Here is a 72,089-nt window from a genome sequence, read left to right on the forward strand (position 1 = left end):
GCCAACTCTGGGAAATCTCTTCTTATCTTTGTTATTAGTCATGATAAATGTCATAATAATTATCGTATTTGATAGGAGAATAGGTAAAAAAGATGACAAAATTGTGAAAAAGAAGTCCCTTATGTGTCCCATTCAAGTTCTCCCAAACAGATGAGGCGTGGCAAGTTAGTGGCGATTTCACACGATGTGAATGGGAACACAGGCAATGGTGAGGATGTCAGAAAGTAGGAGGATCATTTTTTACAAAGTGCGCATATTTCTTGATGGATCTTGATAGCTATGGCCCTGTATTGGCCATCTCAAGCTCTAGTCACTCTAGCATCTATTGTGCCGGTGATGCGATTGAACTCATCTTGTAAGTTTTCAATGCGAAATTTATCAGCTTGCAACCTATGCGTAATTTGCTCTAGCCTTAGAAATTCATGTGAGAATGTAGTGTTTGCTTCATAGCAACTGTACTTTTCATTACTGACATGTTGTTGTAGGAGCACTTCAAGCACACTAATGTGGAACTTGTTGAACCATGCATCCAGGCGAGGGTTTGCCATAATGGTTATAAGGCTATTTGCAGAAATTTTGACAAGATTTCCGAAGCACCAGCTTTTTAAACTTTTTGGACCTATTTTGGGTTAGTATTGAGTGTCTAGGTCTCTTCTGGGAGTGTGGTGCATGTACACACATAATATAACATAGTGGAAAGAATTGGTTTCATACCTAAGGTGTGTATAATCTTTGAAACACCATATGAGTGTGTGGTCTATTGCATGCACAGCCAAAACCAAATCTCACACAATCCTGTATATGATGTTTTTATCTCAAACTGGTGATGACTTGATATACCCCCCTAATCTATATGCGGAGAGGAACCTATGGCTGAAGTATGAAGGGAAATGGAGTTTTTTATGAGTGGCTATGACCTCTCATAGTTCTTGCACACACACACAACACATATGATGCACATGGTCACTCAAAACATGCATAGAGCACATCAACGCATAGTTAACACATAGGAGTACACACATGTAAAAGCAATAAACATAATTCTTACTCATTTGCATGCAAAAATTGATGGAAAATCACACGACTCTCTTTGATGAGAGCTCCTTTAGTTGTTGCATTTAAAAAATTCTCCTCAACAAAGTGAACTAGGCGGCCTCTATGCCCAGCCCATGACCAAAAATTTACAAGTATAAAAACCCACTTCCTAGGCTCACCAGGTTCAATAATCTACAAATTGGAAAGAAAATCGGTTGTCCCAGTATAGTTACAAAGATGGTTTTATACAAAAGATGGTTGGCCCTGCTGATCCCCAAAAATAATTTGGTCGCCCCAAAACTTGGCGGAACACAAGTATATTGTTCCACGACCAGGATGCATTCAATTGTAGGAGTCTGACACAAGGTTGTAGTAATCAACACAGATCAACACAATCAATTGCACACCAAACTTGAAGTACGGCTAAATGCCTTAGGTATCCATCAAGATGGCTATTTGATGTCTTGGCAACTCGTCTATCAAGCTCCTTCTCTGGTGGTTGATCAATGGAATCAAAAAAAGCACTAGAATTAGGGTAAACCATGATGGCTACACTAGTATTAGAAGGCGTATCTAGGTCCATGATCTCTATAAACTCATGCATAATAATATCTTTGACCTCTAATGTTGTTGTCCCCACCTCCTTCAGAGTTTTGATTGGCTCTGCATGCAGAATAATATCTTTGACCTCTGATGTTGTTGTCCCCACCTCCTTCAGAAATTTGATTGGCTCTGCATCTTTCTCTTCATGTTGACGCTTCCTCTTATCATTTTTCCTTTTTCAAGAGATATTGATTTACTGTCATTGATGTAGTGATGAAAGTGGTGGCACTCACTAGCTCCTCATAGAGGTGTTTTCTAACCATTCTACCTTCATCATCATCATCTCACCCTCGGCCATGTGTGATACAACACTCAAGGCCAAAGGATTCACTAGATAAGATATACCCTCTGTTGTCTTCACACAAAGGCATGAAGACCTATCCATGCCGCATGTGTCTGATTTCGTATTTTGAACAGCTCCACAATTCTTGAAGGGAGAGTCATGGCAATCCTTAAAGAACAAATGAACCTACTCTAGAATGCCTCTAGATGGTGAGCAGAAATCCAAATCCCATTGTTTTTTAGGCTCTATAGTGCCATCCACCAAAGGTGGTTTGGTTCTTTTGTTGTTGTGACATCTCACCTACAAAGGTGTCCACAAAGTAAATTTTTTTACAAAGTGTTTCCAACAATCTTAAGGACCATATATAATAGCCCCACACCCCTATGGCCAAATCCATAAGAGTTATTAGTGGTCACTCAAACAAGTAAGAGGCATCTTCTCTCCTTTGATGAATATCCGTATAGGGATTTTATTTTCAAGAATATCAACTTGTTTTATTGAAAGAAACCCCATATCCCTATGGTCAAAGAGCCGTGGGACTTAATCATAACCTAATAGCCATCCGACCCTTTGGCCATATGAGTTTTTAGCTGCCTTGAAAATACATCTCTATTTTATTCCTATGGTCAACGGTCCATAAAACTCAACAAGCAAGGTTTCTTAATGTTTAAGGGCCCTTACAAACATAGCCATATGGCTCATTAAGAAATATTTCTTAAATATGGAGAGGTTTCTTTTCTATTCCTGCTTTGTGGTATCCACTCAGTCATAGTCCTATGGCCAAAAAGCCATAGGACTCAAAGAGAGAGATTTCTATGAGGTCTCCTTTCTAGGCAATAACCACCCAATCTCATTATTAGGTCTCGAATGGTAATCCACTGGGCATTACGGCTCAAGAATGAAGAGTTATTACTGATGTAGAGGTATCCTTGGAGGCATAAGACCACTCAGTTAGAGATATTTTTATATTCACTCATCCATATCCCTATGGACAAAGGGCCACAAGACTCAATAATGAAGACCTCTTATTACTATAAGGGTATCCATTATAGGACTAAGAAAAATCAGTCATAGGTCTTGGTATAGAGCTTGAGTGGTCATAGTAGTTTTTTGGTGGCCACTCAATCATAGCCCTCATTTCTAGCTCCTATTGCAAAAGAGTACTAGAATTTTCTAGCCCTATGACCAGAGGGCTATAGGACTCAATCTTAGTCATTCGATGAGATAGACTTCTCTAGCCTCATGTCTTAAAGGGTCATAAGACTCAATTTTAGTCATTTAGCAATATAGTCTCTATTCCTATGGTCATAGGGACATAGGACTCAATCATAGCCATTTAGCCAAGAGTGACAACTCCCTTTGTCTAGAGGACTCAATCTCAACCATTTAGCCATCACACTCATTCAAAGCCCTATGTGACTCATACACACCTGTTTCTCTGCATCACTCATTCATAATCCTATGGTGGGTCTCTTTTCTAGGCCTATGTGTGGCTACATAGGTCTCTTTCTATTTGCCAGAGGCCTCTTTACTAGGCCTGTGTGACCGGCTTGCCATAAGAGTAATAGGGTGCTCCCTCTCTTTTGAATCACTATCTCTTTCTCCTTTTTGTTTCATTTTGCCCCCCCCCCTTTCTCTTCTTGAGTCCTTAAATTTTCTAGCCCTATGCCAAAGGGCCATAGAGGTCTCTTTTCTAGCCCTATGCCAAAGGGCCATAGGGGTCTCTTTTCTAGGTCTATGTGATTGGGTTTTACTGCCAAAAAGTCTTTGAGTTTTTGCACCCTATGGCCAAGGGGCCATTGGACTCAATCATAGCCCTTTAGCCACTAGGACTCAGTCATACCAATTTATTAACATCATTCACTCAGAGCCCTATGGCTCTTTGGCCCCACAGGGGTCTCCTTTCTAGGCCTATGTCCGGCTACATAGGTCTCTTTTCTAGGTCGCAAGGCCTCTTTACTAGGCCTGTGACATTAGGGGAAGGTTGAGGTCCATAGGGGCCCTTTAAGCTGCCATATTAAAATTTTAAGCACTTTGGCTTAACTTGTTAATGTTCTTTAACTTTGGATGCTCTTCTTTTCTTCAAACGACTAGAATTTCAAATTTTAAAATTTCCCACCAAAACCAATTTAGAATCGGCGGACGAGAAAAAGTATATCATGTAACATATCTATGGAAAGATTTCAATGCGTAGATTCCAGATCTGTAATCTTCGCATATGTTGATCCGAAAATCAAAAAATTTCCCTCCCACTTTTCTAGAGAGAAAAAGTACACAAGGAATCTTTGAAAGAATCTTTTAGACTTTCTTAAAAACCCAACATTCTTCTCCACATGGCAAACACCCATTTGCCTTTCTCTTAATCATGTTGATTAGCCCATGGCATCTTAAAGGGCCCCTATGGACCCATCCTTCCCCTAATGCCAAGAAGCCACAAAAGTCATAGGGTATTCTCTCCCTCTCTCTCTCTCTCTGACTATCTTTTTTGAATCTCTCTCTCTTTTGTATTCTCTCTCTCTCTCTCTCTCTCTCTCTCCCCCTCTCCCCCCTCTCTCTCTCTCTCTCTCTCTCTCTCTCTCTCTCTCCCTCTCCCTCTCTATCTTTTTATGTTTCTCTCTCTCTCTTTCTCTCACTCTTTTTGTTTCATTATCGTCCTCTACTCTTCTTGTGTCTTATAATTTTCTAGCCCTATGGCAAAAGGGTCATAGGCTATCCTCTCTCTCTCTCTCTCTCTCTATATATATATATATATATATATATATATATATATATAGCTTTTTTGTATATCTGTCTCTATCTCTCTCTTGTGTTTCATTCTCTCCCCTCTCTCTCACTCTCTTCTCTCTTTATCTTCTCGAGTCTTACAATTTTCTAGTCCTATTGCCAAAGGGTCATAGGGTATTCTCTCTCTCTTGTTTCATTCTCTCTCTCTCTCTTCTTGAGTCTTACAATTTTCTAGCCCTATGGCCAAGGGGTCATATGGTATTCTCTTTCTATCTGTCTCTATGTCTCTCGCTCTCTCTCCCCTTGTCTCTCTTTCTCTAAACCTAGGGTGCGGGTCCACATTCCCCCTACCACACTACATTCCGTCCTTAGAATGGTGGTTGAAAGAAGAGGTAGTGCCGGTAGTGATTGTGGCCAGCTTTGGGGAACCTCTTCTTATCTTTCTTATTAGTCACGATAAATGTCATAATAATTTTCGTAGTTGATAGGTCAAAAAAGATGACAAAATTGTGAAAAAGAAAGCCCTTATGTGTCCCATTCAAGTTCTCCCAAACAGATGAGGCATGGCAAGTTGGTGGTGATTTCACATTTTATGTGAATGGGAACACAGGCAATGGTGAGGATCACAGAAAGTAGGGAGATCCTTTTTCACAAAGTGCGCATATTTACTGATGGATCTTGATAGCTATGGCCCTGTATTGGCCATCTCGAGCTCTAGTCATTCTAGCATTTGATGTGCTGGTGATGGAGTTGAACTCATCTTGTAAGTTTTCAATGCAAAAATGATTAGCCCGCAACATATGTGTAATTTTCTCTAGCCTTAGAAATTCATGTGATAATGTAGTGTTGGCTTCATAGCAGTTGTACTTTTCATTACTGACATGTTGCTATAGGAGCACTGTAAGGACACTAATGTGGAACTTGTTGAACCATGCATCCATAGCCGAGGGTTTGCCATAATGGTTCTAAGGGTTTGCACCAGCTGTTTACACTTTTTAGACCTATTTTGGGTTAGTATTGAGTGTCTAGGTCTCTTGTGGGAGTGTGATGCATGTACACACATAATAAAACATAGTGGAAAGATTTGGTTTCATACCTAAGGTGTGTATACGCTTTGAAACACAATATGAGTATGTGGTGTGCTTCGTGCACATCTAAAACCAAATCTAACACAATCGTGTATATGATGCTTTTGTCTCAAAATGGTGATGACTTGATATACCCCCCTAATCTATATGCTGAGAGGATCGTATGGTTGAAGTATCAAGGGAAATGGAGTTTTATATGAGTGGCTATGACCTTTCATAGTTCTTGCACACACACGACACATATGATGCACATGATCACTCAAAACATGCATAGAGCACATCAACGCATAGGAGTACACACATGTAAAAGCAATAAACCTAATTCTTACTCATTTGCATGCAGGAATTGATGAAAATCACATGACTCTCTTTGATGAGAGCTCCTTTAGTTCTTGCATTCAAAAAAGTTTCCTCCACAAAGCAAACTAGGTGGCCTATATGCCCACATCCCATGACCAAAAATCTACATATATAAAAACCAACTTCCTAGGCTCACCAGGCTCAATAATCTACAAATTGGAAACCAAATTGGTCCTAATATAGTTACAAAGATGGTTGGTCCTGCTAATCCCGAAAAATAATTTGGTCACCCCAAAACTTATCGGAACACAAGTATATTGTTCCACGACCATGATGCATTCAATTGTAGGAGTCTTGTCGTAATCAACACAATGAATTGCACACCAAACTTGAAGTACTACTCAATGCCTAGGTATCCATCAAGACGGCTCTTTGATGTCCTAGTAACCTATCTATCAAGCTCCTTCTTTGGTGGTTGATCAATGGAAGCAAGTATTAGAAGCAGGGTCAATGATGATGGCTACACTAGTGCTAGACGGTATATCTAGGTCCATGATCTCTATAATCCCTCTCTGTCTCTCTCTCTATCTTTTTATGTTTCTCTCTCTCTCTCTTTCTCTCACTCTTTTTGTTTCATTATCTTCCTCTATCTCTCACTCTTCTTTTGTCTTATAATTTTCTAGCCCTGTGGCCAAAGGGTCATAGGGTACTCTCTCTCTCTCTCTCTCTCTCTCTCTCTCTCTCTCTCTCTATCTTTCTATCTAGCTTTTTTTGTATCTCTTTCTCTATCTCTCTATTCTTTTGTTTACATTCTCTCCCCTCTCTCTCTCTCTTCTCTCTTTATCTTCTTGAGTCTTACAATTTTCTATTCCTATTGCCAAAGGGTCATAGGGTTCTCTCTCTCTCTCTCTCTCTGTCTCTCTCTCTCTCTCTCTCTCTCTCTCTCTCTCTCTCTCTCTCTCTCTCTCTCTTCTTGAGTCTTAGAATTTTCTAGCCCTATGGCCAAGGGGTCATATGGTATTCTCTTCCTATCTATCTCTATGTTTCTGCCTCTCTCTCCCCTTGTCTCTCTTTCTCTAAACCTAGGGTGCGGGTTCACACTACATTCTGTCCTCAAAATGGCGATTGAAAGAAGAGGTAGTGCTCATGGTGATTGTGGTCAGCTCTAGGGAACCTCTTCTTATCTTTCTTATTCGTCATGGTAAATGTCCTAATAATTATCGTAGTTGATAGGAGAATAGGTAAAAAAGGATGACAAAATTGTGGAAAAGAAGGTCCCATTAGGAAAAGTTTGGACCTCAAAAGGGCCCTTTAGATTAAGGGGTGATTATGAATGGGCCAATAGGAAGAGGATGGTGGTAACAATTGGGGCCCTCCACAGAGTAGGGGGAAGTCTACTTTTCTAGCCTCATTATGTCTTTGTCCCTAGAGAGAAGGAAGGGGGGTAGGGGGTGGGGTTAGGTGGGGTGGGGGGTAGGGGGAGTGGGGGGTTATTAAATGCATGCACTTTTAGCCCCACCAAAAAATCTTGTGCATAAAAAAACCCTAGTTTTTTTAAAAAATGAAACTTTTTCAAAACTTCACTTTTTCCCTCTAAAACTCCCTCCCAACCTATACTATGGTCAAAAAAGTATTTCCTATCTCTAGTATCCCTCTCCCAAGCTCCCTTTGATTGCAAGTAAACTTTTTGTTAGTCCACATCCTCTCCTTCCCATTTTCTCTCTAAACCTCTCAAGCTCTCCATTGCTAAGAATCATCATCTCCTCTGCACCCTAAGGCCTCCATTGCTTCTCCACACTCAAGCTCTCCAAGTTTCCAAGTGCACCATCCCTCCCAAGCTCTCTGTTGCTTCTCCACTCTTAAGCTCTCTCAAGCTCTCCTAGCTTACAAGTGCACCATCCCTCCCAAGCTCTCCGTTGCTTCTCCACTCTCAATCTCTCCATTAGTGCACCTAATCTGAGGCTCCCATGGTCTCCATTGATGCATACGTCTCAACCTCTCCTTTGGTGCACCTCACCAAAGCTCTCCATCAAAACTCTCTCCATCAGCTCTCTCTCAAGCTATCCATTGCTGCCACAACCTACACTTCACCAAACCTCTTAGAAGCTCACATTAGCTTTCTCAAGCCATACTAGCTACCTTGCACTGAGCTTCTTGTACTTCCCTAGGGATAGTGAACTTCTTTTGGGTCGTACTCGAAGGAAAACTTTATTGCCCTCTGCAAATTGTCTATTCGATCTCTTTGCATCAGCGTACTACTTCAACGAAGTCTATTATCTACCTCGAAGGGGAAACGCGGTCTCTTAAAGCCTCTAACTGTTAATCGAGATCTGTGACCTCAAGATTACAGTAAATAAACCTTGCACTTGGTTCATAGAGTTAACGCCTTTTTCCCCATCAAGTGTGAGGCGCCGCCGTTAACCTTTCCCCTAAAACAAGTTTTATTTGGGTTCTCATCCTTACCGTCTTCTACAGACCTAGAATTAATGGAAAGCTATCCGACTTATCGGATCCACCCGGCCATGAATCGGAGTCGTCGGAACTACCAATTCCCCACTTTCCTTGAAGGGTCCAATGTTTCCTAATTACTACCACACTGTTTTACATATACAAACAAGTTCCTTTACTTTATTTACGATACTTTGTTCGTTAAAATAGCCTTTCAAATGTTTCAAACAAGATAAGACATTGTTTACTGAAAACAATCCCTACTTTGATTTAAATTCATTGTTCAATTACAATCATTCACTTTTATTTAAGGACGCTGCCTCCATCGGCGTTTCTGTGTCCCAGCATGGCCTGTCGAGGTGTCCGAGTTCATCCACAGCACAACCCTTTCCCGGGCTTCCAGTGCCTTTCCATTGCGCGGCTTTCCGAGCTCCTGCGCTTCCAATCAACTTGGTCTCAGGTGCTATGCTAATACATCGGAAGATCTAAAATCGGGCGATACCAATGAGGGTAGCTAACATCTCGTCCTAAGCGACTAAGGGATTTTTAATTGACTCATAGCCCCCACTAAGTCCCTTTGCCCCTCGGAGATGCTCCTCGCTTGGCGCGCTTATTGGCACCACTCGTCTCTTGTCCAAGAAAAATGAGCAGCTCATCCCATCTCAAGCTACGATGCGCTAGCCTTCTAGAGTGGAGAAATGTCCCAATGGGGTGGAGGATACGCCCATAGGACTTATTCACACGACCGAAGCCATCAATTCCGCCCAACTGGCGAGAATTCAATTTTACCCATTAGAACTTTCCTTATTTAAAAATTTTGCTTTTTTTGCCAAACAAATTTGGGAAATTCAAACACTTCCATTTGGGAAGATCAAACATTCTTTTGAACTTAAAATACTTTAAAACACATGCGCGAGTTTCGTGGGACGATTGTCTGCATTTACGATCAAGGTTTATCTTAATTAGTCCCTAGGCTAAGACTAAGGTCACGTATGCAATGCCTTTAAATTATGACATTAATTTAATTCAAGAACTTCGTAATTGAAAGCTTTTCCACTCACCTCGTGTACATTCGTAGTAGCGATGACATTGTGTGTAGTGGTTGCTTCCAATGCTTCGTGTTCGCGGCTAGTCCCGGCTTCATTGTGTACAGACTCGCGAGCGCGTTTTGGGGCCATTTTTCACTCACACACAATAATAAGCTCACGAGGAAAATTTAAAAAAACTGACACAATTTTCGCATATAGATTGAGGTTAGCGTAGAGTGCGAATATGAATTTCCGTTACAATTATCTTATTATTTTTGAAATTTAATCTAATTTTCAATTTTTGAAATAAAACTAGAATTTCCTAATTTTCTAGGTATTTTAATACAGATTTTATTAATTTTTGCATCTTCTTTAATTAAAAAGTCATTTTTAACTCAAAATTTTGATTAAAAATTCCTAAAATTAGCAAAAAAATATAGGAAAAAAACTCTAAATTCTGAAAAATCAAAATTCTACAAAAATTCCCAGAATCTTAAATTTCTATTATTTTCTTAATTTTATTTAATTAAATTAGCTCAAATTTTAACTCTAATTAAGTGATTTTCTATGCTTAATTAATTCAAAATTAGATTTTAATAAATTTTTCTCAATCCTTACATTAATCTTCAAACACAGTACGCATATCTTTTTTAAATTTTAAGATTCTCTAATTTCCCCTAATTTCTTTCCATAATTAGAAAAAGAAATTAATTTTTAATAATGAGATATTAATAGATTTTTGAGAGTTTCTTTATTGCATCATACTTATATGCTATCTTATTCCGCAAGAAAAATATCAATTCTTGCTAATTGTGCATAATTTTGCTAATCATGATTATCGCTTGCTAATTACAATTTGGCAAATTAAGTATAATTAGACACACACACACCCATAGAATACTTTTATATATTACATTGAGTGCATAAATACTCATGCATGCTTTAATTAAAGGAATTGACTACATACTGTAAGAAGCTGGGAATAACAAATTAGTGTTAATAATATTGATATTATGCCATTTCACATTGACATTGGTATAAAAGGAGAGAAGATGTAAATTTTCACATCTTTTTGACACATTAATACAATTACAATCTTTCTCTCCCTTTTTGCTCACAACTTCTATGGCTTCCCCTTCTTTCCTGACTTTCTCTCTCTAAATCTAGTCTTTCTCTCTCCTCGTCACTATTCTTCTCTCTCTTCATGCAGTCTTTCTCTCTCTTTTGCAGTCTTTTCTCTCCTCTTTCTCTCTTCCTAGTTCTCTCTCTGACAAGTGGTATCAGAGCTCGAGTCTTTGATCCATTCTTTTCTTCCATTTTTAGTCCCATTTTCCTATTTCAAAATCAATTTCAGACAAATATGGTACAAGACAGTGACTAGTGGAGTGCTGCAGGACATCTACAGTTAGTAAGAGACTACATCTGGAGATACCCAAGCTCAGATATGGTAGATAATGGCTTAAATGGTTGGACGTCATCAAATTTCATGCAAAAATGGAGATAACTAGGGTAAAGGATGGTTAACCGGGCTTAGTTAGAGACTAAACTACAGTTACTTTTCAAAAGAGGTCTTCCTTTCCTCTTTCTTCAAGCTCTGCCCAAGCTTCCATGGAGTTTTCTGGCTGAGATCTCTTCTTTACTTACTGATCCTTGCTCTCCATCAACAATGGCCTGCATAATGGTCCTCTAGACATCAAATGCAACAGGTGGAGCACCATTTTATGGTCTATAGGAACTGCCACGTGGACTGGACAGCAGCCCGAAATTTGCGCTAATTTTTCCAGCCATGTTCTTAATCTCTCCTCAATCAATCTTCAACTATGGTGCTTCTAAATGATCCTTGGCAGTGATTTCTTCAACTTCCTGGTGTGTTTACTCCAAAATAGGTCTATATTCCACATCCTTTCACTCTCTTGAAACCCTAAATGAATAGTCCATGGGTAGCCATGAAAGCTTCAGCCCAAGCTTTCATTTCTTAACAATTTCTTGAAGATTCTTCATCCTTTTAGCCAGTGGAATCATCTCAGCAAGGATTCTTCAACAAATTGCAAGGATTAAGCACGAAATGGTTAAAGATTGAAGATCAAGAGCTTCTATGGAGCAAAAATTTGGGGGAAACGGGTTTAATGCTTCAATTTCAAGCATTTGAGGCTCTAAGATTGTTCTTAAGCACCGGATAAACAAGCCTTGTGGATTATTTTACCAACATTGGACAACCGGGGGCTCTATCAAGCATATGAGATTGATCAAGTCATCTTCAGCCATGTCAAAGGTACTCTTCTTCAATTCTTAATCTCTCTCATTAATCCAATTGCTGAGCTTAATCCATTTGATTGAGAGATTAAAGAATTGAACATTATTCATCAAATTCTCAGCCAACCTTTGCTTGAATCCATCTATTCATGAATGCAATGCTTGCTTTATGCATATTAGTTCCAATCAATGAATTAGAGGCTTCAATTTGAAATTTTAGCATAATACTTGAATCCTATTGACTGATGAATTTGTTTACTCTAATCTGATTGATTGGCTGAATTTCTTTTGTCCAAGTTGAAATATTGTAAAAGAGTAAGTACTAGCAATCAGTGAGCCACTGAATTGCATCGGTAAGACCCTTCTCCTATCCCAATTTTTCAAAATCTCATTCAATTGCATCTCATAAAAGACTGAATGAATATTTCAAAAATGTATATCATGCTGATTGCTTAGAACACTAGCCTCTGCCATGTTGATATTCCCACCGAGGAAAAAGGTGGATGCCGGGGGAGATAGTGGAACAAAAGAGAGGTGACCCTCCCTCACTATCAAAGATCCTGAAGGGATGCAACCAACCGACCTGGGGGGAACTTTGCCCACCTCCCGGTGATTCAGAGCCCGTGTAGAGAGCCTGTCATGCCATTTTATCCCTCACACAGGTACAACGAATGGAGGATTGAAAATTGAAGACTTTCCAAGGACTCAAGTACCTACAGGACCAAAACAGGGTAAAACATGGAATTTACAGGTCACTTACAAGGTATTTACAGGTGGTTACAGGTACACCATTTATTACTAAAGCACAAGTGCAGGTACTACAGGGTACCCATAGGTCCTATATACCCTTTTGCAGGGTTTGGTAGCCATTTGGGGTTACTATCTTGCATTATAGGGTCAAAACAGGGCACTTACAAGTCTAGACAGGGTGCAGGACTGGACAGTTCAGACTCTTAAATCTAGCTACAGATTTTTCTATCCTAAACCTGTTATAGCGTGCTATAGCTCATCTCGAAGAGGGCATTCTTAGCTTCGATTTGCACAAAAAATTTCTGAAATCGGAGTTTCCTAGCCAAAGTTATAGCCGTTTTTCTGACAAGGGATACTGCAGGACTGTACTAATATGGCAGGACATAAAGGCAAAAATAAGGTCCAGGAGGATTATGCTCAGCAAATCAGGGATTCCATGATGGATAGCACACTTCAAGAGAATCCTGAAGAGCTTCAACAACAAGGAGAAGTCAGTATACTCAATAATACTTTGTGTGCCCATGAACAAAGACATAGGGAACGACATGAAGCCATCTTGTCAAGAATGGAGCAAATGGTTTTATCTACTGATCACACCAAGGCTTCTATTGATAAGTTAGTGGAATCCAATGAACAACTCATGGTACAAATCTCTAAATTCATGTAGTTGCAAATGGCATCAAGAGAAGTTAATGAGAAGGCTTGTTCAAACAATGGCCCTTCAGCCCCACTTCAGCCATTTAGCCAAAATGGTCATGGAAATGGGATTATTGGAAGAAAAGGCATTCCAAATAGTCAGTATGAAGTAGAAGAAGCTTCACAAAGGCATGGCGACTATTTGGGCAGTTTGAATGGGGCCAATACTCAAGCTTTTGGACTGCATACTCAAAATTCCAGAGGTACTCTACCAACAGGAAGATTACATAGTAATTCTCAGCCACCTGTTGGAAGATTTCAGTCTCAATTTGGAGGCTCTGTACTTGGTAATCCTGATCAGCCAATTTTGGGAAAACAACCCTTTCATGAAAGGGAGTTTAAGGATAAAATTGTTTTAGCCAAATTTAATGGCCAGTCATCTTCACCATCAGACTTAGAGGAATGGACCTCTAAGATGGAGTCCTACTTTGATATATACCCTAAAACTGATGATATGAAGATTCACTTTGCTTCCTTGCATCTAGAAGGATTTGCCCCTACTTGGTGGAGGTATATCAAGAAAGAGAATATACTTGTAGAGAATTGGGAAGCTTTCAAGGCACTTATGGCTGAAGTCTTTGTTTCGCCTCTTGAGAAAGAGAAGTTAGCACGGAGATGATATGGTTTGGAACAAAGGGGCCTAAGTGTAAGAGAGTATACAAACCAATTCCTCAACTTGACCATGTATATGGAAAGCATCAGTGATGAGGATAAGCTTCACAAGTTTATGTATGGTTTGGAGCCATCTTTGTCAGCTGATGTTATGGTGCAAAATCCTACTTCCACTACAAGGGAATGGGGCAATAGCGACGTCGATTAGCGACGGCGGATATCGGCGTCGCTATAGGCGTCGCAATTGGCATCGCTATATGCGTCGCTATTTGCGTCGCAAATAGCGACGCATATAGCGACGCCAATTGCGACGTCGCAATTGGCATCGCTATATGCGTCGCTATTTGCGTCGACGTCGCAATTGGCGTCGCTATATGCGTCGCTATTTGCGTCGCAAATAGCGACGCATATAGCGACGCCAATTGCGACGTCGCAGGGAAAAAAAGCGCGGCCGAAACCAGAGCGCCGTTTTCATTTTGTTTTCTTCGCCTTTTGAGAGCGAGAGCGAGGGAGAGAGCGAGGGAGAGAGCCAAGGCTTTGTGAGAGAAGAGGAGGAAGAGACTTGCCACCGCCGCCGCCGCCGCCACCGCCACCGTCGTTGTTCGTGAAGGAGAGGAGGAGCCCTCGTTGCAAAGAGAAGCCGCCCACGCTCGCCATATCTCATTGGTGAGTCTCCCTCTCTCTTTCTTTTACTTGTTGAAGGTTTAAATCGTTCTCTTTTGTTTGTTTAGGAGAGGAAATGAAAGAGAAGGAGAGGGAGAGGGAGAGAGAGGGAGAGAAAGAGAAAGAGAGGGAGAGTGCATTCTCTCTCTCTCTCCCTTTTGCTTGTTTAATGTTTAAATTACTTTCTTCTTTGCTTGTTTAGGAGAGGAAACGAGAGAGTAAGAGAGAAAGAGAGGGAGAGGGAGAGGGAGAGGGAGAGGGAGAGGGAGAGGGAAAGAAAGAGAAAGAGAAATAGAGGGAGAGGGAGAGGGAGGGGGAGGAAATAGGAGAGGGAGAGAAAGAGAAAGAGAGGGAGAAGGAGGGAGAGTGCATTCTCTCTCTCCCTCCCTCTCCCTTTTGCTTGTTTAATGTTTGAATCACTTTATTTTTTGCTTGTTTAGGAGAGGAAATGAGAGAGAAAGAGAGTGAGAGGGAGAGGAAGGGGAAGGAAATGAGAGAGGGATAGAAAGAGAAAGAGAGGGAGAGTGCATTGTATCTCTCCCTCTCCCTTTTGCTTGGAGGATGTTTAAATCACTTTATTTTTTGCTTGTTTAGGAAATGAGAGAGAAAGAGAGATAGAGAGGGAGAGGGAGAAAAAGAGAAAGAGAGGGAGAGGGAGAGGAAGAGGGAGAGGGAGGGGGAGGGGAAGGAAATGAGAGAGGGAGAGAAAGAGGGAGGGGGAGGGAGAGGGAGCGAGGGAGAGGGAGAGGGAGAAAGAGGGAGGGAGAGGGAGAGGGAGGGGGAGGGAGGAAATGAGAGAGGGAGAGAAAGAGAACGAGAGGAAGAGGGAGAGGGTGAGAGAAAGAGAGGGAGAGAAAGAGAACGAGAGGGAGAGGGAGAGGGTGAGAGAAAGAGAGGAAGAGAGGGAGAGGGAGAGGGAAGGGAAGGAAATTTAAGATAATATACGTATTGATAATGGTATGCAATGTGCTTTGCATACGGCCACGTACTTCATCAAAATGAACCCAAAATTATTGTTATAGAAGAAGAAACCCTTAAAATGAGTATAGGATAATTTCTCTCAGGTCTTATGACTATGAGTAGAATTGATTGAAATAAATTTTATTACTATAGTTATAAAATTTCATAGATGGCGGGCATTAATTTTAAAATGGATTACTTATACTCAAAGCCGAGATATAACAAAAAATTATCTACCGGGACAAACAAATCGTTGAGCATGATACAAGGCCGAGATATAACATCGGAAAATCTCTCGACTACTATATACAATGCAAGGTTTATGGTCAACTTGCAACTTGACGTACATATCCATAAAGCTATCCATTTAAGCCTTGTTTGCTGTAATGTAGATAAGATGGCAAACGAAGAAGGTCCTATTGTTCAAGACCGCGAGTCATATCTTAATGAGCGTGTCTCATGTCCTTGCTCTCAATGCAAGTTGGCAATTAGACGAAAACGCCGATTGTCTATAGAACACGTACGACGATTTGGCGAGTTTCAATCTAAGATCATTGATCAGGCGATTGCAGACTTTCAGCAAACAGTAATTTGAAGTTAGCATTTTTCATGCATTGTACTCTCAAGCTAATTGAAAACCATACACAATAAGATTGGGTCTTGTTGGTAAATTTTGTATCCAGGGGGTGATGTCTCGACCCAAGGGGGAGTGCACCCTTTGCGGCCAATTAGAAGAGTTCGTGGACGTGCGATGGATGGATTGCAGGAGCCAATCGACCACTCGCAAGGCCCATCTATACCGTCAATGCCAGAGGAGACAGACAACCTTCCCGACTTGCCTACAATCTTGGAGCCTGAGATGGAGGCAATGATCGATGCATTGATTCCTATGGATGTTGAGACATCTGACCCGCTTAGAGAGGAAGCATCCATACCATTATATGATGGGTGCCGAGTATCTCGGTTGAAGACATTGCTTGCACTCTTAAGTGTGCAAGCAAAATACGGTTGGAGCGATACGAGTGTGACTGAGTTATTCAGGTACCTTACACACAGACTTCATTGTTTTTTTTTTAAACAGTATTATTGCAAATATGGATAGATTTTTCAAGGTGTTTTATGATTTTTTCAGGTTATTAAAATATCATATATTGCCACCTGCAAACACCATGCCTGAGTCTCGTGATGATGCGCGACATGTTTTACGGAAGCTTGGCATGGACTACAATAACATCCATGCATGTATCAACGACTGCATATTGTTTCGAGATGAATACGAGACTATGGAGACATACCCAAAGTGTGGTACTCACAGGTATCGACAGGACTTGCAAGGGCAGACCATCCCTCAAAAAGTCCTCAGACACTTTCCGCTCATCCCCCGCATAAACCACATGTTTCGCACGTCTGCCATGGCAAGCTTGACAACGTGGCATGTGCAGAATAGGTCCAGGGATGGAGTGCAACGAATATCACCAGATTCGCGCGCATGGAGCCACATTGACTCTACCTTCCCAGGCTTTGTGCGAGAGCCAAGGAATCTTCGGCTCGGTCTCGCCATGGATGGTGTGAACCCATTCGGTCTGCGCTCGACTTCTTACAGTGTGTGGCCTATAGTGCTTGTCAACTACAACATTCCTCCATGGCTTTCTACGAAGAAAGGACATCTCATCCTTAGCTTGCTCGTCCCGGGCCGCTACAAAGTAAAAAATATGGACGTGTATCTTCGTCCATTAGTCGATGAGCTTAAGATTTTGTGGGAGGAGGGGGTCACGGTGCAAGATATGAGCAGGCGCGATGGTCGGCGGTCAGCCAACATTCGAGCCATTCTCATGTGGATGATGCATGACTTTCCGGGACTGGGAGAGTGCTCAGGTGAGCAGACCTTTGTTCTCGCCAGTAATATCTTTATTTCCGCTCATTCAATCAAGTATTCACTAGGTCATGGATCGCCTTGCAGGTCTCGTTACCTCAGGTTATCATGCATGTCCATTGTGTGGGCCACAGTTAGACTCCCGAAGGTCACGAACCATGAAGAAGATGGTATATCAAGGACACGCCGCTTTCTTGCCGGAGGATCATGAACTCAGGGAAGGTTTTCTTGGACGACCTCCAGCAGGTATGAACGCTGCAAGCTGGTACGAGCTGAAAAAGGTAAACCCGGATTCACATCCAAATGGAATGCGGCAGTTCTCAGTTTTCTACGAGTTGCCATATTGGACCCACTTACAAGTCAACCACTTGTTGGATCCCATGCATATTTTCAAAAATGTGGGCAGCTTGCTATGGGACCACATCACAGGAAAGAGAGACACTATAGGGTCACGAATGGATTTAAAGGATGTAGGTAAGATGGAGGCGCTTTGGCCGCAGTCGAGTGCTGAAGGGGAAGTGCAGCTTCCTCGCGCTCCCTGGGTTTTGTCTACCAAAGAAGAGCGCATTGTGAAGCAAGTAATCAAGTCTATCTGCACTCCGACGGGTATGATGCGTTCTCTCAGGTCCACATTTTCAAAAGATGACCAGATTTCTGGACTAAAATCCCATGATTGGCATAAGATATGTCAGGTTTGTGAACAGAATGGATTTTAATTAGCGTGGACATTTTGAAATTTGAAAAGTGACCATTATTCTTAATGCTTTCTCATTTGTGGCAGTTTGTCCTACTGATCGCGATCGCGGGATGCCTAACTCCAGAAATTCGCGGGGCCATTTACAAGCTGTCGACTTTGGTGTAATGGATCTCACAGAAAGAGATTAAGACGTCCTCTATTGAATCCGCAAGGCGGGGAGCAGTTGAGATGGTCTGTCTCTTTGAGAAATACCTGCCCACTAGCATGCTCACGATACAAGTTCACCTTCTTGTGCATCTTGTGGATGAAGTGGAGATTGCTGGACCTGTCCATACGCGATGGATGTTCTTCCTGGAGTGCTTCATGAAAACCCTGAAAGGCTTTGTGCGACAACGAGCTCGTCCGGAAGGTAGCATGGCGGAAGGTTGGTTGGTGTCAGAGGCGTTAGTGCATATCTCACAATGGCTACCAACGGTGGAACCAGACAATGAAATGCTATGGACGCTGAAGGACGATGACAGGCTGACTGGAGATGTGGTGGTTGGAAATGGGGTAGAAAAAAGAATGGATGCCTCAATGGAAGAGAAGGTGAATCGCTTTTGTATGTTGCACCATGCCTCCATGGAGACGTGGCTCGCCAAGTACCAGATTGCAAGGCAAGATCGAGAGGAAGCACGAGCTGAATTCCGACGCAGTACGCGTCACCGACCGATTTGATATCCCAAAGGCATGGAGGAGATGCCACGGTTTATGTCAACACGATGGTTGCATGGAGCCTTGACCGCAGCATCCAGCGAAGGGACAGAGGTCTCAATGGAGGAGTGGGAGTTCTCGAGGGGATGTAGTCCAAAGGTAATGAGGGGTTTAGAATGTGTCGTATCTAAATTTGCTTGCTACATCTAATTTGAGTGTTTCAATGTGTAGTACAAAATATATAGTGCAGCGTGGTCACGTGGACGGCATTTTCGGGTGGATCGTATTGACAAAATGCGCTCCACAATGGACTGTGGTGTCATGGCAAGGTTTGAGCAAGAGAGCCGGCGATGAGCAACGGATCCGAACACGGTTGTGGATGAGATGGAGTATTTTGGGAATTTGCAAAGTATTATTACGGTGGATTACCGTAGCTTCTCCATGATAATATTCGATGTGCAGTGGTTCAAAGTGGTACTTGGAGGAGCTGGCGCAACAGTTCGACGAGGTCCATCTGGATTTCTCGAAATAGATTCCGAAAAAAAATGGATGGATTTGCGCGACACCTTTGTGTTGCCGGCCCATTGTGAACAGGTGCAACTAGGCATTTGCTTGCTAATTGTAATACGACATGGTTTATGTCACAATGGTTTGAAGATGGTTTGTAAGTGTTTGTGAACAGGTAATCTTCTATCCAAATCCCCGACAACCTTGATGGTGGTATGTTATACCTTCAACTCCTCGAGGTGCGAGAGTATACGATCAAAGCGATGTTCCAGGCATAGATGAAGAAAATATGCAAATAGAGGGATCGAAATTACAAGGGGTGGAGGCCACTGCAAGCTTGGAGCCTGCATCGGCTAACAATGATGGAAATACAGAAGTCGTAGAATTTTTTGAGAACGAGACAAACTCGTTGTTTTGTGGTGACATGTCTATCGACCTTCCAGTGTATGCAGAGTTGTGTCAGGAGATTAACATGGGACCATAGAATACTTCATTCTTGGAGAATTGTATTACTCAATTCGTTGTTTAGATCTTCCATAAAGGTAGATAAGATATGCATTTTAAGAGGGATTTTTCAAAAATGATTTTATTAATGTGCTTTGTATAGTTTAAATTGATTATTCTAACATTATTTTTTATCTGTGCAGGTATCGACATTTTCAGGATGAGTCGAGGGATGAGCGATGAGGAGTTTCAGGAGATGATGGCACGTATGTCTCCAGATCAGCTCGCGAGATTCAGAGAGATAGCAGATCAGGAGCTGTCTCGTTCTTCGTCAGGGCGCTCTGCTAGATCAGCTTCGGCGCGATCAGATGCTTCAGCTTCGAGTAGACGATCTCGACGCTCGCGACTTGGGCCAGAGGGAGGGACTGCAACTGTAGGAGGATCAGGGGGGTGCTGCTGTGGAGACACGGACGTTGTGTCTCCGTCTCGCCATTCAGCTGGAGCTCGGTCACCTCTAGGATTTGTCACACCTGTGGGGACGTCCACTCCAGTTACTCCGGCTTTTGCGCAACCGTCGACAGATGTCACGCCTTTTGGTGGCACTCCTTTTGGTGGCACCCCCTCTGGTGGCACTCCTTTTGGTGGCACACCCTCTGGTGGCATCCCTTTGTGTGGCACTCCGGGAGAGGGTACCCCCGTCGGTACACCGGATGTTCAGGGGTCTCCTGGATATGCCCAGGAGCGTGGACCGAGATGGGAGAGGGCCCATACAAGGCACACTCCTAGGGATTATGGATACCTAGTGGATGGCAGGTCAGGAGCCATCATCATGAATGATGAGGGGAGGAGGGTGATGGCTCGCATGAGGGAGTTGTGCCAACAAGTTTTTCGGCACAACGTCCTGGATCATTGGAGGAACATACCGGAGGGGAGCAAGGAGTACATAGTAGCATCCTTGCACGAGGAGTTCCCGGTGCCAGCCGCAGTGGATAGATTCTCTACGGGCTGGATGATGGATTGCATGCGTGCATACATGTCACATAGACGATCCGACGCACGCAACGCAATCAAGAGTGGGGCTCCAAAGCCCGAGTGGTTAGATACAGATGACTGGCACCGACTGAGGGAAGAGGCTACAAATTCGCCAGGACGTTGGAGTCAGCAGCGGGAGGCGGCAAGGGCACGAATCGAGGCCGGATCGGTACATCATCTTGGGAGTGGCGGCCACAGGACATATTTGGAGGACTTTGTAAGATTCTCTTTTATTTTGCTTTTTTTTTTTTGAGATATTCTTTGTACAGACAATCATATTTCTAACAGTTAGCATTTTGTTTTCTTTGTAGCACTCCATTACAAATCGCTATCCGCAAGGCCTTGAGACTCGATATGCGGAGAGGCATGGTCTCAGATCATTGATCGACCGATTGTATAGACGCGGCGGCCCAGTAAGTCACTCATCTTTCTTGTCCGTAGTTACCATGAGATATTTGAATGCATTATTGTATGGTGGATTGATATGTTGTTTCTTTTTCTGCAGAATCCGTTTGATGCTCCTTTACAGCGGGAAGAGCTTTTGGGGGACGACGATTTGTAGCTCGCCCTTGGATCCTTAGAGCTCACATACCTTTAGTTTTTAGTCGCCCGATCTATGTAGACATTTTCTATGTATTAGTGATATTGTTTTATGATTGTACCAATCGCATTTTATGCGATATCATGTATTTATTTCATCCATCAGTTTTATGATTTCAGTATACATTCTTTTTGTTTGCAAACGCTTTGTATGAAGCAGTGCAGAAACTATTTTGTATGGCTCTCATACAGCACACAGTGCTATATGTGGCAGGGCAGCTTGCTGCCCTGCCACAAAAATTTTTTTTTCTCTGTTACCGTCGCTATTTGCGTCGCAAATTTACTGCACGCATCGCTATTGCCGTCGCTATCAGCGTCGCAAATTCTCTGTAACCGTCGCTATATGCGTCGCTATATAACGACGGTTATAGCGACGATTCTATGGCGTCGTCAATAACGACGCTTTTTGCGACGACGGGGGCAAATTTTGTTGTTTGTATTTTCGTCGCTTTAAACGTCACTATAAGGTCTATATCTTGTAGTGTTCACTTTTCAAGGCTATTGAGCTTGCGGAGTGCTATGGAAGAAAGTATAGGAAAGAATCTTCATTTCAGCCTAGTTATGGACAGTCAAAGACTGTTTTAAAGCAGAGACAAGTTGGTAACATTTATGGCAGCAATCATGTGCCTAATGGGAGCTTACGGGTACCAACTTATCCTCCATTTAATGCTTCTAGGCCTCAAAGTAATTTTAGGACAGCAAACAGTCCAAAGGTTAAATTCAAACAGGGGGACAACAAGCCTAAGTCCACTTCAGCTAATACAAATCCCAAATCTATTCCCATGGATCTTTACAAGGAAAGGAAGGACAAGGGCTTATGTTTCAAGTGTGGAGAAAAGTATACACCTGATCATGCTTCAAAGTGTGTATACAAAAATGTCAAGCCAAAGCTTCAGAGTATGCTAGTTTTTGAGGACTTTGAAGATGACATAGATGAAGCTAATGCAGTAGCAATTAATGCTGAAAATGAAGATCTTGAGGAGGAAGTTGGACATGAGTACTTTTATAATCCAGCCGACTCTTTTCCTTTTGATCCAGATGGAGATGTTCCGTTTGAATCTGGTGGATCTTGTGATGAGTCACTTGCTGCCACTAATTGTTCTATCTCTATGGATGCTTGGACGGGATCTAAGAGCCCTAATACACTTTGTATGAAGGGAAGCATATGTGGAAAGCCAGTGTTCATCCTGATAGATAGTGGCAGTACTCATAGTTTTGTCAATAAGTCCATCATGGACAAGTTAAATTGTGTTCCCATAGACTTACAGCAGCCCATTAGAGTACAAGTGGCTAATGGTGAAGAAGAAATCATCACACAGATCTGCCCACAAGTTTCTTTGCAGTTGACTGAAAATTTTGAAGCCAAAGTAAACTTGATCACTTTGGAAATGGGGCCCATAGATATTGTACTTGGTTGTGATTGGTTGATGACATTAGGCATGATCACTATGGATTTCTCACAGTTATATATGGAGTTTATCTCCAATGGACAGCTTATCCATTTACAGGGAATTCCTAGTAAATCTGATTTTCAGCTTATCACCATTCAACAACTCAAAAGAGAGTACAAGAAGCGCTCACAAATATTTGTTTTACATTTGAACAGAGAAACACAAGATCAGCCCAATAATTCAGCAAACCATCCAGCCTTGACAGCTCTTCTTGAGAAGTATAGAGATTTGTTTGAAGTACGTACTTCATTGCCTCCTAAGAGAGTGGTGGATCACCCCATTGATTTGGAGCCCAATTCAAAGACAATCAATAAGCCACCTTACAGATTATCAAAGTGTGAACGAGAGGAAGTAGCCAAGCAAATCAAAGAACTTCTTGAAATGGGATTCATTGAACCAAGTTCTTCACCTTATGCATCTCCAATCCTGTTAGTCAAAAAGAAAGATGGATCTTTCAGAATGTGCATTGACTACAAGGATCTCAATAAGATAACAGTGAAGAACATGTATCCTATACCCAGGATTAATGATTTGCTTGATGAGCTTAAGGGGGCTCGATTCTTCACGAAGATTGATTTGAGATCAGGGTATCATCAGATTCGCATGCGAGAGGGTGATGAAGTCAAGACTGCTTTTAGGACTGATCGTGGGCTCTATCATTTCTTGGTGATGCCATTTGGGCTTACAAACGCTCCAGCTACCTTTCAAAGCCTGATGAGTAAGATCTTGCAACCTTTCCTCTATCAGTTTGTCTTGGTGTTCTTTGATGACATTTTGATCTATAGCAAGACTTTACAGGATCACTTGGCACATATGAGGAGGGTTTTTGATGTGTTGAGACATCATAGGCTTTTTGCTAAGGAGAAGAAGTGCTCATTCATGTAGACTGAAGTGGAATACTTGGGACATATAGTCAGTGAAAAAGGAATACAGGCTAATCCAAAGAAGGTGCAATGCATAAGAGATTGGCCAATGCCTACTACTACTACCTCTCTTAGAGGATTCCTTGGTCTATCTTCATTCTATCGTCGATTTATAAAGCATTATGCAGCAATTGCAGCTCCTTTGATTGACAGGTTGAAGAAGGAGGCTTTCTTTTGGGACGCTCTTGCAGATAGCAGCTTCAACCAGTTAAAGGAACTCCTTACTTCTGCTCCTATCTTAGTATGCCCGGATTTCTCCAAAGAGTTTATTATACAGTGTGATGCTAGTGGCCATGGCATTGGGGCTATTTTGCTTCAGGAGCATGGAGTAATTGCATTTGAGAGTCGTAAGCTTACACATAAGGAGATGGCCATGAATGTTTATGACCAGGAGATGTTGGCTATCCTGCATGCAATTAAGAAGTGGCACCATTACTTATATGGCAGCCGATTTAGAGTACATAGTGATCATCGGGTCCTCAAGTATTTCCTTACTCAGTCAAATCTCACTCCAAAGCAATGTCACGCTGGGTAGCTACATTACAAAATTATGATTTTGACATCACTCATACAAGGGGTAAAGATAACATAGTGGCTAATTCTCTTTCTCATATGTGGGCCTGCAAAGTGTCAGGTATGATAGAATTACATAATGACTAGATTGAAGAACTACAGGAGGCCTATCTTTTAGATGAGGAATTCAGCCAAATCTTTCAAAAATTATAGCAAGGTCTTATGGAAGAAAACTTGCATTACCAGCTTAAAAAGGGTCTGATTTGGTGGAAAGGCAAGATTGTTATTCCCTCTACTTCTTCTTTTAAGCGGAAAATTATGGAGAAGTTACATTCTTTGCCTTTAGCTCGACACTTGGGAGTTTTCAAGACTTATGACAGGATCAGCAAAAGCTTTTATTAGAAAGGACTATGGAAAGATGTCAAGGACTTCGTTATGAAGTGTATGCCTTGTCAGCAAAATAAGGATAGCACCCATAAGCCAGGAGGTTTGTTACAGCCATTGCCTATTCCTACGGGTAAATGGACTCATATTACTATGGATTTCATTACTGGCTTACCTACTACTAGGAAGGGGTGGAATAGTATTTACGTGGTGGTTGACAGACTCACCAAAGCAGCTCATTTTATCCCAACAAAGATTCAGTTTACTACTTCTTAAGTGGCCAACCGGTTTATGGAGCATATTTTTAGACTACATGGATTACCGCAGGTGATTGTCCATGATAGGGACTCAAAGTTTATGAGTAACTTTTGGCAGGCGGTATTTACATCTATGGGCACTAAATTGGCTCCATCTATGGCTTATCATCCCCAAACTGATGGACAGACAGAGAGAGTTAATAAATGGTTGGAGACTTATCTTCGCCATTTTTGCTATGATGTCCAAACTTCATGGGATTCTTGGTTACACCTGGCTGAGTTTGCTTACAACAATTCTACTAATGCGAGCATAGGAGTTTCACCCTTTGAGGCTTTATATGGTTACAAGGTGCCCTTACCCACAGTCATCTTTAATGAAAAGATCAATCCTCATGGGAAGGAGGAGTTGGAAAGAATGCAGACCCTTCTTCAGCAATGCAAGGTAAATCTAAGGAAGGCTCAATATCAAATGAAGATGTATGCTGATGAGAAGAGAAGGCCTTTAGAGTTCCAAGAAGGAGAGCTGGTTTTGTTGAAGGTGCCCAAATCCAAGTACTCTACGTTAAAAGATGGATCCAGTAATAAGCTTACCCACAATATTTATGGCCCTTACAGGATCCTTAAGCGAATTGGAAATTTGGCATACAAACTAGAGCTTTCCTCTTCCACAAAGATTCATAACATCTTCCATGTTAGTCAGCTTAAGCCCTATTATGGTGATCCAGTGGATATAGTTGATGAGCTGCCACCCATTGATGAAGATGGTCTTGTTCAGTACATCCCAGAGGCTGTTATAGGTTAGTGTGAAAAGAAGCTTCGATCATGTTCTATTGTGGAATATTTGATCAAATGGAGAGGTTTACCATCTGAAGAGGCTTCTTGGAGACATGATTCTATATTGGATGAGTATCTATACTTGAGGGAGACATTGGTGGCTGAAGCCTATTGCTTATGGAGCTAGTAGTGATGCAGACTAGTTCAGGACAGCACGCTGTTTTAGAACAGTTTTTATTGTACCTAATTTTTAGAATTAAGATATCTATATGGACTTAAAGTACTCTTCAAGAGCTTCATTTTGATATATGGTACATCTCATTTGGACACTTCTATCAAAAGTTAGCAGATTTGGTCTAGTAGGGACTGTTTACTCAGCAAGCTGTCTACTTTGCTCTGTTGAAGACTTTATGGCTCCATTTTCTTCTGAAGTATTTCAAATCATGTATATAGCTGGGGCTTACTTCCGTTCTTCAAATTCAGCTCATGTAGTGGTCATTTTTCATTCATTTTCCATTTTTAAAGCTATAAAACAAAGTAGTACTCTATTCTATCCATCTTCTTTCTAGTTGTTCCTAGGTTTGTTTTTTAGGACAAAAACTTTTGGGAAGGGATGGATTGTAAGAAGCTGGGAATAACAAATTAGTGTTAATAATATTGATATTATGCCATGTCACATTGATATTGGTATAAAAGGAGAGAAGATGTAAATTTTCACATCTTTTTGACACATTAATACAATTACAATCTTTCTCTCCCTTCTTGCTCACAGCCTCTATGGCTTCCCCTTCTTTCCTGACTTTCTCTCTCTAAATCTAGTATTTCTCTCTTCTCGTCACTCTTCTTCTCTCTCTTCGTGCAGTCTTTCGCTCTCTTCTGCAGTCTTCTCTATCCTCTTTCTCTCTCCCTAGTTCTCTCTCTGACAGATACGTAAGAGGATTTTGATTAATGTAGAGAGAAGGAGAGTAATTGAGCTCTAATTGAGCTTAATTAAGAGAGTAAGAATTTAATCTAATGTTGAAATTCATTAATTTGTAGCAATTAAGAGGATATGCAACTTGAAAATTACAAGATTACCTTAGCGCTTATGGTCCTTGCTCCTTCGCTGTCAACTTCTCTCTAAATCTAATAAGTGATTAGGAAATTAGGGTTTTCCCTAATGTGAAACCCTAATCTCACAAACCTTAACCCTAATTTTTCTAAAGCTTAACCCTAAATTTACTCTCAAATTTTGCTCTAAAAATTTCTCTAAAAATGGCTAAGGATGGTGTCTTTATATAGGGGAGTGCAGGGCCTTAGTGAGAGGGTGTTAAGAGCAGTTAACTGAGCCCATTATCTCTCTAGAAGAGGCACCTTCTCACATGCTCCTGACACTCGGTAGTGGTTGCCTCATGCACCACACCTTTGTTCCGTGAAGCCTGTCAAGTAGTTCGTCGATTTTGGGAATCGGGTACTTGTTCTTGAATGTCACTTGATTTAACCCTCGGTAATCGATGCAGAGACGAAAACTTCCATCCTTTTTCTTCTGAAAAAGAACTGGTGCTCCCCATGGTGAATTACTCGGTCGAAAGAACCCCTGTTCAATCAACTATCGTAATTGTTCCTTCAATTCAATTGCTTCAGGGAGAGACATTTTGTACGGCCTTTTTGAAACTGGTTTGCTCCCTGGAAAAACTTCTATCCCATGATCTATCTCATGAGAAGGTGGTAGATCGGTAAGATCTTCAGGAAAAACATCTGAGAACTCTTGAAGCCATACAAGTTCGTTCCTGCATTTTGAATCATCAGTTTTATTGATCTTTACTACGAAGATTTGCTACCCTGACCTTGCTCCTTTAAGCAAATGGTTTGCTTTGACTAGATGAACTTTGGATTTTCCATTTTTCCCTTGAACTAAGGTTTCCTACCCTTCATTATCCCGAAATGAAAAACTTCCTAAGGCACAATGGATACTTGCATGAGTGGCAGTAAGCCAATCCATTCCCAAAATTCCATCATACACTCCTATGGGTAGCGTTCGGAAATAAGCTGACATTGATTTCCCCCCTAATGCAAAGTCTAGGGTTCCCATTGCGTGATGAGACACAACTTCCTTTCCGTTTGCTAACTCTAATGTCATTGGTTTGACTTGGTACTGATTCAAACCCAATCTTCTTAAGCATTTCAGAGAAAGAAAAGAATGGGTACTTCCACAATCGATGAGAAGCTGAAATTCCTCACCTTGGCGGTTTCCAAGAGCTTGGATTACTATGTATTGTTGCCACGCTCATGGATTATCAATAGCCACAAAAAGACGGTTCGTTCCATTTTCCTCATTCTCCAGTGTCGGTTCCTCTTCAATTTCTTGGATTCGAGCAACACGACCACGCCCTCTTCCACGGGCTCCAGCTACTCTTCCGCGGCCTCTTCCTCTTCCACCCACTTGTCCTCCTTGTCGAATTGGTAAGGCTCGACCTGGTTTATACACATTTCCAGAGACTGGTGCAATTTGATTTACAAGCTTGGGGCACTTGTTCTGATAATGCCCTTCTTCATTACATTCCCAACATCTTCCTCTCTCTTGAACCTAGATCCTTGACCCAACTACATAAACTCTAGGATTCGGTGGGGGTACCGATCCCATGTTGATCCTCTGGTTGCTGTTTCCTGTGGACTTGAGTCAGCGCACTAAAATTCATCTTCTTAAACCCTCCAGACTTCTGTTGCTCTTTTGCGAGTGGCTTCGCTCTAATAAGAGCATTCTGCAAAGATACGGCTCGCATTGCTTCTAGTCTGGAATCCAAAGGTGCATTCAGGCCCTGACAAAACCTTGCAATCTGTTGTTCACTTGACATCTGCGGTGCGTAACGTCACAGTGTCACAAACTTAGAATAGTACTCCTCTAGAGTCATTATCCCTTGACAGAGACTAAAGAATTAGTTTATCTTTATGGCTTGGTGAGTAGGAGGTAAGTATCTCTCTTTTACAACCCTCTTAATCTGCTCCCATGTTTGAGAATTCTCCGTTACTCCTTGGTCCCAACAGTGTTGTTTCCACCATAATTTGACATCATTGGTTAGTCGAAACATGCCAAGCATGGATTAGTTCGCAGGTGAAGTTCCTGCAGCTGTGAAGTAATCATCCATTGCTTCTATCCATGCTTCCGCGTCTCGCTCAATGTCCTTGCCTTCACCCTTGAAGGAGGGTGGTTGCATCTGCTTAAGCAGGAGCTTCTTCTCCTAGGTTTCCGTATAAAGTGCCAGGGCGGGTTCATCCTGCATCCAACAGACTAGGGTGAAAATCTATTTATTTAACGTAACATGCAATTCTAAGACTTAAAGGTACACAATTAAGAGACATCTTTAAAACTCCACTCAAGACAGTTTTATTTCATGAATTGTCTTATTACAAAGCTTTACGGGCTCTCGGCTCCATCTTTATTACAATCTCATAAAGATTTTCTATGGGTTAACACTACACTCATTCCATTTCGAAGCTTCCATTTCCTTAAAAACAAGAGGTTTTGCTATTACATCCAAGATACGATAAACTAAGGGAAGTAGGGGTAAACCCAAATCTGCCCCTGAGAATGCTTCTCTCCTGCCGTAAATTGCAACACGATCCTTGGGAATGACTGCTATGACTTGATCATAAACCCACCAATTCTTTCGGATTGCTTGGCCATTAATAGTCACCGTGGCTGCAGGGTCTTCAGTAGGGATGAATGAGAACAAGCGGACGATCTTCAGTTCTTCGGCCCATCACATGCATCGAAGGACTGATGAGATATGGTCAATGCGATCCGCCTCGATTTGGTAATAAGTTGCCCCTCTATTCCATCCCATCGCCCTGAACATACGCCAGTGCCTATACGGATCCCCAAATGGGAAAGGACATGATATGCTCTCAACAATCCTCATCATCTGCTCTCGAATGCTGAGGTCAGAAGATGCACAAGCAGCTATGAACATGACGTTAAATATGTAAAACCTGCGATACGCTGCATCCGAATACTGACCAAGAATTTCCGAATCACTCTTAGTAACGAATCTCTAAATACAAAAACTCTCTTAGAACAAAAACCAAGACTTCTAGTCTAACCACCTATGGCTCTGATACCACCTGTGAGGTGCCGACCCCAACTCGGGGAAGACTAACCTTTGATAGCCTAATAGACTTTTAGTATGTATGTGGTTGACGACCTCCCTTGTCCCGATTGGAATACCGAAGGGATTACGAGCAACCAACGTAGTATATTATCTACCTCGCAGGGGAAACGCGGTCTCTTAAAGCCTCTAACTGCTAATCCAGATCTGCGACCTCAAGATTACAGTAAATAAACCTTGCACTTGGTTCATAGAGTTAACGTCTTTTTCCCCATCAAGTGTGAGGCACGGTTGTTAACCTTTCCCCTAAAACAAGTTTTATTTGGGTTCTCATCCTTATCGTCTCCTACCGACCTAGAATTTTTGGAAAGCTATCCGACTTATTGGAACCACTCGGCCTTGAATCGGAGTCGTCGGGACTACCAATTCCCCACTTTCCTTGAAGGGTCTAGTGTTTCCTAATTACTACCATACTGCTTCACATATACAAACAGGTTCCTTTACTTTATTTACGATACTTTGTTCGTTAAAATAGCCTTTCAAACGTTTCAAACAAGATAAGACATTGTTTACCGAAAATAGTCCCTACTTTGATTTAAATTCATTGTTCAATTACAATCATTCACTTTTATTTAACGACGCTGCCTCCATCGGCGTTTCTACATCCCAACATGGCCTGTCGAGGCGTCCGAGTTCATCCACAACACAACCCTTTCCTGGGCTTTCAGTGCCTTTCCATTGCACAACCCATCCGGGCCTCCAATGCCTTTCCATTGCGCGGCTTTCCGAGCTCTTGCGCCTCCAATCGACTCGGTCTCAGGCACTATGCTAATACACCAGAAGATCTAGAATCCGGCGGTACCAACGAGGGTAGCTAACATCTTGTCCTAAGTGATTAAGGGATTTTTAATTGACTCATAGCCCCCGCTAAGTCCCCTTGCCCCTTGGAGATGCTCCTCGCTTGGCAGGCTTATTAGCACCACTCGTCTCTTGCCCAAGAAAAACGAGCAGCTCAACCCATCTCAAGCTACGATGCGCTAGCCTTCCAAAGTGGGGAAATGTTCCAATGGGGTGGAGGATACGCCCATAGGACTTATTCACACGACTGAAGCCATCAATTCCGCCCAACTGGCGAGAATTCAATTTTACCCATTAGAACTTTCCTTATTTAAAAAATTTTCTGTTTTTGCCAAACAAATTTGGGAAATTCAAACACTTCCATTTGGGAAGATCAAACATTCTTTTGAACTTAAAATACTTTAAAACACATGCGCGAGTTTCGTGGGACGATTGTCCGCATTTACGATCAAGGTTTCTCTTAATTAGTCCCTAGGCTAAGACTAAGGTTGCGTATGCAATGCCTTTAAATTATGACATTAATTTAATTCAAGAACTTCGTAATTGAAAGCTTTTCCACTCACCTCGTGTACATTCGTAGTAGCGACGACATTGTGTGTAGTGGTTGCTCCCAACGCTTCGTGTTCGCGGCTAGTCCCGGCTTCGTTGTGTACGGACTCCCGAGCGAATTTTGGGGCCATTTTTCACTCACACACAATAATAATCTCACGAGGAAAATTAAAAAAAAACTGACACAATTTTCACATATATATTGAGGTTAGCTTAGAGTGCGAATATGAATTTCCGTTACAATTACCCTATTATTTTTGAAATTTAATCTAATTTAAAAATTTTGAAAAAAAACTAGAATTTCCTAATTTTCTAGGTATTTTAATGCAAATTTTATTAATTTCTGCATCTTCGTTAATTAAAAAGTCATTTTAACTCAAAAATTTGATTAAAAATTCCTAAAATTAGCAAAAATTATAGAAAAATTTCTCTAAATTCTAAAAATTTAGAATTCTACAAAAATTTCTAGAATGATAAATTCTCTATAATTTTCTTAATTTTATTTAATTAAATTAGCTCAATTTTTAACTCTAATTAAGTGATTTTCTATCCTTAAGTAATTCAAAATTAGATTTTCATAGTTTTCCCTCGATCCTTACACTAATCTTCACACATGGTACTCATATCACTTTTTAATTTTAAGATTCTCTAATTTTCCCTAATTACTTTCCATAATTAGGAAAAGTAATTAATTTTTAATAAGTAGATATTAATAGATTTTTGAGCGTTTCTTTATTGCATCATACTTATATGCTATCTAATTTCGCAAGAAAAATATCAATTCTTGCTAATTGTGCATAATTTTGCTAATCGTGATTATGCTCTCTAATTACAATTTGACAGATTAAGCATAATTAGACACACACATGCGCATAGAATGCTTTTATATATTACATTGAGTGTATAAATGCTCATGCATGCTTTAATTAAAGAATTTGTATAGATACGTAAGAGGATTTTGATTAATGTAGAGAGAAGGAGAGTTATTGAGCTCTAATTGAGCTTAATTAAGAGAGTAAGAAATTAATCTAATGCTAAAATTCATTAATTTGCAGCAATTAAGAGGATATGCAACTTGAAAATTACAAGATTACCTTAGCGCTTATGGTCTTTGCTCCTTCGCTGTCAACTTCTCTCTAAATCTAATGAGTGATTAGGAAATTAGGGTTTTTCCTAATGTGAAACCCTAATCTCACAAACTCTAACCCTAATTTCTCTAAAGCTTAACCCCAAATTTTCTCTAAAAATGGCTAAGGATATTTTTTCCTAAGGAAATGACCTTTGCCAACCTAGTTGGTGCATGGAGACTTCACTCACAATGGAGTATAGGTCTTGTGATTCAAGCTCTTGGAGTGACCCCCCTTGATGCTTGGTTTGGAGAAGAAGAGCTTGAAGGAAGCTCCTTCTAATCCTATCACTTCCTTCTCACTGCACAAGTATGGTTCAAGCACATGGGCAAGAACACTTGTGGGCTCTCAATGCAATGCATAGCTAACCCTAATGTAAACCCTACACTAGACTCAAGCACACACACGTGCATTCAAGCTCAAGCAAACACTCATGCATTCACACAAGCAAGAAGATAGAGAGAGAGAGAGAGAGAGAGAGAGAGAGCAATAGACATGCTTTAGCATAAACATAAGCAATAGATTAGTCCTCCTTAACCAAGACAAGCTCATGAGGCTAGAGAGCTCTCACAAGTATGTTTCTTTACTCTCCACAAGAGGGAGTTGAGAAAGGAGAAAAAAAGGATGGGTTTTACACTTGAGCACTCACTTATATAGGAGTTTTGGCCAAAAATTAGGTCTTGTCCAAAACTAGCCACAAAACTCAAGTTTCTTCTAATTTGAGTGCTATCAAGGCTAGTTCTGGCTAAATTCATGGGCGGGAGTTCAGATGATTGGGAAATTACAAAGTGGAACTCATACGAGCCTGAAGATATTACCATGCGGATATATTCGCGAGGTTGGCGGGATTTTAGATTAGTCGCCCAAAATGTCAAAAAGCTGTAAAACATGCCTTGAGCGATCATTTTTTTATGAAGATCCTTGTAAACCTAGGGTGCAGGTTTACATTCCCCCCTACCACACTACATTTCATCCTCGAAATGGTAGTTGAAAGAAGTGGTAGTGCTGGTGGTGATTGTGGCCAGCTCTGGAGAACCTCTTCTTATCTTTGTTATAATTAGTCACGGTAAATGTGGTAATAATTATTGTATTTGAAAGGAGAATAGGTAAAAAAAGATGACAAAATTGTGAAAAAGAAGGCCCTTATGTGTCCCATTCAAGTTCTCCCAAACAGATGAGGTGTGACAAGTTAGTGGCGATTTCACATTTGATGTAAATGGGAACACAGGCAGTAGTGAGGATCTGAGAAAGTAGGGAGATTCATTTTTTGCAAAGTGCGCATATTTCTTGTTGGATCTCATTAGCTATGGCCCTATGTTGGCCATCTCGAGCTCTAGTCACTCTAGCATCTATTGTGCTAGTGATGCGATTGAACTCATCTTGTAAGTTTTCAATGTGAAATTGATCAGCTCGCAACCTATGCATAATTTGCTCTAGCCTTAGAAATTCGTGTGAGAATGTAGTATTGGCTTCATAGCAGTTGTACTTTTCATTACTGACATGTTGTTGTAGGAGCACTCCAAGCACACTAATGTGGAACTTGTTGAACCATGCATCCAGCCGAGGGTTTGCCATAATGGTTGTAAGGTTGTTTGGAGAAGATTTGACAAGATTTCGGAAGCACCAGCTGTTTACACTTTTTGGACCTGTTTTGGGCTAGTATTGAGTGTCTAGGTCTCTTGTGGGAGTGTGGCACATGTACACACATAATATAACATAGTGGAAAGAATCACTACAACATATAGACCTTATACCTACGTTTAAAGCGACGAAAATACAAACAACAAAATTTGCCCCCGTCGTCACAAAAAGCGTCATTATTGATGACCCCATAGAAACGTTAAATGCGATGCATATAGCGACGCAACCAGTAAATTTGCGATGCTCATAGCGAGGCCAATAGTGACGTGAGCAGTAAATTTGCGACGCAAATAGTGACGGTAACAGGGAAAAAAAAAATTTGGCAGGGCAAGCACTGTGTGCTGTATGAGAGCCATACAAAATAGTTTCTGCACTACTACATATAAAGCGCTTGCAAACAAAAAGAATGTATACTGAAATCATAAAACTGATACATAAAATAAATACATGATCGCATAAAATGCGATTGGTACAATCATGAAAGGATATCACTAATACATAGAAAATGTCTACATAGATCAGGCGACTAAAAACTAAAGGTGTGTGAGCTGAAAATGGTCCAAGGGCGAGCTAGAAATCCTCATCCCCCGAAAGCTCGTCCCGCCGCAAAGGAGCATCGAACGGATTCTGCAGAAAAAAAAACAACATATCAATACACCATACAATAATGCATTCAAATATCTCATGGTAACTACGGACAAGAAAGATGAGTGACTTACAGGGCCGCCGCGTCTATACAATCGGTCGATCAATGCATTGAGACTGTGCCTCTCTGCATATCAAGTCTCAAGGCCTTGCGGATCGTGATTTGTAATGGAGTGCTGCAAAGAAAACAAAATGCTAACTGTTAGAAACATGATTGTCAGTACAAAGAATATTTCAAAAAAACAAATAAGCAAAACAAAAGAGAAACTTACAAACTCCTCCAAATATGTCCTGTGGCCGCCACTCCCAAGATGATGCACCACTCCGGCCTCGAGTCGTCCCCTCGCCGCCTCCCGCTGTGCTAACTCCAACATCCTGGTGAATTTGTAGCCTCCTTCCTCAGTCGGCGCCAGTCGTCCACGCTCTTGGGCATATCCAGGAGACCCCTGTACATCAGGTGTACCGACGGGTGTACCCTCTCTCGGAGTGCCACTCAAAGGGGTGCCACCAAAGGGGGTGCCACCTACTGACGGCTGCACAAAAGCCGGAGTAACTGGAGTAGATGTCCCCACAGGTGTGACAAATCTTGGAGGTGACGCAGCTCCAGCTGAACGATGAGACAGAGATACCACGTCTGTGTCTCCATAGCAGCACCCCCTGATCCTGATGCAGTCCCTCCCTCTCGCCGAAGTCGTGAGCGTCGAGATCGTCTGCTCGAAGCTGAAGCATCTGATCGTGCTAAAGCAGATCTAGTAGAGCGCCCTGACGAAGAACGAGACAACTCCTGGTCTGCCATCTCTCTAAATCTCGCGAGCTAATCTGGAGACATGCGTGCCATCATGTCCTGAAACTCCTCATCGCTCATCCCTCGACTCATCCTAAAAATGTCACCTGCACAGATAAAAAATTGTGTTAGAATAATCAATTTAAACTATACAAAGCACAGTAATATAAAACATTTTTGAAAAATCCCTCTTAAAATGCATATCTTATGTACCTTTATGGAAAATCTAAACAACGAATTGAGTAATACAATTCTCCAAGAATGAAGTATTCTATCGTCCCATGTTAATCTCCTTACACAACTCTGCATACACTGGAAGGTCGATAGATATGTCATCACAAAAGAACGAGTCTACCCCGTTCTCAAAAAATTCTTGGACTTCTGTATTTCCATCATTGTTAGCCGATGCGGGCTCCAAACTTGCGGTGGCCTCCACCCCTTGTAATATCGACCCCTCTATTTGCATATTTTCTTCATCTATGCCTGGAACATTGCTTTGATCATATACTCTCGCACTTCGAGGAGTTGAAGGTATAACATACCACCATCGAGGTTGTCGGGGGTTTGGATAGAAGATTACCTGTTCACAAACACGTACAAAGCGAGTTCAAACCATTGTGACATAAACCATGTCGTATTACAATTAGCAAGCAAATGACTCTTTGCACCTGTTCACAATGGGCCGGCAACACAAAGGTGTCGCGCAAATCCGTCCATTTTTTTTCGGAATCTATCTCGAGAAATCCAGATGGACCTCGTCGAACTGTTGCGCCAGCTCCTCCAAGTACCACTTTGAACCACTGCACATTGAATAGTATCATGAAGAAGCTACGATAATCCACCGTAATAATACTTTGCAAGTTCCCAAAATACTCCATCTCATCCACAACCGTGTTCGGATCTGTTGCTCGTCGCCGGCTCTCTTTCTCAAACCTTGCCATGACACCATAGTCCATTGTGGAGCGCATTTGTCAATACGCTCCACGCGAAAATGCCGTCCACGCGACCACACTGCACTATATATTTTGTACTGTACATTGAAACACTCAAATTAGATGTAGCAAGCAAATTTAGATACAACACATTCTAAACCCCTCATCACCTTTGGACTACATCCCCTCAAGAACTCCCACTCCTCCATTGAGACCTCTGTCCCTTCGCTGGATGCTGCGGTCAAGGCTCCATGCAACCATCGTGTTGACATAAACCGCGGCATCTCCTCCATGCCTTCGGGATATCAAATCGGTCGGTGACGCATACTGCGTCGAAATTCAGCTCGCACTTCCTCTCGATCTTGCCTTGCAATCTGGTACTTGGCGAGCCACGTCTCCATGGAGGCATGGTGCAACATACAAAAGTGATTCACCTTCTTTTCCATTGAGGCATCCATTCTTTTTTCTACCCCATTTCCAACCACCACATCTCCAATCAGTTTATCATCGTCCTTCAACGTCCATAGCATTTCATTGTCTGGTTCCACCGTTGGTAGCCATTGTGAGATATGCACTAACGCCTCTGACACCAACCAACCTTCCGCCATGCTACCTTTTGGACGAGCTCGTTGTCGCACAAAGCCTTTCAGGGTTTTCATGAAGTGCTCCAGGAAGAACATCCATCGCGTATGGACAGGTCTAACAATCTCCACTTCATCCACAAGAAGGTGAACTTGTATCGTGAGCATGCTAGTAGGCAGGTATTTCTCAAAGAGACAGACCGTCTCAGCTGCTCCCCGCCTTGCGGATTCAATAGAGGACGTCTTAATATCTTTCTGTGAGATCCATTGCATCAAAGTTGACAACTTGTAAATGGCCCCGCGAATTGCTGGAGTAAGGCATCTTGCGATCACAATCGGTAGGACAAACTGCCACAAATGAGAAAGCATTATGAATAATGGCCACTTTTCAAATTGCAAAATGCCCACGCTAATTACAATCCATTCTGTTCACAAACCTGACATATCTTATGCCAATCATGGGATTTTAGCCAAGACAATTGGTCATCTTTAGAAAATGCGCACCTAAGAGAACGCATCATACCCGTTGGAGTGCAGATAGACTTGATTACTTACTTCACAATGCACTCTTCTTTGGTAGACAAAACCCAGGGAGCACGAGGAAGCTGCACTCCCCCTTCAGTACTCGACTGCGGCCAAAGCGCCTCCATCTTACCTACCTCCTTCAAATCCATTCTTGACCCTATAGTGTCTCTCTTTCCTGTGATGTGGTCCCATAGCAAGCTGCCCACATTCTTGAAAATATACATGGGATCCAACAAGTGGTTGACCTGTAAGTGGGTCCAATATGGCAACTCATAGAAAACTGTGGTGTGGTCCCATAGCAAGCTGCCCACATTCTTGAAAATATACATGGGATTGACCTGTAAGTGGGTCCAATATGGCAACTCGTAGAAAACTATGAACCGTCGCATTCCATTTGGATGTGATTCTGGGTTTACCATTTTCAACTCATACTAGCTTGCAACGTTCATATGTGCTGGAGGTCGTCCAAGAAAACCTTCCCTGAGTTCATTATCCTCTAGCAAGAAAGCGGCGTGTCCTTGATATACCATCTTCTTCATGGTTCATGACCTTCTGGAGTCTAAATGTGGCCCACACAATGGACATGCATGATAACCTGAGGTAATTAGACCTGTAAGGCGAGCCACGACCTAGTGAATACTTGATTGAATGAAATAAAATATAGATATTACCAACAAGAACGGAGGTCTACTCACCTGAGCACTCTCCCAATCCCGGAAAGTCATGCATCGTCCACGTGAGAATGGCTCGAATGTTGGCTGACCGCAGATCATCGCACCTGCTCATATCTTGCACAGTGACCCCCTCCTCCCACAAAATCTTAAGCTCATCGACTAATGGATGAAGATACACGTCCATATTTTTTTACTTTGTAGCGGCCCGGGATGAGCAAGCTAAGGATGAGATGTCCTTTCTTCATAGAAAGCCATGGAGAGATGTTGTAGTTGACAAGCACTATAGGCCACACACTGTAAGAAGTCGAGCATAGACCGAATGGGTTCACACCATCCATGGCAAGACCGAGCCGAAGATTCCTTGGCTCTCATGCAAAGCCTGGGAAGGTAGAGTCAATGTGGCTCCATGCGCGCGAATCCGCTGATATTCGTTGAACTCCATCCGTGGACCTATTCTGCACATGCCACGTTGTCAAGCTTGCCATGCCAGACGTGCGAAATATGTGGTTTATGCGGGGGATGAGCGAAAAGTGTCTGAGAACTTTTTGAGGGACGGTTTGCCCTTGCAAGTCCTGTCAATACATGTGAGCACCACACTTTGGACATGTCTCCATAGTCTCGTATTCATCTCGAAACAGTATGCAATTGTTGATACATTCATGGATGTTATTGTAGTCCATGCCAAGCTTCCGTAAAACATGCCGTGCATCATCACGAGACTCAAGCATGGTATTTGCAAGTGATAATATATGATATTTCAATAACCTGAAAAAAATCATAAAACACCTTGAAAAAGCACAAATGTTTGCAATAATACTGTAAAAAAAAAATCAATGAAGCCTATGTGTAAGGTACCTGAATAACTCAGTCACACTCGTATTGCTCCAACCGTATTTTGCTTGCACACTTAAGAGTGCAAGCAATGTCTTCAGCCGAGATACTTGGCACCCATCATATAATGGTATGGATGCTTCCTCTCTAAGCGGGTCAGATGTCTCAACATCCATGGGAATCAATGCATCGATCATTGCCTCCATCTCAGGCTCCAAGATTGTAGGTAGGTCGGGAAGGTTGTCTGTCTCCTCTGGCATTGACGGTATAGATGGGCCTTGTGAGTGGTGGATTGGCTCCTGCAATCCATCCATCGCACATCCACGAACTCTTCTAATTGGCCGCAAAGGGTGCACTTCCCCTTGGGTCGAGACATCACCCCCTGGATAGAAATTTGCCAACAAGACCCAATCTTATTGTGTATGGTTTTCAATTAGCTTGCTAGTACAATGCATGATTAATATTAACTTCAAATTACCGTTTGCTGAAAATCCGCAATCGCCTGATCAATGATCTCAGATTGAAACTCGCCAAATTACGTGTTCTATAGACAATAGGCGTTTTCGTCTAATTGCCAACTTGCATTGAGAGCAAGGACATGGGACACGCTGATTAAGATACATCTCGCGGTCTTGAACAATAAGGCCTTCTTCGTTTTCCATCTTATCTACATAACAGCAAACGAGGCTTAAATGGATAGATTTATGGAGATGTACATCAAGTTGCAAGTTGACCATAAATCTTGCATTGTACGTCAAGTTACATAGTAGTTGAGAGATTTATGGAGATGTAGGTCAAGTTGACCATAGCTTTATGGAGATGTACGTCAAGTTACATAGTAGTTGAGAGATTTTCCGATGTTATATCTCAGCCTTGTATCATGCTCAAGGATTTGTTTGTCCCGGTAGATAATTATTTGTTATTGTAAAAAACTGCATTAGAGGGCTTTGAGTATAAGTAATCCATTTTGAGCATCATTGAGAATCTCTTAGTCTAATAATAAATCAGTCTCAACAAAAAGCATCTTAGAAATGTGGTTTTTTTGTCCTAGGATCGCGTATTAAAATTAATGCCATCTATGAAATTTATCAACTATAGTAATAAAATTTATTTCAATCAATTCTACTCATAGTCATAAGACTTGAGAGAAAATATCCTATACTCAATTTAAGGGATTCTTCTTCTATAACAATACTTTTGGGTTCATTTTGATGAAGTACCGTAATGACCATTAGCTAGGGTATCATTTTCTTTTAGTCCTTCTGTTGACTAGTTGGCATGATTTCTAATTTGTTATGCCTATAAAGTTAATACAAAAACAATGAATTATGCATATCATAATTAGATCCCCTACTTGGACATTATAAAGGACATGACCAATTTTAAGCCATCTTAAAGAGTCATCAATGTACGTGGCCCATGGCAAAGCACATTGTATACCATTATCGATAAGTCTATTATCTTAAATTTCCTTCCCCTCCCTCTCCCTGTCTTTCTCTCCCTCTCTCTCCCTCTCCCTCTCTTTCTCTCTCATTTTCTCTCCTAAACAAGCAAAAAAGAAAGTGATTCAAACATTAAACAAGCAAGAGGGAGAGTGAGAGAGAGAGAATGCACTCTCCCTCCCTCTCCCTCTCCCTCGCCCTCACACTCTCCCTCTCCCTCTCTTTCTCCTTCTCTCCCTCTCTCATTTCCTTTCCCTCCCTCTCCCTCTCTATCTCTCTTTCTCTCTCATTTCCTAAACAAGCAAAAAATAAAGTGATTTAAACATTAAACAAGCAAAAGGGAGAGGGAGAGAGAGACAATGCACTCTCCCTCTCTTTCTCTTTCTCTCCCTCTCTCATTTCCTTCCCCTCCCTCTCCCTCTCCCTTTCTTTCTCTCCCTCTCTTTCTCTCTCATTTCCTCTCCTAAACAAGCAAAAAATAAAGTGATTTAAACATTAAACAAGCAAAAGGGAGAGGGAGAGAGAGAATGCACTCTCCCTCCCTCTCCCTCTCCCTCTCCCTCTCTTTCTCTTTCTCTCCCTCTCTCATTTTCTCCCCCTCCCTCTCCCTCTCCATCTCTTTCTCTTTCTCTTTCTCCCTCTCCCTCTCCCTCTCTTTCTCTCTTACTCTCTCATTTCCTCTCCTAAACAAGCAAAAAAGAAAGTGATTTAAACATTAAACAAGCAAAAGGGAGAGGGAGAGAGAGAATGCACTCTCCCTCTCCCTCCCTCTCTCTCTCTTTCTCTCCCTCTCCCTCTCCCTCTCCCTCTCTTTCTCTCCCTCTCCCTCTCTTTCTCTTTCATTTCCTCTCCTAAACAAGCAAAAGAGAGTCATTTAAACCTTGAACAAGCAAAAGAAAGAGAGAGGGAGACTCACCGATGAGATATAGCGAGCGTGGGGTGGCTCCTCTTTGCGATGAAGGCTCCTCCTTTCCTTTGCGAACAACGGCGGCGGCGGCGGTTGCAGCAAGTCTTCTTCCTCTCCTTCTCTCACGACGATTGCTCTCTCCCTCGCTCTTGCTCTCAAAACTCACAATGGAGCAAATGTGAAATGAAAACCGCGCTCGGTTTTGGCCGCGTTTTTTCCCTGCGGCCCGTCGCTATTTAGCGATGCCAATAGCGATGACACTATCCGCCGTCGCTAAACGGCGTCGCTACTAGCTCAAATCCTTGTAGTGAATTGGTTTCATACCTAAGGTGTGTATACTCTTTGAAACACCATATGAGTGTGTGGTCTACTGCATCCACAGCCCCAAAACCAAATCTCACACAATCCTGTATATGATGTTTTTGTCTCAAACTGGTGACGACTTGATATACCCCCCTAATCTATATGTTGAGAGGAACCTATGACTGAAGTATGAAGGGAAATGGAGTTTTTATGAGTGGTTATGACCTCTCATAGTTCTTGAACACACACACCACATATGATGCACATGGTCACTCAAAACATGCATAGAGCACATCAACTCATAATTAACACATAGGAGTACACACATGTAAAAGCAATAAACCTAATTCCTACTTGTTTGCATGCAGAAATTGATGGAAAATCCCATGACTCTCTTTGATGAGAGCTCCTTTAGTTGTTGCATTCAAAAAAGTCTCCTCAACAAAGCGAACTGGGCGGCCTCTATGCCCAGTCCATGACCAAAACTTTACAAGTATAAAACCCCACTTCCTAGGCTCACCAAGTTCAATAATCTACAAATTGGAAACAAAATCGGTTGTCCCAATATAGTTACAAAGATGGTTTTATACAAAAGATGGTTGGACGTGCTGATCCCCAAAAATAATTTGGTCGCCCCAAAACTTGGCGAAACACAAGTATATTGTTCCACGAACAGGATGCATTCAATTGTAGGAGTCTGACACAAGGTTACAGTAATCAACACACATCAACAAAATCAATTGCACACCAAACTTGAAGTACAGCTAAATGCCTTAGGTATCCATCAAGACGGCTCTTTGATGTCTTGGCAACGTATCTATCAAGCTCCTTCTCTGGTGGTTGATCAATGGAATCAAGAAAAGCATTAGAAGTAGGGTTAAACATGATGGCTACACTAGTACTAGAAGGCATACCTAGGTCCATGATCTCTATAAACTCATGTGGAACAATATCTTTGACCTCTGATGTTGTTGTCCCCACCTCCTTCAGAGTTTTGATTGGCTCTGCATCTTTCTCTTCATGTTGACTCTTCCTCTTATCATTTGTCCTTTTTTCAAGAGATATTGATTTACTCTCATTAATGCAATGGCGAAAAAGGTGGCACTCACTAGCTCCTCACAGAGGTGTTTTTCTAGCCATTCTACCTTCATCATCATCATCTCACCCTCGGCCGTGTGTGATACAACACTCAAGGCCAAAGGATTCACTAGATAAGATATACCCTCTGTTGTCTTCACACAAAGGCATGGAGACCTATCAATGCCGCATGTGTCTACTTTCGTATATTGAACAGCTCCACAATTCTTGAAGGGAGAGTCATGGCGATCCTTAAAAAACAAATGTACCCACTCTAGAATGCCTCTAGATGGTGAGCAGAAATCTAAATCCCATGGTTTTTGAGGCTCTATAGTGCCATCCACCAAAGGTGGTTTGGTTCTTTTGTTGTTGTGACATCTTACCTACAAAGGTGTCCACAAAGTAAATTTTTTTACAAAGTGTTTCCAACCATGATCTTAAGGACCATATATAATAGCCCCACACCCCTGTGGCCAAATCCATAAGAGTTATTAGTGGCCACTCAAACAAGTAAGAGGTATCTTCTCTCCTTTTATGAATAGCCCTATAGGGATTTTATTTTCAAGAATATCAACTTGTTTTATTGAAAGAAACCCCATATCCCTATGGTCAAAGAGCCATGGGACTTAATCATAACATGATAGCCATATGACCCTTTGGCCATATGAGTTTTTAACTACCTTGAAAATACATCTCTATTTTAGTCCTATGGTCAACGGTCCATAAAACTCAACAAGCAAGGTTTCTTAATGTTTAAGGGCCCTTACAAACATAGCCATATGGCTCATTAAGAAATATTTCTTAAATATAGAGAGATTTCTTTTCTATTCCTGCTTTATGGTATCCACTCATGAGTCATAGTCCTATGGCCAAAAAGCCATAGGACTCAAAGAGAGAGATTTCTATGAGGTCTCCTTTTTAGGCAATACCCACCCAATCTCATTATTAGGTCTCGAATGGTAATCCACAGGGCATTACGACTCAAGAATGAAGAGTTATTACTAATGTAGAGGTATCCTTGGAGGCATAAGACCACTCTGTTAGAGATATTTTTATATTCACTCATCCATATACCTATGGCCAAAGGGCCACAAGACTCAATAATGAAGACCTCTTATTACTATAAGGGTATCCATGATAGGGCTAAGAAAATCAGTCATAGGTCTTGGTATAGAGCTTAAGTGGTCATAGTAGTTTTTTGGTGGCCACTCAATCATAGCCCTCATTTCTAGCTCCTAATGAAGACCTCTTATTACTTTAAGGGTATCCATTATAGGGCTAAGAAAAATCAGTCATAGGTCTTGGTATAGAGCTTGAGTGGTCATAGTAGTTTTTTGGTGGCCACTCAATCATAGCCCTCATTTCTAGCTCCTATTGCAAAAGAGTACTAGAATTTTCTAGCCCTATGACCAGAGGGCTATAGGACTCAATCTTAGTCATTTGATGAGATAGACTTCTCCAGCCTCGTGTCTTAAAGGGTCATAAGACTCAATTTTAGTCATTTAGCAATATAGTCTCTATTCCTATGGCCATAGGGACATAGGACTCAATCATAGCCATTTAGCCAAGAGTGACAACTCCCTTTGGCCAGAGGATTTAATCTTAACCATTTAGCCATCGCACTCATTCAAAGCCCTATGTGACTCATACACACTAGTTTCTCTGCATCACTCATTCATGTTTGGCCATAGGGGTCTCTTTTCTAGGCCTATGTGTGGCTACATAGGTCTCTTTCTATTTGCCAGAGGCCTCTTTACTAGGCCTGTGTGACCGGCTTGTCATAAGAGTAATAGGGTGCTCCGTCTCTTTTGAATCTCTCTCTCTTTCTCCTTTTTGTTTCATTTTGCCCCCCCTCTTTCTCTTCTTGAGTCCTTAAATTTTCTAGCCCTACGCCAAAGGGCCATAGAGGTCTCTTTTCTAGCCCTATGCCAAAGGGCCATAGGGGTCTCTTTTCTAGGTGTATGACTGGGTTTTACTACCAAAGAGTCTTTAAGTTTTCGCGCCCTACGGCCAAAGGGCCATTGGACTCAATCATAGCCATTTAGCCAATAGGACTCAGTCATACCAATTTATTAACATCATTCACTCAGAGCCCTATGGCCCTTTGGCCCCATAGGGGTCTCCTTTCTAGGCCTATATTCGGCTACATAGGTCTCTTTTCTAGGCTATAAGGCCTCTTTACTAGGCCTGTGACCAAGAAGCCACAAAAGTCATAGGGTATTCTCTCCCCCTCTCTCTCTGTCTGTCTTTTTTGAATCTCTCTCTCTTTTGTATTCTGTGTGTGTGTGTGTGTGTGTGTCTCTCTCTCTCTCTCTCTCCCTCTCCCTCTCCCTCTCTGTCTCTTTCTCTGTCTTTTTATGTTTCTCTCTCACTCTTTTTGTTTCATTATCTTCCTCTACTCTTCTTGTGTCTTATAATTTTCTAGCCTTGTGGCCAAAGGGTCATAGGGTATCCTCTCTCTCTCTCTCTCTCTCTCTCTCTCTCTCTCTCTCTCTATCCTTCTATCTAGCTTTTTCTGTATCTCTATCTCTTTCTCTCTCGTGTTTTATTCTCTCCTCTCTCTCTCTCTCTCTCTCTCTTCTCTCTTTATCTTCTTGAGTCTTACAATTTTCTAGTCGTATTGCCAAAGGGTCATAGGGTATTCTCTCTCTCTCTCTCTCTCTCTCTCTCTCTCTCTCTCTCTCTCTCTCTCTCTCTCTCTCTCTCTCTCTCTCTTGTTTCATTCTCTGTCTCTCTCTCTTCTTGAGTCTTATAATTTTCTAGCCCTATGGCCAAGGGGTCATATGGTATTCTCTTTCTCTCTATCTCTATGTCTCTCTCTCTCCCCCCTTGTCTCTCTTTCTCTAAACCTAAGGTGCGGGTTTACATTCCCCTTACCACACTACATTGCATCCTCAAAATGGTGGTTGAAAGAAGAGGTAGTGCAGGTGGTGATTGTGGCCAGCTTTGGGGAACCTCTTCTTATCTTTTTGATTAGTCACGGTAAATGTCGTAATAATTGACGTAGTTGATTGGTAAAAAAAAAGATGACAAAATTGTGAAAAACAAAACCCTTATGTTTTCCATTCAAGTTCTCCCAAATAGATGAGGCGTGGCAAGTCGGTGGTGATTTCACATTTTATGTTAATGGGAACACAGGCGGTGGTGAGGATCTCAGAAAGTAGGGAGATCCTTTTTCACAAAGTGCGCATATTTAGTGATGGATCTTGATAGCTATTGCCCTGTATTGGCCATCTCGAGCTCTAGTCATTCTAGCATTTGCTGTGCTAGTGATGGAGTTGAACTCATCTTGTAAGTTTTCAATGCAAATGCTAATGTAGCTCATGATATGGGTTTACCATAAGGCTAAGATGCACCACATACATGCACACTAAATAGCCATTATGTGTGTATATAGTACATGTGGGTGCCTTATGGTAAAACAATGTGCACTACATATATTGTACATGTGCATTGAGAGAGGGAGAACCCTCTCCAAAATATATCACATGGGCTACACATGCGCTCTCCAAAATCGGCACATGCACCGGTGGTAAAGCCCACATGTGGTACATATGTGTATTGGGGCTTACATATTTTGTATGTATGCATGTCTATGTAGAATAACGAGGCACATGTGAAAAACAATCTTTGTGCAGACCTTAGGATAAATAAACATAAACAAGGCAACAAATTTGTAAAGGCTTGCTTGTTTGTGAAGTGAAGGGAATTAATAGAAGTATGTCAAGAGAAGCAAGTTCTAGTGTGCAGAGTAGTACTCTCCTTTGTAGAGAGAGAGAGAGAGAGGGAGAGAGATAGGCTGCAAGGTGTGGAAAGATGTTGAAGAGCTAGAAGGAAGAGTAACAAAGAAGTAGGATTCCTCCGAGCTTACCTTCCTCTTTTGTGCCCTAGTTATGGCCCATGTTTCCATTTCCTTTTGGGTGTTATTTGTACTCGTTTGCTCTGGTTGGACATAGTCGATCACTTGAATGTCCGCCGGTCCATTATTTACCCTATCTAGTCCTCCCCTTTTCTCTGCTTGATGCCTTATTCTCATGGGGCATTCTCTGCTCATATGACCGGGAGCCTGACAGTAGTAGCACACGTATTCTCCTTCCCTTTGCTCACCCACTCTTCCACCCTGGCCTCTTCCGCGGTATCTTCCTCTTCCTCTACCCCTATATGGTGGCATCTTGTTTGGGGCCTCGTGGGATTCTACTTGCCGTACCTCCGCTGCTGCTCTATTCTTCATGTTGTAACGATAGTTAGAAGTTGTATGGTTATACATTATGCAGATGGCACACGTAGGAACAAAAGCTGGATAAGCAATCTTTAATCACTATCTTCCATGAGCACCGTGCCTGCCCGTCCTCACAAAGCTGACAGTCCCTCTCTGACCTCCTCAGCTTTCCATATATGTTGTCAAATATGACTAGTGCAGTTTGGCAGCGCAACACTACATTGTCGCAAGTGAGAGCTCATGAAGTTCATTAAGAATCCACTCTTCGCCTGTTTCACCCCCTAGCACAACAGCCTGAGTTCCCCCAACAACACACGTGCTATGTCCCCAAGCAAACTTTGGTTTCTGCCCAGGCACCTCAAGTCTCCTCCAAGTTGGTTTCTCCTCTGTAGCATCTAGTAGATAAAGTTGTGACGCTGAATGTAACCCTACCACTGAGCCACCAAAGATGAGCACCCGCCCACCAGGCAGACTTACTGCAACGTGATCAAGCCTTGGAGGACGCACAGAACCCCCAAGATTGCTGCTCAAATGCTTCCAATTAGGATCATCTTCACCCAGATCAATTGTATATACATCCCTCGATCCTCCACCTGCTCCTCCCTCTCCTCCTGCTCCTCCCTCTCTCCTCCCTCCCACTCTCCGCTGCCAACACCGCCGTCACAGCAACGCGCACGCCGCCGAAGCTGCCCCTGCCTCGATGCCGCAAACGCCCCGCCCGCTCCATCGACCAGTTCGTCCGCTTCGTCCACCTACCTGCTCGCTCCGTCCGCCTATTCCTCGATGCCACAAACGTCTCGCCCGTCACCAGCCACGCCGCGACCGTCCGCAGCCACCCGCCGTCCCCACCGATCTCGCACGTGATCGAGGGCACACACACATGCACATGTTTGCTCTCCCTCTCTCTCTCTCTCTCATTGTGCGTACCTGCTGGTGGGAGTGCGGTGGTGCGTCTCTCAAGCTCGGGAGGGGCGGTGGTGCACCTCTCGACCTCGTCTATCAGCCTCGGTTCTCTCATGGACTTCGTCTATCGGCCCCGGCCGTTTATCGTAGGTTCTTTCTCACCCCGTTAATCATCGTTTTCTCAATAATAATAAAAAATATATAGAGAGAGTATGAATCAAAAGGAGAGAGAGAGAGAGAGAGAGAGAGAGAGAGAGAGAGAGAAGATAGAGAGAGAGAGGGAATGAAACAAAAAGACAAAGAGATAGAGATACAAAAAGTTAGAGAGAGAGAGAGAGAGGGGGGGAGAGTGAAACAAAGATAGAGAGAGAGAGGGAGAGTACCCTAAGTCCCTTAGGCCATAGGGCTAGAAAATTGAGAGAGTGAAACAAAAGAGAGAGAGAGAGAGAGAGAGAGAGAGAGAGTACCCTATGGCCCCCCAAGGCCATAGGGCTAGAAAATTATTAGGCTCAAGCATAGAGAGAAAAAAAGAGGTAGATATATATATATATATATATATATATATATAGATAGATAGAGAGAGAGAGAGAGAGAGAGAGAGAGAGAGAGAGAGAGAGAACCCTACGGCCCCAAGGCCATAGGGCTACCAAATTGTTAGACTCAAGAAGAAAGAGAGGGAGATAGATATATAAAGAGAGAGAGAGAGAGAGAAAAACAAACAGAGTGATAGAGAGAGAGAGAGAAACAAAAAGATAGAGAGAGATAGATAGAGAAATAGAGAGAGAGAGAGAGAGAGAGAGTGTGTGTGTGAGGGAGAGAGACAGAGAGAAAGTACCTTACGGCCCCAAGGCCATAGGGCTAGCACTTCTTAGACTCAAGAAGAGAGAGACATATATATATATATATAGAAACAAAAAAGATAGAGAGAGAGAAATAAAACGATAGAGAGAGAGTGTGTGTGTAAGAGAGAGAGAGATATAGAGAGGGAGAGGTCCCAAAGCCATAGGGCTAGAAAATTATTAGACTTAAGAAGAGAGAGAGGGAGACAGAGAGAGATATAAATATATAGAGAGAGAGATAGAGAGGGGTAGAGAGAGGGGGATATAGAGACATATATATATATATATATATAGAGAGAGAGAGAGAGAGAGAGTGAAGCAAAGAGAGAGATAAACAAAAAGATAGAGAGAGATAGATAGAGAAATAGAGAGAGAGAGAGAGAGAGAAAAACAAAAAGATAGAGAAATAGAGAGTGTGTGGGAGAGAGAGAGGGAGAGAGAGTACCCTACGGCCCCAAGGCCATAGGGCTAGCAAATTGTTAGACTCAAGAAGAGAGAGGGAGAGAGACATATATATATATATATATATATATATATATATATACATACATATAGAAATAGAGAGATCTTCAAGAGAGAGTTCGTGTGTGTGTGTAAGAGAGAGAGAGAGAGAGAGAGAGAGAACCCTATGGCCCCAAAAGGCCATAGGGCTAGCAAATTGTCTTAGAGATAGGTCTTGAAGAAAGAACCCTATGGCCCTCGGGCCATAGGGATAGAAAAAGAGAAAGAGATAGAAGAGGGAGGGGAGTATAAAAGAGAAAAAGATGCCTCTGTAGCGGGCTAGGGCTAGAGAGAGGACCCTTATGGCCAAAGGGCCATAGGGCTATAAATTAAAGATGTATATAAACTAGTGTGATCGAGTCTTACTAGGTGGCCAAATGGCTATGATTGAGTCCAATGGCAGCAGGAGCTAGACATAGACCTAGAAGAGAGACCCCTATGGCCCTTGGACCATAGGGCTAGAAAATTGCATGAATCAAAAAGGAGAAAGAGGCAGGCCTAGAAAAGAGACCCCTATGGCCCTCACGCCATAAGGGTAGAAAAAGAGAAAGAGATAGAAGGGGGGAGGGGAGTAGAAAACAGGGTTTAGGAGAATGAATCAAAAAAGAGAAAGAGATATAGTTTCGAAAGAGAGGGAGATAGAGATAGAGAGGCCAAGATATGTCTTGAAGGGAGACCCCTATGGCCCGGGGCCATAGGGCTAGAAAAAGAGAAAGAGATAGAAGGGAGAGGGGAGTATAAAAAAGAAAAAGAGGTCTGTGTAGCCGGGCATAGGGCTAGAGGAGGGACCCCTATGGCCAAAGGGCCATAGGGCTATGAATTAGAGATAAATATAAACTGATGTGTTCACGTCTTACTGGATGGCCAAATGGATATGGTTGAGTCCAATGGCAGTATAAGCTAGACATAGACCTAGAAGAGAGACCCCTGTGGCCCTCGGACCATAGGGCTAGATATTTGCATGAATCAAAAAAGAGAAAGAGACAGGCCTAGAAGAGAGACCCCCTATGGCCCTCGGGCCATAAGTCTAGAAAAAGAGAAAGAGATAGAAGGGGGAGAGGAGTATAAAATAGGGTTTATAAGAATGAATCAAAAAAGAGAAGGAGATATAGATTCGAAAGAGAGGGAGATGGAGATAGAGAAACCAAGATAGGTCTTGAAAGAGAAACCCCTACAGCCCTCGGGCCATAGGGCTAGAAAAAGAGAAAGAGATAGAAGGGGGAGGGGAGTATAAAGGAGAAAAAGAGGCATGTGTAGCCGGGCATAGTGCTAGAGAAGGGACCCCTATGGCCCTCTAGCCATAGGGCTATGAATTATAAATTGGTGTGATCGAGTCTTACAGGGTGGCCAAATTGCTATGGTTGAGTCCAATTGCAGTAAGATCTAGACATAGATCTTGAAGAGAGACCCCTATGGCCCTCCAACCATAGGGCTAGAAAATTGGATGAATCAAAAAAGAGAAAGAGACAGGCCTAGAAGAGAGACCCCTATGGCCCTCGGGACATAGAGCTAGAAAAAGAGAAAGAGATAGAATGGGGAGGGGAGTATAAAACAGGGTTTAGGAGAATGAATCAAAAAATAGAAAGAGATATAGAATCAAAAGAGAGGGAGATAGATATAGAGAGACCAAGATAGGTCTTCAAGAGAGACCCCTATGGCGCGAGGGCCATAGGGCTAGAAAAAGAGAAAGAGATAGAAGGGGGAGGGGAGTATAAAAGAGAAAAACAAGCCTATATAGCCGGGCATAGGGCTAGAAAATTGCATAAATCAAAAAAGAGAAAGAGACAGGCCTAGAAGAGAAATGAAATCCCTATGGCCCGAGGGCCATAGGGCTAGAAAAAGAGAAAGAGATAGAAGGGGGAGGGGAGTATAAAGGAGAAAAAGATGCATGTGTGGCTAGCCGAGCATAGGGCTAGAGCAGGGACCCCTATGGCCTTAGGGCTATGAATTAGAGATGTATATAAAGTGGTGTGATCGAGTCTTACTGGGTGGCCAAATTGCTATGGTGGAGTCCAATTGCAGTAAGAGCTAGACATAGACCTTGAAGAGAGACCCCTATGGCCCTTGGACCATAGGGCTAGAGAATTGCATGAATAAAAAAAGAGAAAGAGACATGCCTAGAAGAGTGACCCCTATGGCCCTCAGGCCATAGGGCTAGATAAAGAGAAAGAGATAGAATGGGGAGGGGATTATAAAAGAGAAAAAGAAGCTTGTGTAGCCGGGCATAGGGCTAGAGAAGGGACCCTTATGGCAAAAGGGCTATAGGGCTATGAATTAGAGATGTATATAAACTAGTGTGTTATAGTCGATTTGAGATCGGAAAGAAAAAATTTGTGGATACCTTTGTAGGTAAGATGTCTCAGCAACAAAAGAACAAACAATCTTCCAAACCACCTCTGGTGGATGGCACTATGGAACCTCAAGCACCATGGTATTTGGATTTGTTCTTACCATCTGGAGGCATTCTGGAGCAAGTTCATTTGTTCTTTAAAGATTGCAACGACTCTCCCTTTAAGAATTGTGGACCTGTTCAATATATAAAGACAAACACAGGTGGCATTAACATGTCTTCATGCCTGTGTGTGAAGACAACAGAGGGTATATCTTATCTAGTGGATCCTATGGCTTTTAGTTTTGTATCACTAATGGCCGAGGGTGAAATGACAATGAAAAAGGCAGGATGGTTAGAAAACACCTCAGAAGGTGAGGATCCAGTGAATGCCACCAATTTCATCACTACATTAAAGAGAGTAAATCAACATATCTTGAGAAAAAGGAACAATGATGAGAGGAAGCATCAACATGAAGAGAAGGAGCTTGATTCCAATGCTTTGCTTGATTCCATTGATCAACCACCAGAGAAGGAGCTTCATAATCAAGTTGCCAAGACATCAAAGAGCGGTCTTGATGGATACCTAGGCATTGAGCAGTACTTCAAGTTTGGTATACAATTTACTGCGTTGATCTGTGTTGATTACTACAACCTTGCACCAGACTCCTACAAGTGTAGGCCTTTGTCTTGTGAGTATGTTAAATACTTATTGAAGACTTTCGCAGGGCATTCACGACCTTGCTCCTTGGCAGCATATTTGATGCCGTATGTTCCTCACACGAATGTTCCTCTAAATATGACAAAGTCCACCTAGATAAGCTACAACACTACCATTACTACCTTGAGGCAAATGCAGATGCTTTGCTTTAGAGTATAGTGAGACTAGGTCAAGCTTGATCACCTAGCTTGGTTGTTGAAGGAAACATCTATATTGTGTTCACCTTTGTATTGACAGATTGTATAGGTTGTAATGAAATTCATTAATTAAGAGACAAGTTCACCTTGATCACCTATGTTAGTTGGTAAACTTAAAATTTGTCTTTTTGTTTTTGGAATTGTAATGTTGAGAGAGAGAGAGAGAGAGAGAGAGAGAGAGAGAGAGAGATATGTAGCCAAACATTGGCCTAGAAAAGGGGATCCTATGGACCTTGGGCCATAGGTCTATGGATGAGTGATGTGGAAAAGATGGTGTGTTTGAATCACACTGGGCTCTAAATAAGTATCGTAAGAGGTATGTTTTGTATCATAATGTTTTGAGAGAGATAGAGATAGAGATAGAGGGAGCGCACCCTATGAGACCCTTATGGCCCCAAGGCCATAGGGGTATGAATGAGTGTATATCAAGCTCAAAAAGTACCCTTTCAAAAAAGGATGGTCATGAGCCTAGAGAGGACACCTATAGATATATAATAAGTATTTCCTACGGAGTCCTCTAGCCATCCGGATTACCTTTGTAGAACTACGAATGATTGAAGTGCTCTTTCAAGGCCTATGACTAGTTGGCCATACACCTAGTACGAGATCTCTTATTGAGCCCATTTGCCATGAGTCCCTAGGACTTTGAATGAGTGAATACTATTAGGTTTAAAGTCTTTATAGAGGTGACTAGGTGGTCACATGCTTAGAAAGAGATCTAATATTGAGCCTTATGCACCTTCATGAACCCTATTACACTTTAGATGTCATTGTTTTTCTTGTTAGAGGAATTATTTGTTTGTTTACATGAATTAATATTTAGGAGTAGTTAAATGCTTATAACTTGTTATTACTATCAGATGGAGCAACCAACACATGAAAGAAGGGCAATTTTGAAGGCAGTGTCACGTGCGTAGATTTGAGACCCCGAGAACATGTACTCGGGAACCTCTAGCACCGTGTGGCGAGGCTGAGTTGGGATCAAACTCGCCTCGCCTCTTTGCGTTCCATCCAAGTAGAGTGGCCTCCTTCGGGACAGCTCACTCGGGTCGGCCTGGCTCGCGGCCCGCGGCTCGACTTGCAGCAGAAGATCTTAAATCACATAGCTCTTTACACATCCAAGGGACTCCCCATGTCCCTTTGAGCGGCCTCACTTGGGACGGCCCGCTCTACCCTCACCGCATGGAGGGGAGGCACTCCCGTTTTCGAGCGACTCAACCACTAGCCATACTGCGGGGCATAGCGTCTGCACCACACAACCCCGCACCGGGAGGTAGCGGAGCTCGAGTGCGTGCCGTGCTCGCTAGTGTGCCTAGGGTGAGTTTCTTGTGGGTCGGGACTATGTCTAATCGTCCATCATCCCCGAGGTCCCCGTCTTGAGTGAGGCCTTACATACAACCCCCCCTTTAAGAAAGTTGACGTCCTCGTCAACAATAGCATTTGACCCCAGACAAAAGGGTTTATCTGCTTATTGATCCCCTTGTGTGTGCAAGTGAAGTGATCGTTGCTTTTGAGCGGTCTTACCTTTATCATTATGCATTGTCTAGACTCATTGCAACGGTGAATTTTTGGATTTTTACAAAAGTTTGGACATCAAATCCCCATTGACTTGGATGTCCCCCAACCCTGCTTTTGCCAAGTACCAAGTCGCGTTGGCCCTGGCTGCTTCTCACACAAGAAACTCTAAACCACTTACTATATAGGAAAAAAAAGAGAATTTTCTAGTTAGATTTCCACATAACTAGAAAGAGTCTAATATAGGAAAAATCAAACTTTACTAGATTGCCAATCTAGAAAGATAGTTTCCAATATAGAAAGATTTTTCTAGTTAATTTACTATATAGAAATAATCTATATAGTAACTTCATAAATAGAAATAATCTATATAGTAACTTCATAAATAGAAATAATCTATATAGTAACTTCATCGAAAAAGTTACCATATAAGAAATTATAACATATAACATCTATGTAGTAACTTTATCATACAACTTAGCATATAGGAGGCATATAATGATATAACAAAATCTCATAGAATGACATTTTTATATGTTTGATATAAATAATAATAGAAGAATACTTTATTTAAAAAGTGATTTTAATAAAGTAAAAGTGAATAATAGATTTTTTGCCAATGTCCACAATACAAAAGTGGCATACTATAATGTGAAATCCAAATTGTCCCTATTCTACTACATTAACATCATCTAGGCTTAAACTTCCAATGACTGTATCTTTGATTATAACTCGTTTTTGAACCACCAGCCACTGTACTATAGCCTTTCTCATGGCATCCACATTATGCTCTGTACGATTTGTAGTGAAAGTGGGATCTCTCTTAATGATGTTAAAAGTGGATTTTAATGATGTATATAGCTCATCCACCGTAGCAATATCCAAGTATTTTAACAAGATCGTTTCTTCATCCACCTCACTCAACATACTCTGCAATTCCAAAAAAATGATTTTAGTAAAAATAATTTATATTTACATATTTAGCAATACACACGTATACTAAATAAACACAACACATATAACCTGAGAGGATTGGGATTTATCAAGTGTCTTAGCATGGCCCCTAGCTAGCCACACATTGGAGTTTTCAATCCCCTATTAAGCATCATAAAATGGTTAAATTACCAAAATAAAGACATCCATATTTATCTTAAGATACACTCAAAATACCTTGAATTTATTATGATTCTCTATATCCCTTGAAGCTTTTTTCTTCATTTCCTTTATGTTATCTTTCATCTTTTCACTCCACTATAAGATAAAAATAAATTGATTAAGTAAAGATAACTTTTAATCCAAACTATAGAGATAAAAAGAAAGAGAAATATCTTAGTACCTTTGGGATTCGCTTGCTTTTTCGATTTAGAACTATAACATTATTTGCCAACATAGTGTTCTCCTCAATCTATAATTTTTTTAAAAATAATATTATTAAATTATAATATGATATATATTAATATTTAATTTTTACAAAGCATTCAAAATAACTAACCTGTGTAGCATGTACAAGAAGGTCAGTAAATGATTTATAATTCTTGAGCATGTCATCCTTAAAAGAAAATGAAACATGTTAGTAAAATTATCCAATTTTTTTTATAAAAAATAATTATAAATATCATGCTCACCGTATCAAAATTCTCGTCATTTTTTGTGTGATTTGAATCATCTTGTGTATGTGAAGGTAGTTCTGGACGATAAACATCCTCTATCTCCATCTTGTTTGAAAGAAAACTCAGTATTCAAATAAAAAACATAAATATTCCAAAAAGTAATGATCAATGAGGTGCATATCATAGTTTTATTGACAAACCTCTATTGTGCCACATGCATTACGATCCAAACCCTCATTTTCTTCATTGTTAAAAGCTTGGGATTGCTGCAATGTTTTTTTTTTTAATATAACAAAAAAGTGCAATTTATGTCAGTACATTTATGTAAACCAAATCATAATTTAAAAAAACATCACTCTAAAATAAAAATAATTTTTTTGAAATAAACCTGTTGAACTTCTTCTTGATCACCTATAGTATCCTCTCCAACTATAGAAGTAGTTGATTTCTGTAAAAGACATTGAATTGTAAGGAGCATAAAAAGTAAAGTAAGTTCTAATACATGTAAAAGAGTGTACCATAGAGGAGCTCTCTGATAAGTGTCTCATCTTTTTTTTCTTGAATTTTCTATTTGTTTGCATATTTCGAAGGAAATATAGGTAGATGTCTTCTTTTCTCCAAATATAAGTTGCCCCTGGAAACTCAAGTGGCTTAATCTCATGATGTTTAGACTCAATGTCATCTTTTATCTCTTGTTGCAAGTCAAGCTTATGTCACAGATCTTTATACTTTTCTTCCACATATTTCACCCAACGTCTTACAGTAGCTTGATTTGCACAATAAATTTGGTTTTGTATACTACGACAATATGCTATGAGATATTTTCTTCCATATTTCTTATTAAGATTGCGATTGTTTGATGGTGGAGGCAAAAATATCTGCTCATATGTTGGTGTATCTACAGCCATGACTTCATTAGACGCCATCGTAAAATATAACCTGAAAAAAAAACATACAAGTCAAATAAACATAATATTTAAGATAGTAATCATTCACAAAATGGTAAATATTAGTTTTAGAGATATATGAAACTTGGATTGATCTAATAAAATAAATGTTATAAAAAAATACTTACATTTATAAGCATGTATATAGTCTATATAGACATGTCTTTTTTGCATAAATTTAGGATATCCATGACACTGGAAAATCACATAATTCTCCAGAGGGTAATATTGCTCTCCTCCTTTTCCTTATCAACCATCCATGTATTATTGTGATACAACAATTCCAGTCCCTCGTGCAGTTATCCTCCATAGAAACTTTCCATAAGTTATTTTGATTGTGATCTTTCTCCAACCATGCTAATTTGCATTCTTTTTTTTCTCTATCCACTTCACGTATCACTGCATGTTTGGTTAAATTGTTATTCATATCCATATATGCCAACACAATATCATTCTTCTCTAGCCAAGGAGGAATACATCCAACTTCACCTACTTGAAGCAGTCTTGTCCTGGGTGAGAGATCTTTTATTTCATAAGCAATAAGCTTATTAGTGAAAGGGAGAAGCATACACTTGTGCAATAATGAGCTTACAGGCCTTACACAATCCCAGTCAAATGGAAGACGTTCTCTCTGTAACACACTCATTCCTGTAGTTGGTTCGATAAGTAAGCACTCTTTATTATCTTTTACTGTGATACATTGTTTATAATACTCTGCCCCAAAGAAAAGCATGATCTCACTATTCCATTGAACTGAAAAAAATGATGTAATACGAGCCTTCCAATGACCCATGCTTTCAACAGTAGTGTTAGGCTCATCAACTTTAACTACTACATCATCCCCAAGCTTATAAACATCCCCATTGAACAATAACTTTTTATACATTGTCACATGTTGGGATTGTAGAGAATTCTCTTCAAGAGACCAATAGTGCTCCACATACTTTTGTTCCTCCTGAATAAGTGGTCTAATTATTCCTCTCTTTTGTCGTATTGCTATACTTTTTGTTTTATCATTCTCCAACATGCAATATCTTGATTTATTATTTCAAGCTCCCTCCATAGCTCCTTCGCCCTCTTGACTGACGAAACCTCCAAGATTCCTTGTTCATGTGTTGCGTGGCATGATGTGCTGTCACGACTTCTTATCTCAAAAAAAGAAGGAACTGATAAACACATATGAACACTTTTTAATGTCCTCTCATGTGGCAAAAGGCTATCCTTGTCTTGCTGTAATACTGAAAAAACCTTTGTAAATAGTATTCTTCTATAATAATGAATGTACGACATCTCCATGTCTTTTTTATTGGTCTTGATACCAACATATGTTAGTACCTTACATTCAAATTCATAACACCAATAGATATCATGCATTCCATGCCTGTAAACATCATCAAGTATTTCTCCAAACCCTATAAATAAAATATGTTAGTTTACATTATTAGAGGCTATGAGAAATTGATATGAGCAATTAATAAAGGTTCATACCTGCAACATGCTCAAGAGGAGAAGAATTTGCCCCCATAGACTCTTCCTTTCTTACTCTCCATGAAAGAAGCAGGGAACGCATCATTTCTATGCTTTCCTTTGACCAACCTTTGTCGCGACTGTAATTATAAAACCCATGGGATATATCTACTAGAAGAATCCCCAAGTAATAGATTTCTCTATGTAAGTCAGAAATTCTTAGTAAAATATACGGTAAACACCACTGGATGAACTTTTGATTCTCCTCTGCCTTAAAAATATCATGGTATTTGCTTAGAGTGGATGGCCAACGACCATTTCGAATGGATTGTGGAGCGAGGGAAAATACTTTTTCAACACAAGCATCTATTTCTCTCTTTGTCTCATTGGATGCAGCTTGCATAAGAGCACTTATATATTTTTTGAATATATTCAATGCAAAAATATGCATTGAATCATAGACTAAATCCAATGATAAATTGAAACCATATAGATCATGCAATCTCCACATTATAGACTCTCCAGATAATCCTGCTTCCTTGAGTATACATTCTCGTTCAATCTGCGTGAATGCTTTTTTGGATTGTAAAAGTGCTTCTTTCATTCCTTCTATGGTACGTTTTTCTGGAGGATACCGAGCTTGATATCTATTTCCATCATAAATATAGCGACCTTGAAATGATGAGTTATTACTATCCAAGGTAGCCTGAGCTTTATCCCTTCGACAAAAGGATTGTCCTCCATCTTTAAACATTCCAAGTTTGCATTGGGCTGGATGATCACCTGTGACCATCATTAACATTGCACGTATCTTGCAAAATTGTGTTTGTTGAGCGGAATTATCAAAGATACGTTCAATTGGATAATTATAAAACACATTTACTCCCTCAATGAATAACTCCTCAAGCTCTTTTATTAATGGTCTCAAAAGGATCCCGAATGCAAAGCTTGAATTGCGAATCAACTTTTTGCTACTTAGTGGCAAAAATAATACAGGAAGAATCCCAACCCTAGACCTTTTGCCACCGTTTAAAATCATAATTTCTACTGCTCCACAATCCTTTTGAGTTGTTCGAGAAGCTTGGAATCCATCCCAATGTAGAAGTAGAGCGAAGTTTCGAGGTTCTCCCTACATAAAAAATTAATTTAGTACAAATACGCATAGAGCAATAACTAGTATGATTCTATGTGTTCACAACTAGATTTGGTATACATATTTTGAAAAGATAACTAGTGAAATATGTACCTTGCATAATTGTTGATGGTGTTTATTCAAAGTACGACACTTATTGCATATAAATACATACTCCTTGGTAGATTCGCTCCATCCATGCTGAAGTGTTTCTGATTTTCTTGGAAAGGTGGAAAACATAGTATTACACCTTGAGTTTTGGCAGATGATAGGTAGCTCGTACTTTGCATTTGGATTCCAAAAATCTTGGACCTCACGACATTTTGATCCATCCCAAAATTCAAAGGATGAGTTTGGATGCATAGAGACAGCTTGTCCAAGCCATCTCTCTTTGTGGCGCCACATTTGTAAAAATCCATGGCAAAAGCTTTGACTTTTTACTAAAAGTTGTAGTTGATTCTTAATAGGTAAATAGTCAAATGAAAGCATATCCTTTCGTAGCTTTTGACACCTTGGACACTTGGAAGAACAAATTAAGCAATCACGTTTCAAGATGCTTTGTCTTCTATTTCCTGGACAAGAACACTTTTCAACATTTCCCACATATAGATCTTCTCTACTAGGCTCAAAAAGCTCTATCTCATGAGGATTATCACGTGTACCTCCACAAATCTTATAGCGTTGAGATTGAATCATTCCAAGTCCATTGTACATTGTAATCAATTGCTCCCAACATGCTGGAATCCTTACTCCATCTAAGGTCCCATCCCATGTCTCAGGCAATTGAACTAAAAGCTTACTCAAGCTTGGTTTCAAAGGCTCATTATCTCGTTTTCCAACTCTTTGGCCACCCATATCACCAAACAAAAGTTGAAGCATTTCATCTTGAGCTATAATAGATACTCTATGTTTATCCCAAAGAGCTTGTAACTCAATTACTTTCTCAAGTATCTGGATGCAAAGTAAAGACTCTGTACCATCCACATTTGCACTACTTGGATCAACGTCTTCATGTATATGGATATGTTCATCATGTTCTTCCAAGTGCTCAACATTGTTAGCATTATCCTCACAATGTTGATCTGGGTCACTATATGCATGATCTCCATGATCATGAACATCACTTATTATATCATCATTGCTCTGTGGCATTAATCCTATCTCGAGTCCCAAGTCTCGATATTTCAACCTCAATTGTTGATGAATAGCAAAGGTAGAAGGAACAACATATCTTCCACCATGACAATATAAAATGCAATTGCACCAAACCTGTCTCCTCTCTGTGGGCCCATCTATAGTTTCAGTTAATTGTTCCTCATCTTCGACCATAATCAAGTTTGGATTTTGTAAACCGACTCTCCTATGCATATTACCAAGTAAATCTTGGCGGCTATGATGGTAGAAAGTACTTCGACTAACCATCTGCCATCCTTGATTAGTTTTTGAACACTTGTAGAGGCATGAGCATCTTCTCATATCACTTGAGGAACTTGCCATCTGTGCCACAAGAATACCATTCAATTAAAACTTTATATAATCTCTTAACAAATTTAGTTTTCAAGCTTACTCTAATCCAGAAGCATATTTCAATAAATAAAAGTATTGTAAGGTGTTTCATATGCGAAGTAGAAAACGACTTAGGCACTAGTAGGGAAGCACATAAAAAACACTCTAATCCACATTTACAAACCCACACAGCACCCATGTGAAACACTCTTGAATCTTAGAAGGAACATGGTTGTAGGCTGAAAGGGTGGTTGTAAGCATGGTTAGACATCTCCTCAAACAAGCAAAGGGGATATTAAAAAACCCTACTTGGATAGGAAGATCGTGTCCCTAGGGCCAAAAAGACCCATCACAACAGTTATCCTTTCCCAAGCACAAGAATGTCTAATGAACAAGCATATTTCAATAAATAAAAGTATTGTAAGGTGTTTCATATGCGAAGTAGAAAACGACTTAGGCACTAGTAGGGAAGCACATAAAAAACACTCTAATCCACATTTACAAACCCACACAACACCCATGTGGAACACTCTTGAATCTTAGAAGGAACATGGTTGTAGGCTGAAAGGGTGGTCCTAGTAGAGATGTATGTCATTAAAATACTAGACTAAATCCCCAAGCAAGTGATCACACCTAGGTGACAATGCATGGTGTAAGAGTGTGCTATTATGAATATGGATGTGTCCTACTATGTACATGAGTTGAATGTAGAAATGTAAGAGTCCAAAAGGCACTTAACTTGGCATACATGGCGATTTGAATGGCTATGCACACAAAGTAAATGAGCTAGAAAAACCTTCTTAGGTCATGTGAGACTACGCTTCTTATGCACATTGTTTTCGTCTCTTGAAGTGAGAATGAGTCTAATTATGAAGGAATTGAACTTCATGATAAAAAGCCAATTTTGTAACATTTTTTCAATTTTCTTAATGTGCTTCTCTCTCAAAACAAAATAACTATAATGCATGATTCCCCCTCTTTCTCCTAAGAGAGCCATATCACAAACCAAACTTGGTAGAACCTTGGACAAAAGCCAATGAGAGATCTACCAACCATACTTCTAGAGGAAGATCGTGTCCCTAAGGCCAAAAAGCCCATCACAACAGTTATCCTCTCTCAAGCATGGTTCCACATCTCCTAAAATAAGTGATACTTGGAATCTTAGTTCACTATTTCTACAATTTCAACTTTCTAGCTTACTATAATAAAGCTAAGCTTTGCAAAAGCTAGTGTAAAAGCCAATGAGAAATTACAAAATCATACAAAAGCTAGTGTAAAGGCTTGTACTTGATTGGTACCTTTGCTTATATAAAGGCCAACTACTGCAAGAGAAGTTGTGAAGCCCAAGCTGGATGTAAATTGCTCCAACACAGCGCCTCAGTACAGCTCGATGTCCAGCTCACGACCACAGCGCCTCAGTACAGCTCGATGTCCCGCTTCAACCCTGCGGCCACGTTAGCTTCCAGCTGCAGCTTACAATGGCGCAGTACAGTAGCTCATAGGGCACAATATGCAGCTCACAGGGCACATGAGCAGCTCACAACAGTGCACAGCTCACAGCAGTGCACAGCTCACAGGGCACATGAGCATTTCACAGCAGCGTGCGCACGGGCCCATCACAGCAGCTCGATCAGACGTACAGCAATGCGTGCACAGCGCACTGCAATAGCTCACCGTACACGCTAATTAGCAGCGCGCGCACAATGCCCTGCAACAGCTAGCTCACTGCATATAAGCAGTGCGCGCACAACGCCCTCCAACGTCAGCGCTGATCACTGCAGATCTGGCGCAATGCACTAGTTCAGTTAGTTGATCTGGCGCAATGCACTAGTTCACTGCGACCACATTGGAGCTCCTCGTGCAGCAAAGTACCGGCCAACCCGTGTATCAAAGGAAACTGATCGAGATCACTGCTTCTCCAGCACTGCAGGACGTTATAATATGATGATCCGTCGATGTGCAGACAAAAAGCGCAAACTATTGTCGAGCTGATTGCATCTTTGCAGATGCAGATCAGGAGGCAGTCAAAGAGCGCCAGATCAGGCCGGACGTCATATAATGATGATCCGATATGATTAGGACGCAGTCAAAGATCAGCGCCCTAGCTCTCAGTACAGCTGGCGCATATATAGCTGCAGCGCGCGCAATATATTACTGCAATACATAAGCAATATACTGCAATATATAAGCAGCGCGCGCACATTATAAATGCCCAGCTGCATTAACAGCGGGGCGCCTGATCAGTACTGCACGTCCCAGCTCTAATTTGTACTGCGACCTGCTAGTGTTGCTCACGTCCTGCCGTCGAAGCGCCTGGTGTTCGATTTGAGGCAGAAGAAGGCGTTGCAGATCAAGGCGTTCGATTCTGGCTTACAGGTAGCTACAGATCAGGCACTCAGGTAGTACTGATATGGCGACGAGTGTGCAAGAATATAATAGTACAAAAGGAGAAGGATAAAACGATGTTGAAGGAAAGAATGGAGACTATATAAAAGAGGGGGAAGTATCCGTTGGCGGGAATTAAGGGGTAGGTAGAGTTATTTCCCTTCTACCAACCCTTGACTAAAGTTTTTCTTCCCTTCTACCATTGAGTAGATGTAATGTTCCTTTTTATCAACCCTTGACTTCTACCATTGAGTAGATGCTATGTTTTCTCAAGTAGCAAATAGAAGATACTCATGAGATTTATCAAGTTTTTCTCATTGTAGGAAACATATGTGGTGACAACATATTAAAAGGAAAAACATTGTGTGTCATTTCAATTAAAGGCTAGGTCACCAAAAGTATTAAGTACACATGAATTAGGTATAGATTACACTAAGTAAGTAGTGCACACACACACACACGCCCCTCACCAAGAGCACTTTATAGCTATAATCTCTATCCTTTAGAAAGTAAAGAAGCCTAGGACATCATCCTAATACTATTGAACATGAAAGTCCCATATTGAGACATTTTATCCCTTATTAAGGAACTAGATGTAGCACAATAGTTCCACGTTCTCATAAGATCTACAAAGGCATTTGCACATCCCTTAAGTTAGCATCATATTAATTCCATCTATCCTTGCAGTTTAGTAAAGGTGCATTTTAGGATAGGTTAGCATCTTGTCTAGATCGATGATGGTAACCTAGCACCATTAATTAGTGCTCCAAAATCCCTCCAATATTTAGCGCTCCAAAATCCCTCCAATATGTAAAGAGTCATGTAATATATGATCAAAGCCTCCAACTTTGGCTTTCATTGGCTTGGTTAGTAAGCTAACTAAATTTCGAGTTGGCAGCTTATTAAACACTTATTGTGCTTTTGCAAGCAAGCTAAGTTCAACGCACATATCTACCAATACAATGCCACAACTACTATATCATGTGTATTCCTTAGCCCTTCTATGCCACTTCTATGCATCCACATGCCTTGAAGATGCAACCAAAAGTGACTAAATAAGCCCCAGCTTGTGTACCTTGGTATGTATCTTTTTTCCCTTCTTTGATACAAGCTTTCATAATGCAAGTATGGGTGACCAAATTTGTAGACACTCACCTTTGAGATGTTGCCAAAACATCTCAAAGCTTCGGCACCATGTCCATGCTTTGCCTATCTCTAGTGATCAAGGCACTTCAAGAGACTTTGTTTGGTACTGGGAACTTGTCAAACACTTCTTTTCCTTTTGCGAGTGCAACACACTTTGAATACACATAGAGCTAGGCAACACCAACACAGATGTCCTTTTTAAGAAACCTTATCTTGATGACATCTATATGCATCACGCTGCCTCAATGGAGGTCTTACAAAGCTTCTTTGGGTTCATAGCTAATTAGGTAGAAAACATGCAAAACCCTACTAGCCATTACTAAAACCTCTTCTGCCATGCTGTCTTTCATGTGCTATATACCCTTATTCTTCTAATCCCCACTAAAATCTATTATTGCATGCTATCCTTTTTCCGATAAGATTTGCTAATGTGAAGGGTTCCTAATCTATCAGAGAGCTAATTCATATTCAAAGAACCACATAAAAGCTTGAAGAAGAATTCAAATAAAATAAAAGTATGTTCTACACAATGCATACTAGATGTTCTATACAAATGTACTTGTGTGTCCACACTTGCACTTCAATTTCTCCAAACACGATATATACATGTGGACTAATGTATTGCATCTTACTCTCACACATGTACAAATTGCCCCAAAGACCTTGTACCCTAGTTCTTATCCTAAGGTACTTGAAAGTGCGTGTACAAATGCATCTACAATGTGTGAAATTATTTGCACTCTTGTCCAAGAATTGTGCAATTTTGGCCTTATATATTACCTAAGTGCATAAGGTGATCATCTGCTTCAATATGTCTAAGTAATCGAGTGGATAAGGTGTTCTTTAGTAAAATGCTATGAGCCATAATGACATGGGATGGCCATTTTCTAGCTTGCCATCCTAGACCTAGCTTATCCTCAAACCAACCCACATCCCAGTCCCATCCACTTGTAAGAGCCCTCTTTGATGGTGACAAAGGAGGGAAATTCTAGTCCACATCCCCATTCCCATTCCCATTCCCATTCCCAAAACCATTCACATCACTATGCTATGAGCACTAAGTAGTAGAGTGTGATGGTGGTATAGTGTCTAAGTATTATATAATCATGTGCTAATGCTACCTAGAGTGATTCATGAGTGCCTAATGTGGCCTAAATTGCTGAGTGAGGTTATTGTCATAAAAAAATGAAGTTCTCAATGTGGTCAGAGGGTGCCTCGTGATTAAGGGTAAGAGAGTGGAGATGGTAAAGTGAGTTGAAATAAAGTGTTGCATGATTGTGCAACTACGTGACTATGTGATTGAGTATGTGCACGTGGAAGAGTGTGCTTGAATTTTTGCCTAATTAAAGATGTGGCCAAAGTGCTCCAAGTAGTTAGGACGATGTGCTTCAAGTGATCGAGTTCTCCAATGTGGCTAAACAATCAAGTGGCCTATCTAGATAGTAGCTGAGTGGACTAAGGTGCTTAAGTGGTTAGGTGAAAAAGGCAATGTGTGCTCCGCATGATGAAGAGGGAAAAGACAGTGTGGTTCAAGGGTACTAACCAATGTGGTGAATGCTCATGCATAGCCATGGTTGATGCAAATATATACCCATACAATATTGATAGCTTGTAGATATGTTGCAAGATGAGACTCATGTAGGTACTTATGATATAGGGGAGATGCCATGTACACCTCAATCTATAGCCAAGTGAGAAAAATGCTACTCGATGCAATGGGAACAACACTCCACTCGTCAATAAGGTAGTTACTTGTGCACAAGTGAGAGATCAACTTCTTCAACTAATCTTGCTAATTCTCAGTCCCTTGAGATAATCTATGAAGTATGTGGTGTAATATTTTAGTGGTTCACTACACCAATACTTCAACCATTACTTTGCTGCTATGATCATAGACCATGTGCAAGAATCAACTCGATGGTATCAAAGCGATGATTGCAATGGAAAATTGAGCCAAATTAATTACAAAAGCATATTATAACTAGCAAACAGTGTAAATGAGGAAGACTCAATTGCACTCAAAATGCTTAGTTCTAACATAAGCCTCAACTTAGCTCTAATATTTTATTTTTAATAGTATAATTACAATTAATTAATGAAAAATTTAATGAATATGAATAACATAAAAGAAAATAGAGACAACAATGCACTCTAAATAGATGAGTACAATCGCTTTATAGCTAAAGCATATAAATAGCTTTATGTGATAACAATCTCCATAATAGTAATAATTTCACATTGCACTCCACTAGTGATCAATATTACAATCATTACATCTCTATACTTGTCTAGTTATTTGCTCACCAAAAGTAAAACAAATTAATTGCCTACTATCGTCTGTTTAGCACAATATGATCATCATCACACATAAAAAGTTAGAATTGTAGTAAAATAGGCCAAAATTAATGAGAATCCACAAAATGACTAAATACAACTTATTTTTATAGAAGTAACACATGATGTATAAGCCTATCTTACTCTCTATATTATTTACCTTAAATTAGAATTAGACTCAATATATACTAGGCTTATACTACATTAAAGTTTAGTGTTAGGGCTAGGCTCGTAGTAAGGTAGAGCTTAAGCTTAGGCTTAGGTTTAGATTGGATTAGTGATATAGGCAAGGTAAATGCATAGGCTCCTCATACAAACAAACTGATAGAGGCTATAGAGTGGCTAGACATAGGTTATATGTCTAACATAAATACACAAGGGATAGGCATAGGGTACACATATGGCAAGTTAGGAAAATACTAGGCATACTATATTAAGCCAATCCTATGTGTATACATAGTCTAAGCATATTCTAGGAAGAGTTTAGACATAGGGTAAGCATATGCTAGGAGCCAACGCCTAACACAACCCTATCCTATTCTATGGTTACCTTGTGCCTAAAAAATACCAGATATAAGTTGTATTCTTATGCATAGCATATAATGTTCCTACTTTATATTATCGAGCCAATGCCTAACCTAGCATGTGCTTATCCTATGCCTAATGTATAAGCTAGGCTATATATAAGCTATGGATAGGCTAGACTAAGCATAGGCTACACAAACTAGTGAGTATAGCTATAAGTATGGAATTGAAAGCTTAGCTCATAAGTGAGTAATATACAAATGTAAATTTCAAATAAACTAATATTTATTTACTAGTTTTACATAGCAAAATCGTAGGTCTACGTTAACTTGAAAGACTATCCATAATTTCCTAGTTAGATGATAGTACTTGCTAGTTATGACTAGTGAAAATAAAAATTTCCTAGTTATGTTGATATTGTTACTAGATATACAATAACTTACTAGATAATGTTACTAGATAAGGCTTCAACTTTCTAGATACTATCTAGAAAAAGGGATTTACTAGTTAGAAGAGATTCGTGATGACAAAATTATCTAGTTATAACTAGAAAATTCTACATTCTTCCTAGTTTGGTTGCTATTCTTCCTAGTTATAGTGTGAACTTTCTATATAGTAAGTGGTCTAGAGTTTGTTGTGTCACTAAGCACATAGCGATTACATTCCATCACATCCCTGCTGCGACAGATGTTTGGCTTCTGTAGACCTTTGTCTTGATTAAGCCTTGCTCACATGGTGCGAGCTACTTTGGTTGAGCTGTCTTGCCCAGTCGAATTGACGCCAGCATGACCTGCATTGACACAGTCAGTCAAAATAGTGCAACCTTGGGACAAGTTGATGACCTTGAGTCTGGATTTCCTGCCGATTTGCACAAAGGTACATAGCTTCCCAGCTTAAGTCTGATCCGCTTCCAAGATTATGTTTGCCAGACACAATCTCTTCGTCTTCACAAGCTCTTGCTTGTCCACCTGTACCTTAGTTGAAGACTTGGCTCCACTAGATCGCAGCGAGCTATATCGCGGCTCGAAGCAATGTCCTGTGATAAAGCTTCACTTTGTCCCAACTTTGATGGCCCATCTTGCTCCTTGTTGAGTGGGTTTGGGTCTAAGTCCATTCGGCGCGCATAAGAATTCTCCCGTCAAGAGAAAACTTACACGCGAAAAGCGTGGGTTTTGGATCCAGGGCCTTCATCGTGTATTGGCCCCTTCACCATTTTCTTTGAGCTCCTTCATGAGCTCGCTCTGTTCCCTTGAGGCCCGCTTTTGAGGCCTTGAGCCGCTCCTGGCTCGAGGTGGGAGCTTACACGCTCCAAAAGCCCCTGGGAGGCCTTGCTTTGGTCGGCTGCTTTTGGCCTTTCCCCTGAGAGCTGAGTGCAGAAAAATGGCCCATGGGAGGCCTTGCTTTAGTGGGCTACTTGTGGCCCTTCCCCTGAGACCTGCTGGCTGAGAGGTAGCTTTAGGCATCGCTATGCCGAATTGACCAACGGGGCCCTCTTAGACCCGGCCGTCTTGATCCATGATAAAGGGATTGTTGCCATCTTGGCTCACCCTGGGGTTGTAGCCGCTCTTGGGCTCACCCGTCACCTGAGGGACTGTTGCTCCTTCTTGAGCTAACCCGAACCTGTGGGGATTGTTGGCTCTCTTGGCCTCACCCAGAACCTTGAGGGGATGTTGCTCATCTTGAGCTCACCCTGAAACCTGTAGGGACTGTTGCCACTTTTGGGCTCACCCAGACGTCAAGGGACTATTGGCTCTCTTGGCCTCACCCGTTCCTTCCTTCGGTGTTGCATGATGCCCACTCATCTTCATCTTTGATGGCGGGTAGAGGAGTTTTACGTGTTTCCAATCCCACGTTATTGTCCCACTCACTTTTGGCATAGTGGTGGGTAGAGGAGTTTAACGTATATCCAATCCCACGACCTTGCCCTGTTTAAGGCGGATCCCACTGCTTGGGTCCAGGTCCATGGTTCTTTCTTCTTGAGGTCCTCCTTTCTGAGGAATGAAGGGGGTAGTCTCTGGCTCTCATCCATTGTTTGAACCGTGCTGGTCCATCCCTTCTTTAGCTGGCGGCTGGCTTCCTGTCTCTTTCATGACACCACCCCAACAACAAGTCCCATTCCAAGTTGCGAGCTTCCTTATGATAAGCCACCCGTCCCATAACATGCGCTTCCTCCACAGGTGGCTCCGTTTTGCTTTGTCATAGATACATGCATTATTGTACACTTTTCTGATCTTTGCCTTTGATAAGAGCGTTCCTCACACCTGACTTCCCGCGAGGCACCGAGGGGAGTATTGACCACACACCCTCCCTCCAAGGCGCTACAGTTCCGCTTTCGGCTCTTGCATGTTGGTCACCAGTCAGCTCCTGGCCTTGCTCAGGGAGTGTTTTTCCTAAGCCTCATGCCGGCAATTTGACCACCACCGCTGGCTGGTTGATTCCAAGCTCCTTGATCATTCCACCTTTGCTTCGCCTCCGCAGAGTCTCAGCAAACTTCCTTGTACCTTCATTGGATTCCACGAACCCTTGAGCTCATAATGCCTGCAAGAATAGAAGAGGTGAGCTACCCCTCATCCCCTTAGCTCGTGCCACACAAGCTTGAAGCACTTTGCGTTCCCTTGGAAAATCTGTCCTCGAGATGTATCTGCCATGCTTTTCAAACCAAGCCAGTTTTTGCTCATGAGGCGAGGTCTCGCTCATTGATCATTGAGACGAGCCTTGCAAAATCCTTGGCAACCCAGCTCCTCCTTAGGTGGCTCACTTGCTTGAGTTTCCTTCGGCAGGTTGGCTCCTTCTTAGGTGGCTCGACGGCCTACAATGCATCACCCCGCATGTCGCATGTACAAGAGCCCGGTTCATCCGGGAGACTAGCCACTCGTTCGGTGCCGTCTCATGTAGAAGATGAGGTCCCTCGTTTTCACTTGACAGTCTCGGTTGATGGCTTTCCATTCGTGCCGCCCCTCGCTTACACTTGAGAGGTCGGCGGGTCTTCATACCCTTTGGGATGCCCATTTTCCATGTTGGGTCGCCCTCTTCGCTTCACATTGCCGATGTCACTCGACTCCCAAAACAGCCCTCGAAGAGCCACACTTTTCATGTGAGAGCCCCCCAGCTCTGTTCGGGTCACATTCGGGCCGAGACCGGCTCACCTCAAGCCATCGTTGGGCTCACCGGCTACTTTGCCAAAATCTACCCCATTGGCTCACCGGCAAGGTTTCACCCTCAAAACTTACGTGTTTTCAGCCCATAAGATGTTGAGTTGCCCCCTAGCTCAGCGGCTCAACTTTGTAGAAACTCCACCGGTTGCATGCCCGGCCATGGTGGGCACACCCCTGCCATGCTCTTCACCGTGTTTCGAGCCCCCGCACATCATGCTTGAGGGCTGAAAATTTCCAGCCATGTAAAATTTCAGCCAAACCCCCCGTCTTGGTTAGGCGGACCGGCTCGGACCACGGCCCCGTTTCGGGCCACATACCGCTTTTCTTCATTTTTTCCCCCTCCGGGAGGGACTTTTCACCATGAGAGACACTTGCTTTTTCACCTCAAACGCATCACATGCCCGCTCAACTCGGCTCCCCGGCCTCGGCTCGACTCACCGGCCCGCTCGGCTCACACCGTCTCGTGTGGCTTGAGGGAGCACCTACTCCCTTATAGTTGCGAAAATTTGGCGCGGGCTAGAAAACTGCCCAAGCACCACGGGCCACCGAATAGAAATTCCACCAGCTGGACTGCTACTCAAACTCCACCGGCTGGACCGCCGAGGCTGGACCGTGGTTTGGACCACGGCTCAACTCCACCGGCTGGACCCCGGAACCGCACTGCTGTCCCGGCTGAAAACAGTTTTGCACATCGACACCGCTCCGTCTTCGCGGTTCCACCATGGCTCCCTATCTTGGGTTGCCATTTACTTTCCAAGAGCTCAACACAGCTCTGATACCAAGTGTCTGTTGAGATATCGATCTCCACTCGTGATACGCCAGGGTGACCGTTGTGTATTTATGTCACTGACTTGTCAGTTGCAGACGCAGTTGGTACACCGCCCATGAATAATAGCTACATGACAGCTATCCTTATCTACTCTAGTTTGTGGCTCAGTTAGTATGCCACCTTAGTTAGTTGAGTTTGGTTTGAGACCCATATATAGGGTTCTTCTATTTCTTTGTACTTGAGTTCTTTTGGCTTACACAACTAAGAAGAGGAAAACTGTTTTCAGCCTCCACCCTTGTGTGTATTCCCCCATTGTGCAAGCAAGAAAGCTACAAGTGAGACTCCTTCCTTCTCTCCCACAATCTTGACATGGTATCAGAGCCTTTTTCGTGGTAAGGAGCTCAAGAAAGCAAGCCAAGCTCGCGGTGTTCTGGTAAGAGGAGCAGTGTTGCTTTCATTTTTTGTTTTGGGAGCAGATCTCTGCAGGTAGCATAGCCAGAAAGTGCAAGAGTGCATTGTCTTAGGTTGAGACGCCCTTCGCGGTGAAGCAAGAGGGCAGTATATGCTGCGGGAAAGGCCTTTAGCCCTTGACGACCTTGTTTTTTTTATTTGAGGCCAATTTCGAGGCCTGTTTTGGAGGCGGAAGTTTTCTGCACGCACTCAGGAAAAGACCCAGTTTTATGCTATGCGACCACTGTTCTACAAGTCGGTGAAAAGTTACTGTAGAAATTGCATTGTATGCCTATGCGCAGAGACATTGGGAGTTACAGAATCATCCCTCTTGCCTGTTGATGCAAAATCGTCACTAGGAAGTGACTGTGTGGTCAAATAGCACTTTCGTCAGTTTTGCAGATTTGCCCTTGTGAGGCTGAAGCTGTGTTCTTTGCAGTGACAGAATTTTTTGCAGTGTTCTGTAATGGCGTCTGATTCTCTTTCACTGATTGTCACTGAAAAGCTTGACAAGAACAACTTTCAAGCATGGAAGTTTAGAATGACAAATTTCCTTATGGGAAAAGGATATTGGGAATTTGTTGCAGGAAATGAAGAAGAACCAGTTCTTCCTGATGTTCCCAATCAACAGCAAATGCAGGCATTCAAAACATGGCATGAGAGAGCCAGGAAAGTTATGTATTGGCTGTCTATCAGTATTTCAGACTCTATGATTGTGCATATTCGAGATGCAAGTATGCCAAAGGAGGCATGGGATACTTTATCAAAAATGTATAGCACAAATACGCAAGCCAGGAAAATGCAGCTCAAGCAAGAGTTGCATAATGTGCAAAGAGAAAGTATGAGCATCAATGACTACCACATGAAGGTGAAGAAGATTGCAGATG

Source organism: Lygodium microphyllum, chromosome 16 (genome assembly GCF_053477565.2).
Source record: "Lygodium microphyllum isolate KBCC chromosome 16, Lygodium_microphyllum_v1.1.10, whole genome shotgun sequence".
Lineage (NCBI taxonomy): Eukaryota > Viridiplantae > Streptophyta > Polypodiopsida > Schizaeales > Lygodiaceae > Lygodium > Lygodium microphyllum.